The 72,089-nt window shown below is 34.7% G+C and overlaps 2 protein-coding genes across 5 annotated transcripts; both read left to right on the top strand.

The window, feature by feature from the left end:
• The first annotated feature begins 12,577 nt into the window (after positions 1-12,577).
• LOC123524199 (uncharacterized) lies at positions 12,578-30,293 on the top strand. 3 transcript variants are annotated; one of them, XM_053549461.1, is made up of 7 exons: positions 12,579-12,949; positions 16,227-16,290; positions 24,175-24,378; positions 25,404-25,536; positions 25,756-25,923; positions 26,614-26,803; positions 27,222-30,293. In XM_053549461.1, the coding sequence occupies exons 5-7, from the start codon at positions 25,786-25,788 to the stop codon at positions 27,863-27,865; spliced, it is 972 nt and encodes a 323-aa protein (XP_053405436.1). In that variant the 5' UTR covers positions 12,579-12,949; positions 16,227-16,290; positions 24,175-24,378; positions 25,404-25,536; positions 25,756-25,785; the 3' UTR covers positions 27,866-30,293. The 3 variants fall into 3 exon arrangements, with proteins under 3 accessions (XP_053405437.1, XP_053405436.1, XP_053405438.1); XM_053549462.1 differs by lacking the exon at positions 25,404-25,536 and having other exon boundaries at positions 12,578-12,949; XM_053549463.1 differs by lacking the exons at positions 12,579-12,949; positions 16,227-16,290 and having other exon boundaries at positions 23,843-24,378.
• An 8,850-nt stretch (positions 30,294-39,143) lies between these two features.
• On the top strand, positions 39,144-71,336 carry LOC123522965 (DNA polymerase iota-like). Of its 2 annotated transcripts, none has more exons than XM_045300513.2 (9): positions 39,144-39,260; positions 49,247-49,342; positions 50,064-50,228; positions 52,858-53,016; positions 53,960-54,193; positions 56,464-56,642; positions 59,667-59,758; positions 66,403-66,536; positions 69,870-71,336. In XM_045300513.2, the coding sequence occupies exons 1-9, from the start codon at positions 39,170-39,172 to the stop codon at positions 71,171-71,173; spliced, it is 2,454 nt and encodes an 817-aa protein (XP_045156448.2). In that variant the 5' UTR covers positions 39,144-39,169; the 3' UTR covers positions 71,174-71,336. The 2 variants fall into 2 exon arrangements, with proteins under 2 accessions (XP_045156448.2, XP_053405434.1); XM_053549459.1 differs by lacking the exon at positions 39,144-39,260 and adding an exon at positions 45,071-46,199.
• The last annotated feature ends 753 nt before the right edge of the window (positions 71,337-72,089 follow it).

Raw genomic sequence — 72,089 nt, 5'->3', positions numbered from 1 at the left:
TTTGGTAAAAGTTGTAAAAATGGTTTGTTCACCATTGATAGATTAAAGAATACCTGAAGTGTGATGCGAAAAGCAACATTGTTCTATTAAAGTGAACACAGTTTGATTCATTAATAAATAAATATTTTTACGAGCAATAGTCAAATTGAAGAATTTAATATTCTTTGAGAACACTTATATCTATATCTGAATCGTCGTCTACTTTCTTTGGTATATTTAACATCCTTTGCATAAGAATTTTTCATACTTGAATTTGCGCCACGATAAAGCAAAATATCTTTAGTAACAGTGCTATTGTTCCGTTCTACATACGAACAAACATATAACACATGTAAAAATGTAATCATTTACAGTTTAACATGTAATTACCAACAACTTGCTGATTTTAAACCAGCATATTTTATGTTTAAAACATTTTTAATTTTCAGATGGCAAGGCATGTGCAGGTGCACCAGGAGCCCAAACTTTGTACAAAGCTGGGAGAAAAGCACGATGACATATATCAGATGGGACTTCTCTTGAATTCACTAATCTGCAAATACAGAAAAGATTAGGAGTGATTTTGATATCGTTTTATTATTCAATAGACTATATTTCTTATTTAGATGTATGTTTTTTTTTTTTTTTTTGGTTTATTTTAATTACTTTAGTTTATTTTTCATTCTGCAGGATATAAATATGATATACATTTAATATAACTCTCTTGTTTGTGTTTATTTATCTCGCAGTATGTTGATACTATTGTCTGACATTCAGTTGTCCAAGGCAAATTCCGGTGTTAATGTGTTTCAGTTTAGATGTCATGTCACATGCTTTAAAAATGCTAAATTTTGCTTATTTTCAGACGTTCCATTTACGGCAAAATTTTAAAATTCAAAATGTTTTTACGTTGTTATAGTTTGAAAGATAAAACTATGCCAAATTTATGTAAAACACATGGGCTGTCATTTATTCGTGATATATTTTAAACTTCCTATGTCGAAGTTACTTTAATATATGTTGTCAGAACAAATTATGTTAAACTCTGACGTCCAGTTCAAGGGCGCATATAACCTTTTTTTAATATTGAAAGGTCTAAACTAGCTTTAATCGCAAGCAAACTCTCTGTGTTACTTAATATCATTCGTTTATATTTGTTACTGTTGTTTTTAGGAAATGAATACGCCTGAAGACACGTATTTGCGTAATGCAAAGGTAGTTTATTTATGTATTGTAATAAGGAATTGCCAGTTGTATTTAGATGTACGTTATCACACGAAAGATTGTGGTTCTATTAGCGATAGTGTCCTTTTCCAGATAACAACTATCATTGTTTTTGTCTCCGCTTTGGATCACACATAGATTTTCTACTTTTCGCTGTTCATATACTTAGATGTTTCTTAAACTTATATACTTCTTTAAGATTGAGGACAATGTTAAAATAGTCGACATGTGAAGCATGTGAAGATATAGTTATAATTAATTCTTAATGTAGAATTTGTTTTCAAAACAGTATACTAAGAAAATTCAGCAAATAAGATGTTCGTATGTTAGAATTTTTGTGACACTGATCTCAAGCAAATAAACCTAATAAGAGTCAAAGGCAAGTTCATAATTTTATAACATGTTCGCGAATAGAAAGTTTGATGCAAGTAGATGAAATATATATATATATAAGTTCAATTTCCAAGGAAAAACAGCAGTAGACTTTTGAGTTTTTTCAATAATTTTAATTTTTTACTGCAAGCGCTTTCAATTGTACATATCTCCGGGCAGTTACATTTTTAAGATATGTACAATGGAAAGTGCCTGCAGTAAAAAATTATAATTATTGAAAAAACTCAAAAGTCTACCGCTGGTTTTCCTTGGAAATTGAACTTTGATATTTTAATAGATAATATATTTTATACCTGCGCAAGGATTTTACTGACTTTTTCATATTTATATATATGATACATGAATACATTCAATTTGTTTTATTGTGAACAGTATGATACATATGCTTGCTTTTTAAGTTGTCTGCCACAATGATTAATTAGTTCCACCAATCAAAAGCTAATTCCAAGACATCATTTAGAACTATTCAGTGTTAAGAATTATACTAGCACATTTTATCTTATGTTTTGGGATATACACATGTAAAATCTATAAAGCTAATGTCACAGCTATCTCTTAACGTGTTGTTGCCTACATATTAAAGACAACTGATGCAATTTCTTTGTATGGCTGTAATATTTATTAAAATTAACCCGTTTTCTAAATAAAGGAAACAATTTCATTATGAATGACGCATGTAAAAACATTCGACAAACACAAAGCAATACTCATGAATGCGTCAGTCCTTTTGGCACCACATTTGGAAAAAAAAAACCTTTAAGGTAAGTAAAAGACATGAATGAATTTGACTATCCGGATTCCGTTTATAACTTACTTGAATGTATCTAATATGTTTAATGAATATCAGAGAAATTGTTTTACAATAGAAAACGTGTTGTTTTTATATTTGCTCTTCTGCATTTTAATTTAGTGGCGTTCAGTCCTAGTTGTATTCAGCCACCAAGCTGCATATACTATTCCTTCTGTATCTTTATTGTTCTTGCATAAATTCTTCGGGTTTTTTTTTCTTGCAGAGAGGAGGTGTCATATGGGTTTAGTTTTAATTACTTGTTTATGCATAGTAATTTTACTGTTTTTGTAATCGCTTTCAATTAGCTATGAATTACCCTTATTTTTTTAGTACTTTTTTTGCCTAGAGATATAAAGAAAAAAGATCATTCTGGTAAATAGTAGTTGTTCTGTACAAACAGGCAGAACCTTATTGCAGAACTTTCTGGAAGTTGCTGAAAATCTAGTTATGCATAGAACGTGTGAGAAAATACTAGAAATAGATTAGTTTTGATATATAAGGAAACGCTACCTGATGTAGGTATCTTTAAAGCTAAATCTTGTGTTACAGTTAGATTACAATTAAGCTGATTATTACCAGAATATTGTATTTATTAAAATTAATTCGGTGTGAATTTCATTTAACAAATTGAATTGATTTGTGTTGATTTATCTTTGTGAAACTTTGTGAAAAAAAAACTACAAATCACGCTCAGTAAAGATTTTCATTTTGTGCTTTGATATTATAATAGATTGTTTTATCATGTCTTCATAACTTTTTAATATTGTTGTTTGTTAACCTTTCTGAATAAATTTTGCCATTGTTCAAAATATGTTGCTAACTTTTCTTTCTAGCTACGCCCGACTCGCACAAAAAAAAAACAACAACATTTCATGAAAAGACATTTGCCGGAAGTTCAAACAAAACTGAGTTTCTTTTCGATTAAAGTCTGCAAAAGTTTAAAGAGGAAATAAATCAATCTTGAGTAATACATAAATATACGGCCATTTTGTATGTAAATGAACATTTGGATCTATTATGATTGATAAAGTAATCATAAATGATTTAAAATTCAAATCATATTGTTTTGTAATCTAGGAAGCTTTGCTTAGGTTATAGAATTATGTTTTTGCAAGTGATGCAATGGTGAACAATACATCAAAGATAAGGTTCTTCTTCTTATGCATGCTTGTCCTTTGCTCGAAACTTTTACATGAAATCTTTTGCAATCCATAATCATCAACGGGAGAAAATATGTCGAAACAAAGTATACCAGTTTCTGATAAGTATGTCTCGTCACAAAGTTGTTGAGGTTTGTCAATATCAGCTTTTTCGGGCTAATTTTGCATAATAAGGCGGAAGTGCAAGCATCTTGTGCCCATGCTGGCACAGAATCTGGTCAATTTGGAAAAAGGTTTCGGTTTGTTGAGCTTATGTATTCCTTCAAACGGTTAACATCTGGTACGTGAATGGAAAATCTATTAATCAATAGTAGGACACTTTCCTTCTTTGATTGTGCAATAACTGACATTATCAATAACAATGACCAAAGTAGATTATAGGCTAGGTCGATGTAAATAACTGGTGCCATTTTGATAATATATTATTAATACGTTAAATTCAAGTTGACTAATCGGTTTTGAAAGGCTTTTCTATTTCTTATGAGACCAGCGATGACAGACGATTGTCAAATGACACACGTTTAAACATTTTTTGTTGCACTTCTTCATGGCCACATTGATGGAACATAATACTTATTTTCAGCACTATTATTTTGTTAACCAGGTTCCCCTCCAGTTCTGTGGAACGATTTCAGTTAACCGCGGGTTTTGCAGGAAAACATTTCAACAAGGACCTAAATGATAGTTCCTCACAAATGTCTTACTCAGTCGGGTACTTCGGTTGACCGACCTCACTGAATTATTTATTTGACAAAAAAACGGAAATCCTTTGAAACAACTTTCTCGGTTATTGTAATGTATTTAAATTTCAAGTACTGCATTGATAAATCTAATTATTACCGCACCAATATGATTATAAGAAAAATCAGCACATACGTTAAAGAAGAGTATGTAAGTTCAATTTTATAAATATATCAAAATCTGAAGTTCATCCATAAACAGCAACGTTCTTATATGTTTTATCAATAAAAAATCTCCTCTAAATCCTGCGTGTCAATATTGTCAGAAAATTCAGAAATATGATTCTATCCCCATTAAATACACATAAATTTAAGTATATCCCCAGATAAAGTTTGACATAAAACTCCAGATTCTGAATTCAATTCTCCTGTAAGAATGGCATCCACACTTCCTAAACTTGGCTCTAAATGAGCCGCGCCATGAGAAAACCAACATAGTGGGTTTGCGACCAGCATGGATCCAGACCAGCCTGCGCATCCGCTCAGTCTGGTCAGGATCCATGCTGTTCGCTAACAGTTTCTCCAATTCTAATAGGCTTTAAAAGCTAACAACATGGATCCTGACCAGACTGCGCGGATGCGCAGGCTGGTCTGGATCCATGCTGGTCGCAAACCCACTATGTTGGTTTTCTCATGGCACGGCTCAAATGTTAATATAATCACTGGTCTAAGAAGGTGTTTATTCAAAACTGAAAGTAAAATCTAAGAAAAGGTACGTTGGAAGCATAGAACGCAACCAAGCAACATTATAGCAGACTCGGTTTGATTGAGTCTGTTCATGAGAGGCAATAAAATGTGCAACATCCATCAGAACCCCACCCCTGCACCGGCTTAAGTGAATTCTGTTACTGTAACAGTAAAATGGATGTTCTGCAGAATCCCAAATAACCAGAAAATATAACAATACTGAGTCCAAGTACGGGTATATTTCTTATACTCGCCACAAGGTTATAGGCAAGTTAAAAGATGTTGCAGTCTGAGATTGGTTAATGATAAGTTCACAAATATGCAAAACTTTGCTCAACAAATGCCAGAAATATAAGTAATTTCATCAAATAACAATTTTTTCATTTGTCAAATCTTGACCCACAAAAAATTGACTATGATAGATGTATACAGGTCGACATTTTTCAAGATTTCTCTAACACTACAGAATGTCACGCCTTAAACTGTGCATAAATGTTACAGTATATTGAATATAGAAATATCATGGCAAAATATAAACTATGATACTCGCTATTGTTTCAACAAGTTCATTTCCACCAAGTTTGTCATATAATAGAATGTATTTATGACACTGAAAATTAAATAAAGTGGTTGAACATAAAAGTTAGATAATGGGAAAAACACAAAGAGAATGTAAATTTTCTGCACTATTTCAAAAGCGCTGCAACGGTTTACTACGTTCTGCACAATATTAGAATATCTGACAAAAGTGTTGTGTTTCGAGTTGGCAAAAATGTGCAGTATGTTTCTTTCTCGTAACTTTATCAATATCAGTCCGATCACTTTGAAACTTCACAAATTTCGCAAATAGATTTTCTCTGTGTCACTGTTCTCAAGAAACTGCAAAACTGTGAAATCACAATAAGCAAAATATTTCTTATATTACAAATTATGAACAAGCGAAAATACAGATTCACCACACACACCCTTCTCCCAACTCCCCTGGAAAGGATATATTTGGCTAAAAAACATTTCGTTCCGGTCTCTGAATGCTAAGCACAAAATATGTAGCAATAATCAACAACACACAAATATAAGTAATGAATAATCATCTTTGCAGAATCGGCTGATTCTACTCTACACCAGCTGAAATGTTTTTGCTCCTTATACCAATACCTCATAGAACAAACACCATCATCGCCTTAACTTGACATCTTGAAATGCACTTAGAATGAATAATTTCAAAATAAAAATGATCTTGAGGCCAAATTATGAACAAACGAACATAATCAATTTTACCACATGTAAAGAAATAAACAACGTCAGACATTACAACGCCTTATCTCTTAACAATGTTCAATATAGAAACAGGTAATTGTTTAACCTCACAATTTAAATAATGCATGTTCAGTCACTAACATGACATGTACAGAAATAAATAACATTTGAAGGCATTCACTTCGGTGGTATCAAAATAATAAACAGTAAAATATTAAATGTCACATCTCTAATCATAATCCTTCTCAAGTATTTATATTCAGAGTACAATATACACAACGGTTTTCTATTATGACCAGAAGTATCCATTTATTTATATCATTTTGTTGGGTTTATCGTCGCACCGACACAAGTATAGGTCATATGGCGACTTTCCAGCTTTGGCGGTGAAGGAAGACCCCAGGTGCCTCTCTGTGAATTATTTCATCACGAGCGGGTACCTCGGTAGAACCACCGACCTTCCGTAAACAAGCTGGATGGCTTCCTCACATGAAGACTTCGACGCCCCGAGTTAGGCTCGAATCCACATCGATGAGGGGCAAGTGATTTGAAATCAGCGGCCTTAGCGACTCGGCAACGAAGGCCCTAGAAGTATTCAGTCTTTAATGAACGATGTAAGGTCATCGCGAACAGAGCAACGAATACGGTTTTTTGTTATAATAAGAAGTATCCAGTTGCCAGTGAACGGTGCGATGGCAAATTAACGTTGAATTTCCATGACAGAACCATGCTAAATCTTGAATCAACAGGTAGGCGGTCTTCTGAACATGTCCAGTAAATTTCACAATGACATTAACAAAGTTGTTAATAACAATTGATTAGACAGTCCCCAAAAATTAACACACCCCGTCTGTCACAAAAATATAAAAGCAGAAATAATAAAGTTCACAGTCCAATAAAACAAATCCATAATAATTTTCTTGATCTTTTAATCTGATTGATTTCAAATGGTCTACTTAGTTTCATCTCTGGCACAGCATAGAAGTTGAAATGATGTCTGTCATCGCAACCGCTAACAGTTCTGTTATTATTATCCTTCGGCAGATTATGGATTTTAGCCATCAAATATTGCAATTATTTCTTACATGGAAAAAATAATATGAAAAAGTAGTACAATGTCTTAGCTGTCTAAATATAACACATTTGAATAGACAGCACAGTTCTGTAATTCTAGTCTTACAGTATCTAGTGTGTATTTACAGTATATAAGCAAGAAGTCATGATCTTCAGCAGAAGTCATATTATGATTAATACACTTTCCTTGTTACCACGATTTTTCAACGTTTTGTCCAGTTGTCTGATATACTTATCGATAGCTTGTCCAAAATGATTATTATTCTCTTAAGCGTGGATTACAAAGTCCTCCTCTGATAGCAATCGCTGATTGGCTGAGTGTATATATCGATGTAAACGTCAAGCAGGGCTTCCTTTTATTTTAGATCTTTTTTTGTCGTCTGCTAGATGGAATTTACAAAAAAAATATTAGATATTTCTGTAAAAAAAAAAATGTGCATTGTTTTGCATTTATAAAGAAAGTAACACACAATCAACTCAGTATCCTTAAACCCAAACAAGTTGAATGTGTTAGAAAAAATAATTGATGGAGATACATTAGTAATTTTACCCAGTGGATATGGAAAGTCATAAATTCATGAAGTTTTGCGGAAGACTTCAATTAGTTTTACTTAATTACAATTCTATTATCAATACTAGATACCTGCGTAAAAAGATAATGATTTGTAGTAAATTAACAGTAGATCGTAGATCTAGATTTCAATACGTATTCTACAACATGGACAATACAGCTGACTGGAAGCGCTCATCAGTTGTGTTTTGTTTAAACCTTCATAGCTGTAGGTTTAACATGTTATGTTAATTAATTGAACGATCCTTTCAGGATTAATAAGACAGTTTACTATATGCATTCAATACCAAGGTTTAAACTGAGGTACATTCTCTTGGGGAAAGCCTGGCTATTTTTAGATTAGCATTCGTGCGGTGGATGATGGTATCCGTACAGAAATCTGAACGTTTGCAATAAGTTTGTTACTGACTGTATCCGCTAAGACGGATCAGTGTAACTGACTATTCCTCTAGTATCCAACATGAGAACTTTTCCCCGTGAAATGTTTCTATTTTTCTTACAGGTCTCAAACTATGCGATCATTTCGTTAGCTTAATAATCTTAGTGAGATTATCATATGCTGGTTGTTCAAATATTTGACATCCAATCATCCCTGGATATCCCCTCGAAATAAGCTGAATTACCCTTGCACTTTTTGTTAAACAGTCTCAATAGAGTGTTTTTGGACATTGTACTAAATTTGATCTTAAGAATCCCTGGCACCACAACCTGCCCAAAACGATATCGGAGCCTAAATAAGTTTTTATGTATCTTCGCAAGTATCTCGAGGTAAGGTAGAGGCAAACTTCACAACATCTTCTTTTAAAGCCAAAATAAACTTTGATATATTGTTCATCTATCATCTAGCAAAGCATACATAAAACGTTGAAATTGCCATAAGAAGCCCTCCGAATAGCCTTGCTTCCCATTATAGGTAGGTAGTCAGCATCTTGGCTCATAAAAGTCCTTGTCATAATGGTTTAGTTTAGTGTGTGATTCCTATCTTGGTCACAATGTTCCATTTTGGAACTGATTCCTACATATATTCCAGAATTACTGTCAGTATATTAGAACCCTTCTTTGTGTCACGCATTACATCATTAAGGTCACAATGTCTACTCTAAAGCCGATTACTTTTCATTAACTTGACTGAGAATGGTGAAAATATTCTGAAGTGTGATTTCAATCTGACTTAAATTCCAGTATACATTCCAGACAACTGTTCAAGTCCATTCTAGAAACGTACAGTCATTTATTACATATTTTATTAAGCACTTTGTCTACTCCAATTTATAAAATGTAGATTTTCTGCATTAGGTACATATTTCAAGCCTATGTCACTAAATTTGAGTTTTAATTCCTTTGAAGTGTGTATCTCACAATTATTATAAGAAACTTCAGAGAGCAGAAAAAGGGGCATCCAACGGATAAATTATAATATCAAGGTTAGTTAAATACAAGTACTGCAGGCGCATTGATGACGTACTCTCCTGTGTTTAAAGTTACAGTTAGACAAATAAAGCAGGCGCACCGATGACGTGCTTAACTACACTTTAGGTCAGACTGAAGCAAGTCATAGGGCCACTGACTGGTTGAAAATGTATAGGGAATTCCACAGTGTATATTTCGATGTAAAGTGGTCTCCTATCGGTCTAATATGTCTTAAACTAATTTTATAAATGAGAATTCTGATCAATGATTTCTGGCTAAAATTATTTGGAATGATGCATTTTGGGTGATGGATATGATGTTTTACCGTTGATCCCTGCCAGATTAGGGTAACCGAGTTCAAAGAGAAAAAGGTGTCCATAAGTGATGGTCAACATGTATATTTCTTGCAGTTTTATAATAGGTCTTGGATAATTCTTCCATCCTGAGTAGATTGTATCTAAAGCTTAATTGTAAAGACAGGCCCATAACACAAAACATTACAATGTGGGCCTATGGGAAATGAGTTGTTTCACTATTACCTTAATACTGAAGTTAAAATATGTTATCAGGCGCACACAAGACGTGCTCTTAGGCACTTATCACTATGGTATGAAAAACTATAACAGGCGCACCGACGACATGCTCCCCTGTGCTAATCACGACGGTTGTGCAATCCTGCACTTGACACTTAGTTAGTAAAGGTTGCGTTAGCTTCAATAACGAGCTCCTCTGCTCTTAGTATTAAGGTTAGGAAAAAGTAGCAGATATACCTATGACGTTCTCCCCTGCACTTATTAACCAATAGTCCAAGATTCTGGATTTACTCCAGTATCAAATACAAGATTAGGCCCCTAATAGTAATGTTTAAAAAATGGCATTTGCAGCGTATATTCTTACAGTTGACCGTGCTTCGCACTTAATTGCAATTTTTTAAAATTTTTACCGAGCCGTTTTTTATCAATTTTGTGTAATTTATGGTATTCGCTCAGGCTCAAGTAGAGACAAATTTCAAAGTGGTGGCCTTTATCTAAAACGTTTGCAGATAATTCATTATACCATTATTTTTTATGAAAGAAACATCAAACTATTGGTAAACAGTTATAAAACTTAAAATAAAAACTGTCAGTATCATTTTTTCTAGGGTGCCTCGAGTGAACGGATTTAATGAGACAGAATTCTAACTCAAACTTTGTAAAACTAAGGTCGAATCCTGGTGATCTTTTTTTTTATTTTGCTCACTTCATTCAAAAATAACATTGGGGCAGAAGTAAAACCTACCTACATTTCTTCCACAATATGTAATCTAAAGAATAAAGGCAAAATAGAGAACTTTTACCACACGTAACTCGGTATTTTTTAAAATGTCTAACTCTACCCCTTCTGCTTCAGAGGTAAATTCACTTTGAACAGCATGAAATCACTTATTAAATGAATTTTTTTCCGCTTTTATACAATAAATCAATAACAAGTCTTGAAAGAAGTAAAAACTTACTAGAAAAAAGAAAAATAAGGAAAAAAAAATTGGTCCCAGTGGGGCTTGAACCTACGCCCCCCCCCCCCCCCCCCCCCCCCCCCCCCCCCCCCCCGAGACCCCTGAAAAATGCGGTCAAAGTAGGTTTATAGTAGGAATTGAATACTCTTCAAAAAGGAGGTACTCTATTATGGGCCTAATACCTAAAATACCTGGAGCTTTGCTATTTTAAAGAGATTTAATAGCTTTTAATATTTCAGCTTCAGTAATTGCCGAATTAATCTCTTCTGTTAAAATGTCATTTTGTTCAGTAATAAACGGACCATCAGTTTCGTTTTCAGAGTCCTCTGTATTCAGATAAAACTCAAAAAAGTCATTTAGACTTGCACTTGTTTCTGCTACCTGACCTTAAGGATTTATTATTTTCCAATAAAGTTTCGTATTACTAGATTTTAATGCCTTTAGATTTTCCATTCTTTCATGGGTATAACGATGTTTTGTGTAATGCATCGATTTTTTATATTTTTTACAGACTGTTTTAAGAAGCTTTCTATAATATTCCGTTTTATACATATTATACGCTTTTCTAGCTGTGTGATAAACATTTCTAGCATTTCTACATGAAGCATCAAACCAAGGGTTAGTATTAATTACATTTTTTGGTTGCGGGTTTATCCCGCTACCAAAGTTAAGTGTATTTCTGACAATCATGTAGCATCTTTATTTGATTCCAGATCACATCCAAAGGATATTCATGTGCTACACAAAGTAGTCCCATTCATGAACAATGCGGATGAACTATCAATGATCAAGCAGTTCATATTCATCCTCTATCCATTCACACTGGCCATTTAGATTATATAAAATCTGTCAATGATTAGGTATTCCAGCCCATGGTTACATCACTGACTTCCAGCTGTTCATGTAAGGTCAGGCAGAGTTTATCTTAGATATGAGGCTCATTAGTATTTGTTTCTTATACATGTATATTTATAGATTGGCATTTAAAATGAAAATAAATCAAGCAAAACCCGCAACCACCAGACATCTCAAGGCTTTGATTAATTTTATTTGGTTTATTTTTCCTGACATTCAATGTTCCAAATGACTGTCTAGAACTGTTATCAAAGACTTTCCCTATTTCTGTAACAATATCATTTAAGTCATCTGTAGAAATAATACTATTATATGCCATAGTTTTGTAATAGGTTCCATACTTATATCATCAGCATTGTTATTTACATTTGTAACATGACTATCTACGTCATCTTTACATTTTAGTGATACTGCTACTGCGCAATGGACATCAGAAAATAAATCACAGAAATCAAAAACCTTCAGTTCCTGAATATGCTTAAAGACATGAGAAGTTGATAAAAAATAATCAACAACACTTGCATTTTTACATGTAGTTTTAGGATTGGTGTAGTCTGGCTCTACTCTGCCGTTTAAAATAAGCAGATTATTACCTTTACAAAAATCTAACATCTGATACCCATAGCCATTTAATGAGGTATCAGCTGATTTTCTATTTAAAGGGATATGAAATAATTCAAAATTTTTAAAAATAACTGTCTCTTCAACGTACAAGTCATCAAATTCCGCAAGATTAGATAAAAAAAACTGTCAACTGTTACGAAATCTTGTCTATCGCTACATCTAGAGTTGTAATCTACAAAACAACAATATATTTTCACCATTTAAACAATATCTAAACAATTCATTTTGTAACTCAGTGTATGGATCTTCATTACGTATGGCGGAATATATAACTCCGCATTTGATGTCTGATTCATATATGGCCCAAAATGTGCACCTCTGCACAAGTGTGTCCATTTGTAACCTACTATATGCATTTGGTTACTGGGGTTACTTACTATATTGCTTTGCTTACTGTACTCTTTTAGTGTCAGTGCACAGTGTCCATTTACAGCCCATTATATTCCTTTGGTTACCAAGGTTACTTACTCTATGACTTTGGTTACTGCAGTATTTGGTTACTGCAGTATTGAAGAATGATTTTGTCCTTTTTTCATGTAGGAGGAATGAGTTTATACAACTATTTTATGCTTAATTACATGGCATTCTTATTTTATGCTTTACTCACGCGGCATTCTTATTCAAGATGTTGTTGCATAAACATGCGGATGAAGTTTTCGAGGAAGTTGAGGTGTTGTTACTGAAAATTTCAAGGTAAGTCACATAAATTTTAATTTAGTTGTTAAAGGTATTAATTAATTAATAATTATTATTGCAAAAGACTCCACTGAATGTTTTGACTTTTACACACCTTCCCTCCCCCACCGTTGTATTTTTGCCGCATTTACACTGCTTGGACGTTTTCTTTGGTGCATATTTCACTAGTTTAAAAGAGTCTTAGTAAGATGAGTGGCTTTTTGTTATTTCTGTTGTATTTTTCTTGCTTCCCTAATATTATGACTGAAAATTAAGAATCAATTAACATTGCCTGAGTGAATTTATATAGTTATTATGAAGCAAACATTTGTCAATTTTCTTCTACACTGCATTTTCTATAAAATTTCAAATAATATTTAATATTTACAGAATACCTACATGTTTAGTATCAAAATGTTTGTCTTTTAAAGTTAAAGTTGATTTAATAATTAGTTTTTGTAAATTCTTATGTTTATTTCAGTCATTGGAAATTTTCATTTTCTTTTACTATAGGGAATTACTTAAGTGTCAGATTATGTTAAGCTGACTCTCAAAGTCTCAAAATGATTGTTAAGCCAGGAAGCCAAGCTGTCAACTTGTAAAAATGCTTTGTGTTGTTTTTCCTGTTCTTCTGTTTAATCATCAATTACCAGCAAAATATTGTGTTATAATAACTAAATAATTACTTAAGCCATAGGTGTAAAAATGTCACATGTCATTTCACATAACCAATGAGAATCCTTCATATATTTTAACATGAGGTTTCTTAATTTAAAATAGCATATTCTTACACTTTACTTTTAGATGACAAAGTAGAAGGTGTTCCTTCATAAAGATTAACTTTACTATTTTCATTTGTGGTGTTCCACATGGACTTTTAGTGTTTGAATTTTTGTTTGGTGTTCCAACACATTTCTGGTGAACCAGATAAACTTCTGTTGTGCTTAAATATTGGAACTTTAGTGAATTAAAACAGATAAAATACACTGGACTTCATTTATTTTTAATGTAGTGCAAATCGCAGCATAATAGTTTGGTGAGAGAAACCGGCCAGATGACTTTTTAGCTCATCTGACTTTCCTAGTACCTCTGAAGACATAAGCCAAGTGAGTAACTCTTCTTATATTCCCCACATCTACAAGTATATATTTTACTGGACTTAAAGTGAACTTGAAATGAAACTGCAAGGAAACATGTTTGGATTTACCAGAAGAACTCATAAACATGGAAACTGGATCTACCTAACTCCTATCAATCAGAACTACAGGATACCTCAGCAATCACAACAACCATATCACACCAGTGTGCACTATAAGTCACCATCACTTATTCAGAAACAAAAGAAATTAAGGGACACTGCCAGAATGACAGCATTCCTGAACAGAAAGGATGCTGAAAACCTTCCTTTCTATCAAATGGAGGAATCAGAACTACAAAAACAGTGTTTCAATTCATTAGAAAGATTCCATTTGGAGAATATCTCAGCTAAAGCAGAAGATGTCAAATCAGTTGTGTTGACGATTCAGCAGGAAAATGTATCTAAAAACGAAATGATTAGGTCTCTAGAGGATGAAAACAAATATCTGACTCACAAGTCTAAAATCCAGTCTGAACTCATCACAAAATTACGCGATCAGACGAAAGAAATGGAACTAAGCAAATACACTTTACTAAATGAACATTCTAAAATCACAGATCAATGCTCAGTGCTGGAACAAACCATCAATACTTCAAAACGTGTTGTTGCAATGTTAAACATACAGAACAATTACCTTGAAAACATCGCAGAAAATCAGTGTGAGAAAATTAAAGGACTAGAGAAAATAGTTTGGGCTTGTGAAAGAGAAATAAAAACCCTGGCAGATGAAATCATAAAATTAAATAAAACAGATAAAATTGAAGGACATTCCATCTTCCTGTATGCCTGCACACGATGCACTGGTAACGTAAGTCACACCCAGAATGAGTGTCCTTCCATTGGAACAACATGCAAGCTCTGTGACCAACAGGACCACTTCACTGTTGCATGCACCTCAAAAGAAGAATTCATTAGACCTTTCTTCGTAGCTCCTTCAGGCCCTTATGGGTTGTGACTTTGAACTCATAGAATAATAAAAAAAAATAGTGACTTGAACTGATACACATACTTGATATTTTATAATATTTTATTTGACTTTGGGGACCAAAGTAAAAGAAGCAGGGGGAAGTTATTATGAAGCAAACATTTGTCAATTTTCTTCTACACTGCATTTTCTATAAAATTTCAAATAATATTTAATATTTACAGAATACCTACATGTTTAGTATCAAAATGTTTGTCTTTTAAAGTTAAAGTTGATTTAATAATTAGTTTTTGTAAATTCTTATGTTTATTTCAGTCATTGGAAATTTTCATTTTCTTTTACTATAGGGAATTACTTAAGTGTCAGATTATGTTAAGCTGACTCTCAAAGTCTCAAAATGATTGTTAAGCCAGGAAGCCAAGCTGTCAACTTGTAAAAATGCTTTGTGTTGTTTTTCCTGTTCTTCTGTTTAATCATCAATTACCAGCAAAATATTGTGTTATAATAACTAAATAATTACTTAAGCCATAGGTGTAAAAATGTCACATGTCATTTCACATAACCAATGAGAATCCTTCATATATTTTAACATGAGGTTTCTTAATTTAATAGCATATTCTTACACTTTACTTTTAGATGACAAAGTAGAAGGTGTTCCTTCATAAAGATTAACTTTACTATTTTCATTTGTGGTGTTCCACATGGACTTTTAGTGTTTGAATTTTTGTTTGGTGTTCCAACACATTTCTGGTGAACCAGATAAACTTCTGTTGTGCTTAAATATTGGAACTTTAGTGAGTTAAAACAGATAAAATACACTGGACTTCATTTATTTTTAATGTAGTGCAAATCGCAGCATAATATATAGGAATTCTTCAAAGACTTGTAATTTTCTTAAAACATTTTCTCCAAATAGAAATTTCTTTTGAACCTGTGCTTTTGTATACTAACTAATTAGTAGATCCTAATTAATTACATAAGTAATTACATAATCTTATGTCATATTGTCCTTCTCAGTCAGAACATTGTGATTTATGGATCTTTGATCTGCAGCTGCACTGCCTAAGGACGGACTTTTGTGCTTTATGACTGATTGGTCCTAGCTAACAGCCAATCAAAATAGACTACAGCATCAAAATTTATGTGAGATAACTGCATCTTATCATTAAATGATAATTTACTGTTTCAGTCAGAACTATTTACTTTTGCTTGTTTTAAACTTATATTTTAAGAACTGGGTTACAAGTGTGAGTTTTACTGGCATGAGTTAGAAATATACAGTCAACATCTTTTAAGGTATGTACATGTTACCATTAATTAATTTTTGATAACCATTCGGTCATCATCTGATAATTCAAATAGGAATATTAAAAGTATAACAGGATACTCTATTCGGTAGATAATGATGAATTTGTATTAATTAAAGTATCTTTAATGTGTATTTTTTAAGGGTGAGGAGCATCACTATTACACATTTCCTGATAATTATATTGTTCTGGCATCTTTCTAGACATATAATTATGATACATTTAGAGTGCGTATTAATGGATTTCATGAATCTATTGTAAATATTATAATGTTTTAGATTATTTTTAGGTTTAAAGTAACTACTACTATACTGAAAAACAAGCTAACCTGCCATTTATAATTTTGATAATACCTTAAAAATTACAGATAGTGTTTTTTTTGTAATTGAGAACACAATATGGTTCAAATTTTTGACAAAATCAGACAATGACATTATTATTTAATTTAATTAATATCATATAACATTTAACCTGTTTCTAGTAAATTATCAAAATCTACACATCTATTCTTATTGATTGTATTCATCCATTTTCTTTGAAAAACACTTTTATGAGGATTTTTGCAAGATTTCATAGTTAAAGGAATCCAATTTAATACATCTTTGTGTGTTCTGAAATTTTGGCATGTTATTAACAACAACTTGATGTAATATATGTAAGTATGATTTTACAAACACTTTAGGCAAATTATGGAACTGACTTTAATCACTACAAATCCAGAAAAGATGATATGTTTAAATTACGTAAAGAAGAATTATGAACACAATCAATTGGTTAATAATACGATATTTACAAAAATATGAAAACCAGTGCTAGTTTTAGTATAAGTTTAGTAGATGAATGCCCTAATGTGTGAACCTACGGTGCTTCACCAGTACATCTGACCTAGACTCCTATATGTACTAATGTCATCAATGACATCCTGTTTTTATTTTTATAACAAGCTGTATATATTAGGTCTGCTCTTACTCTGTATTATTTTGCCAAAGCATTTTTGTGGAATAGAAGACATCATTATTATACGACTTGATAATCTACAAATGATAATTATGCCTTATTGGTGATACTTTCAGTTATAAGACTATAAGAAATTAAATAAATATACCTTAGTTTGCTGTCTGATTCTGTGCTTCTTTATCTTAAATCATCAAATTCTATATGACAGGCTGTTTCATTATTTAATTCTGTTAAATTAAAAAAATATATGTATTATTTATATATAAGTTAGTTATATTGTCTGAAAAGTCGCTGCGAATGTATATTTATTAATTAAATTCTTCAAAGACTGATCAAATAAGAAATTTCTTTTGAACATGTGCTTTTGTATACTAACTAATTAGTAGATCCTAAGTAATTACATAATCTTATGTCATATTGCCCTTATCAATCAGAACATTGTGATTTATGGATCTTTGATCTGCAGCAGCTGTTGCACTGCCTTGGGGCGGACTAAATTTGGTGCTTGGTGCTTTATGACTGATTGGTAAACAGCCAATCAAAATAAAGCATTAATTTTGTTCCTTATGACTTTTAGATAACAAGTCAACTTTCAAGAAAGAAACGCTATATGGAATTTTGGCAAAATGTTAGCATTCAAAACATAGATTACAATTAAATATGCTCTATGATTATATTCTTTCACTTGGGTGTACAGACATTGATTTGAATGGTCAAACACAAAGAAAATAAAAGTTAAATGTATTTTATGAAAAATTCATATTCTGGTAGGAAAATTAATATTTTTGCACATTTTTTGTAGCTGAAAACTTTTTTAACTCCAAAATTAGGTACAATATCATAGACACATGAGTAATGAATTGTTGGTGAAATTTTTATGAAAAGATAAAACTTTTGTAGAAAATAATAAGAAAAAACAATGACATATTGAAAAAAAAAACAACAAAAAAACTTGTGCCAAATGTATCAGAAACAGATTAAAAAAAGTATAAAAAGACAACCTAAAATATTTACTTAAATAGATGTGTAGATATTAATCTAAGTGGTCAAAAACAATACAGAATTTAAAATTGATAGAATTAATGTTTTATGAAGAATATTAAAGTAGAGTAAACTTGGGGTGTTCAGACGTGAAGATTTTAGTTTTGGTGTCCAGAATGTTTCTAGGGGGGAATAAGTTTTGGAGATAGTAACTTGCATGTAATTTTAACTTTTAAGCAGAATTTTCTAAGTCCAAAAGGGGGCATAACTTGCTCAAAAATACATGTCAGAGTTATGGGACTTTACCCAGTGAGGCTGGTAATTGACCTAGAAAAAGAAAAATAAGTTTCAAAGCTATATGCCTTTGAATGATAGATGTGTGTCTTTGTATGCAAAAACTTAACCAAGGTGTGACGCCATCGCCAGGGTGAGCAGAATAGCTAGACTATTCTTTGAATAGCCGAGCTAAGCCGAGCTAAAAATTGAATGTGACATGCATGATGTACCACAGAAAACTGGTATTCATTGTTCCCTTTGGCCAGAAATAAAAAAAATACAATAAAAGCTATTTATAAAAAAAAAAGGGATGTAATTGTAAAATAATCTTTATTTCACATTTTATCTGTGTCTTTTTGCTGTAAAGTGTATGTTAAACTTATTGCTAAAGATCTTGTATGACCTTATATAAGGTATATATGACCTAAGTGATGCCTTGACCTATACTTGAGTTTGCCTATAAGTCATGATTATACTCTTAGTCATTGCTGCATAGGCTAATATTTGTTTCAAATAAAAATCAGGTTTCTAGAAAAAATAGTCAGAAAAATGTTTGAGGCAGAAAATGTCAGTTTTTGCAAACTTGACCAATTTAAGAGCCATAACTCTGGAGATACTCAGGCAAGAACTGGCATGTATTTGAAATTTGCCTAGATTTTAAACAGTTACACATTTGTTATAACTTACAGATGATAACTTATAAGTTATGTTTAGCTCTTATACAAATATTGCAATAGTTATCAAGGAGATACTGTCAACCTGGACAAATTTGACCAGTTCAAGGGCCATAACTCTAAAGATACTGATCCGAACTGACTGGTTATTGAACTTAGCCTTGATTTCATACACTCACCCATACTGTAAAAGTTATGTTTAGTTCTGATACCAAATAAATTCCTATACTAAATTTAATATATTCTTAGCCTGGAAGTGAGAACATTTTGTGCACTTCTAGCATTTTTCATGACAAGAAATCTCCAGTTTTGATCAACTTGGTATTAAACAAGAGCTGTCCGTAAGACAGCGTGCTCCACTATTCGGCAGTTTGACAGTAAAATGAATATAAGTCTCAATAAGAGACCTCAACTGTAAAAGGAAGATACACCAAGGGACATAATTCTGTCAATAACACAAACTAGAGTTATTGGGATTGTTACCATACACATGCAGATGATGATGGTAAAATATATATTTTGAGTTTCAAGTCATAACCTTATATAGTATCAAAGTTATATCCAGAAAAAAATTAAATATTAAAGGGTCATAATTAGGTCATAAATACTATAAGATTCTTTCACTGGTTGTAGGTGCAGGTGGGAATATCCGGCCTCGAGGGTAACTGTTTAGGCGGTAACGATGTTCCCAGCCGAGTTACCGCCTAAACAGTTACCTGAAACCCAGATATTTCCATCTGCACCTATAACTAGTGACAGAATCTTTTTCTTGCATACCGATTTCAAGAAATATTAATAAAAATAAAATCAATTGAACGGCTTTTGTTTTAGAACTATTTCTTATGGCAGTGTATTTAAACAAAGCACGGGGAACCAACGTGCATATACAGGAAAGACATCATGACGCTTCAAAACAAACAACAATGTTTAGTTCCGCTTTTGTTTTATCAGTTACAGCGTAACGTTATGAATTTTTGATAAAATAACGTGATTTGAACCGAGAAATATACTATCAGGAACCAATAGGAATTGTCAAGGTATTGAATTTTTTTCCATTTTTAAAATAAAATATAAATTACTACATAAACCTTCTACATATATGTACAGTACAATCGCGATCCTACGAAAAGCCAAGGGACCGGTCGTTTTTTTCGTAATATCGCATTTTCGTTCGAGCGTAGCATAGGAAATTTCGCTATACAACACCTTAATATCTACACGTCGTAACCCGTGATTTTTAAACATGGGATTTTTGTATAGGAGTACATGTATACCAATTTTAAATGTACATCTGGGTTTACTACAAATCTTATACGAATCTGAACTCAGATGGTATCTGGAATGTAAAACGTTTTTTTTTTCTTCACCTTTTATTCACTGTACAGTAAACATATATAGGGTACACTGTTGCACGAGAACAAAAATCGCAATTGCATATTCCGATACCCTCAGCTATCCTTTATTGAATTGTTTGGAATAATAAAATGACAACAAACAGACGATGAGGACAAATAATTTTTTTTATTTTCTTTATGCAGTGATTGTTTGAGACGTATAGATATCGTAGCAAGTCTGATAGTTAAAGGAGAAAAAATTAACCACTAACTTGTGTCATAGTGTACATCATGTGTGTTTATGTGTTTAGAATTTAATTACTAAGTTTTCACACTTTAATTACTGTTTACGCCCAGCTAAATGATAGTGACACTTTCCACTCTAAAGCGTTTTCGCGCCGTTATGGAAGGTGTGAAAATTTGGACGATACAGGTATTCGTAAAATCGCAATTTAATCAAGTTGAAAACATGCTTTAAGGACATGACAATACTTTCGTAGGAGCGCATTTTTCGTAAAATTGCATTTTCGTAAAACCGCGACTTTGTAACATAGAAATAAGAAGGAAAGCAGCCGGGACCACTAAACCTTTTCATAGTATACCGGTATTTCGTTAAATTGCGATTCGTAGCATCGCGAATGCACTGTAGTTCGTTATACGTCATTTACAGCATTTTTCCAGCACCGGTAAATATACGAGAAATCTCCGTCTGGTATATGCAAGAAAAATCAGAGATATGGGGATTGTCACCACTCCTGCAGATGATGATGATAAAGATACATAAATTTTTAGTTTCAAGTCTTTATCTTATATTGTACTAAAGTAACATCAAGAAAACGAAGATTGCCCAAAAAATTTAAGTATGAAAAGGGCATTATTCTTTCAAAAATGCAATTAGAGTGATGGGAATTGTAACACATATGTTATAAAGAAATAGTTCTAATTTCAGGTCAGTATCTTTTAAAGAACCAAAGATATGTCAATAATCAAAGCTTTCCAAAAACTTTAACTTGAAATTAATTCCAAGTATAGCAATTTTCTGACCTTGACCTTGGGTATAGTGGGCCCAGCTCCTGCACATATTTGTTTGTATGCTGGACAATGTTTATACAAACTTACAGTAAGATATAAGCAATAGTAACAAAGATATGACAGAAAAACAAAAGTTGTCGAAAAACTTTAATCTTAAAAATAACCTAAGTATCTTGGTGACCTTGACCTTTGGTATAATGCGCCCATCCCTGCACATACTTTCTTTTTATGCTAGACAATGTTTATGTAAACTATAACAGTAAGATATGTAAGCAATAAAAATAAAGATATGACACAAAAACAAAGGTTGCCGTAAAACTTCATCGTTTATTTATTGAATTGTTTTACTCTCACAGTTAAGGCATTAGAAAAATTGTGTGTTTCCAGTGTAACAAGTTATACAAGCAAATTTAATTAATTGGTACCACCTGCAGACAGACATTTTTGGTCATTTTTCATTAAATCAGGGGCAATAACTGGTTCATCTTTATTTCAAATTTCATGAAATTCCATCTGCTTGTTACTGAGAAATGGCTGCGGACAGACACTTTTGGGCATTTTTCAGTAAATAAAGGGCAATAACTCTAAGGAAAATTGACCAATAAAAAAACCAAACTTGGCAGGCATCATCGCAGTATGTTGGTTCATGTTTATTTCAAGTTTCATGAAATATCTGCTAGCCTAGTTACTGAGAAATGGCTATGGACTGACTGACGCATGCATGTACGCACAGACAGACAACGCCATTTCAGTACCCCTACCGATTTCATCCGCGGGGAATAAAAATATTGGGGTACGTATTACAGGTCGGTATTTTTTTTTAAAAATTTTTTGGGGGTGGGGGTTATTCAGTGGGTATTTTCTGAAATTATTTCTGTGTAAAAAATCAATACATATAAGAGGGCAATGCCTTCAGAGTAGCAGAAAGTTGATTCATTGATTTTGGATAATACTACAATATGTTATATTAAGGAAGTGAGATAATATTAAAAAGAATATGGACATTCTTATTCATATGAACTATCTGGTTCTGTTCAGGCCTGGTATTTTGCTATTGGGGAGCCAATTTTCACTTAATTACAAATTGAAGTTACCTGGGCTTTAGTACAGCATGTCAGCTTTTAATCTATAAAAAATATTTGAGCTCTGGATAAACAGAAATCCCACGGGGGTCCGTAACGGACCAAGGGATCATTGATAATTTTGGAACTTCATAAAATCGCTCAAAATGTCATTTTTGATGTCTGAGAGTGTCAGTATATGCCTCAGATGTAAGATATAACCGTATTTGAGAGCTGCAGACCTAGAAATTTCAGAAATATTTTCAAAATAAGTTTCATGTAATAAATGTTGTTTCTACGGAAGCGTGAAAGAGCCATCAGACGCTAATACGTTTTAGTACGTTAAGGCTGCGGAAAGGATATTACTGATCAACTAGATATCTGCCTTAGATTTTTCAAGCTTTTAGGTTTTGACTGAAGCTGAAGCTTGTTTGTTGTTCTTGTTTCCATATGGACCAACTTTAGGATAATATGACAACCAAAAAAAAAAACACTGTCAAAAGAGTCAAAATTGGAATGTGTACTGCCTTCATTTTTAGCTCAACTATTCAAATTATAGTCTACCTATTCTACACACACCTAAGTTTTTGCATGCAAGTACATACTGCTATCATTTAAAGGCATATAGCTTTGAAACTTTTTTCTATGTCAATTACCAACCTCACAGGGTCAGGTTCCATAACTCTGACAGGTATTTTGAGCAAGTTATGCCCCTCTTAGGACTTAGCATTTTGGACAAATTTGTGAAACTCTTGTTATTAACTTTTTGTCCTGCTTCTGGGCAGTATTTCAAATAGTCAAGCAAAATTTTCATTGTGTATTGTTCAGTATGGTAGGAAAGTTTTTTTATTGCCTATGCAAAACCGGTTGGACTCCAGACGCAAACATGTAGTTCTTCACTTGATTTAGCATTTAAAGATCATTAAACAAATTTAACTGAAGAGTGAACAGAAGCCCCTTTTTGCCCCTTCCTGCATTTGATCAGGCACTGGGATACACCTAATTGGAACAAATTACCTTCCTTAACAAAGCTTTAAGAAATAATTAAGCACTTCAAGCAAGTTTTTCTTTTGTAACTCAGCTTTCAAAATACTATTAAACATCAAAGTACAAAACTTTGTATTTCAGCCATTAAATTTTGTACATTGAAATATTCAAATTTTAAGTTTGGCTTATTTTTTATTTGGAATATGGATTTAGTATATATCAGAATATATACATGAGCATTGAAGCAACAGTTAATTGACTTAAAAAATCCAAAATAATGTAGGGGCATGAGTAAACACAAAAACACATTTTGGCCATCAACTGATACATAGAGAATTACAGAGTCACTACATGTACTTACTCTCTCCAGAACAATCTTGCAAAATTCACAAATTGGTGGATGAAACAGTAGGTTTGAATTTTCTAATTATGATTCAATTGTATTACAATTTTGAATTTCCAAAGTCTGAGAAAATATCAAGTAGGCCATTTTCCAAAAATAGAATTAGTACAATGTCACAAAAGTGAAAAGAAGATGTGAAAGAAATTTTCAATTTATCAATTGTTTCAGGGCAACTCTGCCATATGTCACATCCATGGTTACAACATCAACATTACCTTTTGTGTGGGATGACCCAAGTACCTCAGAAGAAGTTTCACAGCTGGCGATAGATCTGGGCAATGAAGCAGTACGGGGGAAAATCTTCAGCGAAACCCTCACACCGAAGACCGGCTGTTTAGTAACAGCCAACTTTGACATGAGTGACATGCTAAAGTGAGTATAGCAAGGGATTCTGTATAATCAAACAAATAAGTGTAGCAACTCAACTCAATTAAAATACGATACTCCAGTTTGAACAACAAAAATGCGTTTTAACCCTTAGCATGCTGGACATGATATTTTCTTCCTTTACACCCAGTGTAGATCATGATCATCCTGCACTTCCATGCAGTCTGATTAAGATCTGCACTGTTCAATATTCATATAGTATCTTTGTAAATTCCTCTTTTAACAGTTCTGTCGGAACAAAAGATGGACAAACGCATCAGGATTCAGGAATATTGAATACATAATTTTTCTAAATATCTACTGAATTATTTAAGCTTCTCAGCCAAAGTTTGTTTAGGATTATCACTATGTTCATGTATGTCAAGATTGTCACAATGTATAATGTGACAGAGAAAAAAGAAGAAATTGTTAGACACTTGTAGAATATTAACTCTCTTCATTATTTTTTTAAAATGCAATGAATGATAAATTCGAAGAATGAGCTAAATAGTAATATAGAGTAATATAATTAAATTAATTAATTGCTTTATTTCACAATTTTTTTGTAACCAAAGACTAAAATTGCCACACATTATTACATAATAATACTGATACTAATACATAATTCTGTAAAATAATGCAATTGGACTGTTGTAAAAGCCAGCCATGCAAGGTCAATATAAACACACAGTATGTCTGTTAGTTTGAACCACCACTCAGTTTTACAGTACTTGATACATCTTATCAATTTTTGATAGGGAAGTAATTCACTTGAAATATTTGGACCAGTTGCTTAAAAAATCCAAAATATGGTAAACTAAAATAATTTGTGAAATTAAATTTACTGGGCATTCATTACAAGGCTAGACAAAGTAACGCTGTTTTATGTCAACATATTAATAGGTGTAATTGGTGATTCACAGAGCAATATTTACAATCAACACTTTTTCATCCTGTGCTCCTTAGGCATGTATTCTGTCAGAATTTAATAGGAAATATCAGTATGCTAAAACCTGTATCTTTTTTAACAGGTACTTCAGTTGCCTGGTTGTTCTGTATGTTGAAAAAAGTACAAAAACTAAAGTAGGCCCTGCCCCAGGGATTACTTGATTGTACATTGGAAAATCTTCCAAACAATTTCTAAAAATCATCAGTATTACTCAGGTGAGCAATTCAGGGTCATTATGACCCTCTTGTTTATGGTTATTTACAGACATCTTTCCGCTAGCAAAACTTCCAATTATTATTAGAAAATCCAAGTACTCATTTCCAATGAAGATAAATACATGTACTGACTATTCTTCAAAAAGTTCTAATGAGTAAAGACAGACAATATTATTTATTTTTTCTTTGATGACATATTACAAGTACCCTTTATTCTAGATCTTAAACCTTGCTGGGCGCTATGGTTATATGAAGTTGGTGAATGAGTACGTTCATGAAACGATGGTTCCATATTACAAACGCCAGTTGTCTAGTGCCACACTACCGAGAGAGCCAAATGTACAAGCCCCAACAAACAATGATGTGCAGTCTGTGATTTATGTAGAGGTATGTAATCAATACAAATTTGCCTAAACATATGAATAAAAATTATTCATATATTTATCCAACAGAAATTTAAATGTTAAAATGTTTAGTGAAAGTAAAATAGTTTGTTCGATTACTTAACCCTTAGCCTGCTAAATTTCTAATATAGACTGGTCCATCATTCAATATGGACAATACTATGTATTATTCAAAGGGGTGTTCACTGAAAATTTACTGACTGAATAGCGAACAGTGCAGACCATGATCAGCCTGCACTGGTTGCAAAGGCAGATTCAGTTGCCGCCAGCAGGCTAAAGGTTAAATGCACTGATCTCTTAATTTTGACTAAAATGACTTCTCTTTAAAGCTGAAGTTTATATTATGAAAATTAGAATTCAATTTTTGGTTTCTAATAATAGCTATCTTAAAGTGTCAAATCAAACAAAAGAAAAGATGCTGGTTTGGGAAGCAAACCTGAATTATAACTTTCCAGCAATATCTGGAAACTATGTCACTATGAAGGATTACTTGTTAAACATGTTACATATAGATGAATCTGAAGTTTAGTGTTACTGAGATAAATCTGAAGTTTACTGAAAAAAAAAGAAATAAACAAAACTTTAATTTTCGCATGCAATTTCACAGCATATAGACTAAAGTTGAATATTGATGGAATTTTATGATAATAATGGTTGTTATTTCTCTAAATAGAAAATCACCACAAACACAGCTGCAATCATCAAAGGTGGATCTGTTCTGGCAGTTGATCAGTCTATAATAAGGGAGATAGATACCATCGGCAACTATGGGGCAGTCCGAAACAAGCCGACAAAGGTTAATGGAAGGACCAGAAAAATGGTACATATCCCTACCAGGAACCTTCATCCAGACCTTGTCAGAGGTAATAATCAAAATTCATTACCTTAAAGAACTCATACTTTACTAAGTTTTAAAGACAATACTGCAGGCCTTAGGTCATTATCTCTTTTAATAACAGTGAAAGTAAGCAGAATGACTGATTAAGGCAAATGGCTGCTAAAAATAGGTGGTTGCTGAGTTTGACTTTAATGAGACACTTCATGCACATTTACAGTTTGAAGGGCATTGCTTTTTGCCAGTTTTAGTTTATTGCAATGAGAAGTATGTTAGTTATGAAATGCATACACCATGTTTAATTGGTAAATTTTCATTGAATAAAAAAATAACTGTATGAAAAAATGGTTATTTCATGATGATCTGTAATGTCTAGCAAGTTGACAGCGAAATCATTCTCTTTAACATAGGTTTACAATGACAAAAATGATCTTTTGTTATTTCAGAGGTAGAGAAATGCCTGGGACCCACTGAAACTATAGCACCTTCAACTCCTACCGCATCTGCAACAAAATCTACAAGAACAACTCCTGAAATCCTGACAACTTCACATACACCTAGATCTACCTCTGAACCTCAAGATTCACCACCTACCACATCTGCAACAAAATCTACAAGAACAACTCCTGAAGTCAAGACAACCTCACATACACCTAGATCTACCTCTGAACCACAAGATTCACCACCTACCACATCTGCAACAACATCTACACCAACAACTCCTGAAATCAAGACAACCTCACATACACCTAGATCTACATCTGAAACTCAAGAATCACCTGTATCCACTTCACTGACTGATCAAAGACATACACCACCAGCTGCAACTCCATTACAGACAGTCAGCACTCACTCAAATAAAGCCCCAGTGCAGCTGGTTAAGGGGAAAAGGAAATTAGACATGTTATTGCTGCCCACTGAAGTGTCGGGCGACGAATTATGTAAAAAGTACTTTAAGCAAGGGAGAATTGGCATGTGGTGGGTTGAGTGCGAGATTTGTGAACAGTGGTATCATGCAACATGCAGGGAGATAGGAAGGACACAGTACATGAAAATTCAAAGGAACGAAACGACTTGGGAATGTTGTTGATACTATTAGAAATAGTTCAGTGTTAGGTTCTCTGATCATTGCAAATTTTGCACCAGTTTACTGAATATATTGCTGATTAATCTTCTATATGAATAAAAATTGAAATATTTGGTATACAAAAAAATGACCTTTTCAAAATATCTGAAAGCAAAATGGGACAACTCTTATATTGACAGTGTTTCAATGATTTTAGGAATTCCCCAATGATAGTTTATGATTCAAACGTTTCCATAACTTAATAAATTCAATACAATATTGTATATCTTTCTTCTGCTGTCAACATTTTGAAAGAGGCTATACTGAACTTTCTTGAAAATTCAAAACCCAAGACTAGCCAAGAGTCCAAAAGAAAATGACATGCTTTTCATTATGCTTTACATGCTTTACAGACCATTTCAAAAACTGACCTGAAAGAAATTTTTAACTAACTCCTTTAAAATTTTACCATCAATATTTTCACTCAATTTAGGTGATAATTGTAAATGAGAAGTTGGGAAGGCCCAAAAAAAAACAGTTTATATATATCTGAAGTTATAAACCCCACACAATAACTCGAACAATAACTAATTATGATTTTTCATCATTGAAACATTTCAATACCTAAACATTTTTGTATAATATTACTGACAATTTTTTGGAGCATGAGGCCCATGACAATTAAACAATAATATAAACATGCTGTTGTTTGAATACCAAGTGGGGAGTAATACCCATTTACTTTGTTTACCACAATAAATAAAACATCTTAAAGTTAGTTTGCGGTAGTGTTTAGAAATCATGAAATAACATGCTAAGTTATTAGTTACGCTAAGTATTTATTAATTTTACATGGAAAGCAATGATTGTGATAGTTCAATCCAGAGAATGTTAAATTGCTCCCAAATACATGATTACATGGAAATTGCAGAAAGCCAATTACTTATACCTTAAAAATGTTGTAATTACATTTGATGACAATGACTGTGTTTCATTATTTACAGTAAGGTACTCCTGAACAGTCAGGGGACAGCTTCAAAATGAGTAAAACATAAGAAACACTTTCAGAATACAGTCTACCTATTATTAGGCATAAAAAATTGTTTGTTTCCGGTATCCCGACCTACCTTAAATTTTTAGGCCCGACCCTAAATGTTTTTATGGCATTGGAGAATATTTTTTTCAACTTTTTGACAAGTTGCCAAACTGCACTTTTTATGCTATTAAAATGGTCAGTGATGTTAGAAATCAACTTTTTAATGCTCTAAAGGCATAACCCCCATATATGTGTTCATCTTGATACAATAAAAAATGTCTCGGTTCAACTTCAGAAAAAAAAATTCCCCCAAAAAATTTTCCAACCTACCTACCCTTGAGCATTTTACCGGAAACAAAGAATTTTTTCAGGCCTTATGTAAAACCACTTTAATATTTATTTGTAATTTCTCATTGCTGTATATATGTATATATACCCTTTACATTTTAATACATATATTTAAATTTTTTGTGTATATTGAGGTATAATCATTGAGGCCAATAAACACCTTTGGCTAAAAAGCCAACAATTTCTTTAAAAGAAATTTATACATTTTTTTACTTATTTTGATGCACTGCCTAACTTAATAGCAGGACAGTACAACTGAACCACTTAAAACATTGTATGCACCTTTTTTGACATGACAGTTTTTGGTTAAGCTTTTGTAGGTGGTATCTTAGTACCCATGAAAGGTAATGGCACTTGTTCACTGTTCCATAACGAATTATGCCTAACAGTTTTTGGTTAAGCTGGTATCTTAGTACTCGGTAATGGGAATGCATTGAAACTTCATACACTTGTGAACTGCAATGATTTGACATGCAGTGCACAGGTTTGCATTTTTACAAAATTATGTCCCTTTCTTGACTTAGCAAATTCTAGTTAAGATTTTGTATGTAAGCTGGTATCTCAGTAACCACTAATGAAAATGGATTGGAAAATTGACACAGTTATCCATTTTCAGGTACAGATAGGCATTTACAGGTTCCTCTTTTGCAGCTTTACAAATTATCCCCCATTTTTGATATTTGTATTTGTTTAATTGAAAAAGCTATTGAATAATCAAGCGTTGCTGTCCTACGACAGCTATTGTTTTCTATGTTGTTTGTAATATGTACCATAATTATAAAATTCTAACGTAATAAACTGAAATAAAGATTATATCATTTTGTTTTTGTCACTTAAAAAATTGTCAGATAATACTATAATCTGATTGGTTTTGTGTGCATGGTTATTCAGACATTTTGAACAGAATGTAGGAGAGGGGGAAAATACCAAGATACATATATAAATGCATATACGTTTTTGAAAGGTACAATGTTTGAATTGTTACATACAACCAGAATACTTAATGAAACGAAATGAAGAGAATATTTGGTGTCATATGTATTGAATATAATTAAAAAATGGGTAAAAGACCACTTAATTCTGTGACCTGGTTTTGCTTCTTACACAAGTTCATTTTACTTTCCAGTATTTTCAATTGCTCTATTCTTTTTTATTGGCAGTAGGCACGTAGGAAGCATTTTGTTGTGCGTGCTTAGCCCATCAAAAACAATAATTACAGAACTGCAGGGCACAGCACAGCTAAAACTGACTCAGAAATTTCCATATGATAATTACCTTAATCGGTCAAATTATTGGGGGTGGGGATGGGGATTTATGCCCCCCCCGCCCCCCAACCCTTCCCCTAATTCCTATCACCCTGAGAAGGAAAGTTACGTCAATGATACTTATTTAAATTTGGGCCCGTGTTTTGATGATGTTGTATATTCCGGAAGAATGTTCGCAGCCAGAGGCGTAGCTGGCCCAGTGCTCCAGCTAGCTATTTACAGCAGGGCGCATCGCCCGTTCCGAAATTCGTTCCGCCCTGTTGCCCCGCCAGGCACCCTGCCCGTTTTACAACCATTCATTTCTTTTTTTTAGCCAAACTTCCCTTTTTGCCTCTGTGATTATAATACACTGCTTTATTGCCCCCTTTTTATCGAGTGATACACGCCGGGGGGCATTGACATAATTAGCAAATATTACCTGCTGTAATCGTGCCCGAGGCAGACCATGATATTTTAGACTGCTCCACTAGCATTAAAATCATTGAACCTTAGTGTTAAAACAGTTTGCAAACCAGTCTGAAATCATTATCATTTCGCGCCACCTGTCAAAGTGTACTTTTGTTTTCGGTAATATAGTCGTAAATGCCCCTTTATACACAACTGAAACTTAAGTCCAGACAACAGATATTTATATGTAATTAATAAAAATCGATCACAATCAAATTTAAATAGGAAAATATTTTGATTTTATCGTTTTACAAGTTTTTGAAATTGAAAGTAAGTTGTCGTCTGCTTTGTGAAATTGCCGTTTTTTCATGAAGATTCTTTGAAATTAGTTTACTAAGATGTAATGACAGGGTTCACTTTAATGTCAGATACTGTGAAATGCTGTTAAACTGTCTTTGCATCATAATATTTTTTCAAAAATATTGTTCAAACTGGACATTCGACGACTTTTAGAAAAAAGTGTAACCATATCCGGATATAAAATTTTGGATACCGGAATATGTCTATTATAAGTGCTAAACTTGCTTTTAGACTGTTGTAAGTTAAAAACTTTGCCTGATTTCATTTATTTAAGTGGAAGTTTAAACTTTATTTTCTGTATATAATATGTTGCAGGTATAAATTTATAAATATCAAGTAGCCTACATGGAGAAGATGTGTACTGAAATTGTAGCAAGTAAAATAGGCCTAAACACATAGATATTGTTATTCAGTATGCAATTACAAAGAAATGTTACAAGTTGAAAATCAATGCCAAGTAAAATACAAACAGCAGAATTTTTAGTTAATAAATAGGTGCATTAGAGAAGGCAGACATAGCCTATTAAAAGACCATACCTAAAGTATGCCAAAAAACATGCCTAAATTATGCCAAATTCCATGCCTAAAGTATGTTAAAATGCACGGTATGCATGGACCAGTTATATTTTTTTCCCGGGGGAGCACGGTCCCGGACCGACCACCACCCCAGAAGTGCCCTTTTCAGTGCCAGCACCCTGCCCTTTTTTAATCCTAGCTGGAGCACTGTGGCCTGAAAATCACCTTTCGCACATGAGAATTCTGTATATTTCTAGGAGGTGGGGAGTCCGGGCTTGCTCCCCCAAAAACTTTATGAATTCTGGATCAAATTAGGTGCATTCTGGAGTACTTTGAGACACAATTTTAACTAAATAATTTTGAACAAGTTTCAAGGTTTTTGTTACACATAAGTTAACTTTGAAATATTTCTGAGATAAAACATGGTGTAGGTCTACATTAAAAGTATGATATATTTCCTGATGAAATTCACAATATTTGGTCAGACCCTTAAATCATAGCTTTACTGCATGTATACCTAGAAGGGAACCTGTACACTCCTTGTAACAGTTTTAACATCTGAAGCTTATTACTTGACGCTTACTTGTCTGACGTGCCGTCAAAGACATCTTTGAAGTTTCCCGGTTGTAAATCATCATTCAGATACTAATTGAAAACAATGATAAAACAAAAACTGTCATGCAATAATTGTTTCTCACTGTACTGTATAGTTTATACCAAGTGAATAATAGAAAACATTTTATTCAGGTTAATACAAGAAGTAACAAGAGGTTTTTTTTTTTAATAAAAACTCATTCTTTAACTTTTTGATTTGCAGCGTTTTCTAGTTTTTGTGCCTAATCCAGTATGCAGCGATTTTTTTTGCCATTTTGGGAAAGCGTCCGCGTCCGGACGATTTGGGAAAAATAGCGTCGTTTTCATCCTAATTGGGAATTTTGTGTAACAAAATTACAATAACCCCTTTCCTGGATTTAATTGAGTTACACTAGAGCTAGTGTTCTGATCATCACAACATGATACAGTGGCCTGACTCTGAGATAACGATGGTTGTTCTAAAGGCACACACTCTGGCACAAATTCAACCGGAGTTACACTTACTTGTAAGAGTTCTCCTGACTCTGACATGAAAACGACACCGATGTCGACCATTCAACGGACGTTTCCTCAGTCAGAACAGGCTGTGAAGATGCCCGTGAGAATCTGAACTCAGCGATTTTTTTCCTTCTTTAATAGGGTCCGTAAAACGGACCCTTTCCCAATTGAAAATAATGACCATTTTTCCCAATTTCAGACCAAATTATTCCCAAAAATGACCTACACCCGACATCATGAAATTCGCTGATTATAGAAAATATGTTCCGAATTTTAATCGAGTGTTCGCTAATTTTGACCAAAGGGCAAATATTCAGTTAAAATTCAGAACATGTTCTCTGTCATCACAAGCGCGAATTTAATCAATCGCACCATGCATTGTTTTCGGTAACCGGTTTCCACGATCTTTTTCTGTAGAACCAGTGACAAACTGTGCGAACAATGAGTCACAACAGCAAATATAATGTTCAAAGGCTAACAAAATCCAAGCTTGCTGGCTGCAAAAGCCTTGTGGAGTTCAGATTCTCACGGGCATCTTCACAGCCTGTTCTGACTGAGGAAACGTCCGTTGAATGGTCGACATCGGTGTCGTTTTCATGTCAGAGTCAGGAGAACTCTTACAAGTAAGTGTAACTCCGGTTGAATTTGTGCCAGAGTGTGTGCCTTTAGAACAACCATCGTTATCTCAGAGTCAGGCCACTGTATCATGTTGTGATGATCAGAACACTAGCTCTAGTGTAACTCAATTAAATCCAGGAAAGGGGTTATTGTAATTTTGTTACACAAAATTCCCAATTAGGATGAAAACGACGCTATTTTTCCCAAATCGTCCGGACGCGGACGCTTTCCCAAAATGGCAAAAAAAATCGCTGGAACTCCACAAGGCTTTTGCAGCCAGCAAGCTTGGATTTTGTTAGCCTTTGAACATTATATTTGCTGTTGTGACTCATTGTTCGCACAGTTTGTCACTGGTTCTACAGAAAAAGATCGTGGAAACCGGTTACCGAAAACAATGCATGGTGCGATTGATTAAATTCGCGCTTGTGATGACAGAGAACATGTTCTGAATTTTAACTGAATATTTGCCCTTTGGTCAAAATTAGCGAACACTCGATTAAAATTCGGAACATATTTTCTATAATCAGCGAATTTCATGATGTCGGGTGTAGGTCATTTTTGGGAATAATTTGGTCTGAAATTGGGAAAAATGGTCATTATTTTCAATTGGGAAAGGGTCCGTTTTACGGACCCTATTAAAGAAGGAAAAAAATCGCTGATATGAGTATAGGCATCAATATTTATTGCATTTTGGGGGCTATTTTATTTATACGTTTACGCATATTTGCGTATACCTGTCTACGCTCCTGGCAGCTTTTCTAGCAACAAAATTTAAAATATAATCTTGTTTACAAATGGAGAGGAAATGAAATGTCAATAAATGAAATGAAAGTTTTTTGGATGCTCATGCAAAATGAACAACAGAATAGGATTGGCACATTATACAAAATATATTAGCGTGATTCACGGTTTGCCGATTCTATTCTGCCGTTCATTTCCCATGGACACCAAAAATGAAAGATGTTTCATTTCTTAAAAACACCAGTATCCTCCTCAGTTTGTACATCCAATATAAAGAACCACTGAGTATGATTTCCCCATATTACTTTAATCTAAGTTCAGATGACCACTGCACTGTTTCCTTAAATATAACTAGGATTAGGATGCAGACATGTTCTTGTCTTTTGCAAAACACTTATAATCTTATACAAAAAGTATATATAGGCTTGGATTATCACAAGTTATAGTGAGTATGCTAAAGAATTTATAAACAGAAATGATGACCAGTTTTTTCTTGTAATAATAAATGTAAATGAATGTATATACAAGTATTTACCAAGTACACATGCTTACCAAAGTAATACAGAAGTGTAACACATTCACCATAATATATACTGTTCATTTTCATCAAAATATAGAGGTATTTGCTCTAGTAACTGAACATAACCTGGAGTAAATGCAAGTAACCAGAAGTTACCAAAGAAAAGAAGTGTAACCCAGTAACTAGAAAAAGAGACATGTTTTTTTTTCTGAAATTACTTTCAGTACATAGGTTTATGCTCTAGTAACCACCAGTAACAAAAGAAAAGAAGGGTAACCCAGTAACCAGAAAAAAGAGACATGTTTTTTTTCTGAAATTATTTTCAATACATGTTTCATAAGTATAATGCTCTAGTAACCACCAGTAACCAGAAGTAACCAAAGAAAAGAAGGGTAACCCAGTAACCAGAAAAAGAGACATGTTTTTTTTCTGAAATTATTTTCAATACATGTTTCATAAGTATAATACCCTAGTAACCGCAAGTAACCGCAAGTAACCAAAGAAAAGAAGGGTAACCCAGTAACCAGAAAAAGAGACATGTTTTTTTCTGAAATTATTTTCAATGCATGTTTCATAAGTCTAATGCATTGGTAACCAAAAGTAACCAGGAGTAACCAAAGAAAAGAAGGGTAACCCAGTAACCAGAAAAAGAGACATGTTTTTTTTCCGAAATTATTTTCAATACATGTTTCATAAGTATAATGCTTCGGTAACCAAAAGTAACCAGGAGTAACCAAAGAAAAGAAGGGTAACCCAGTAACCAGAAAAAGAGACATGTTTTTTTCTGAAATTATTTTCAATGCATGTTTCATAAGTCTAATGCATTGGTAACCAAAAGTAACCAGGAGTAACCAAAGAAAAGAAGGGTAACCCAGTAACCAGAAAAAGAGACATGTTTTTTTCTGAAATTATTTTCAATACATGTTTCATAAGTATAATGCTTTGGTAACCAAAAGTAACCAGGAGTAACCAAAGAAAAGAAGGGTAACCCAGTAACCAGAAAATGAGACATGTTTTTTTTTCTGAAATTATTTTCAATACATGTTTCATAAGTATATACTCTAGTAACCAAAAGTAACCAGGAGTAACCAAAGAAAAGAAGGGTAACCCAGTAACCAGAAAAAGAGACATGTTTTTTTCAGAAATTATTTTCAATACATGTTTCATAAGTCTAATGCTTTGGTAACCAAAAGTAACCAGGAGTAACCAAAGAAAAGAAGGGTAACCCAGTAATCAGAAAAAGAGACATGTTTTTTTCTGAAATTATTTTCAATACATGTTTCATAAGTATAATGCTCTAGTAACCACCAGTAACCAGAAGTAACCAAAGAAAAGAAGGGTAACCCAGTAACCAGAAAAAGAGACATGTTTTTTTCTGAAATTATTTTCAATACATGTTTCATAAGTATAATGCTTTGGTAACCAAAAGTAACCAGAAGTAACCAAAGAAAAGAAGGGTAACCCAGTAACCAGAAAAAGAGACATGTTTTTTTCTGAAATTATTTTCAATACATGTTTCATAAGTATATACTCTAGTAACCAAAAGTAACCAGGAGTAACCAAAGAAAAGAAGGGTAACCCAGTAACCAGAAAAATTGACATGTATTTTTCTGAAATTATTTTCAATACATGTTTCATAAGTATATACTCTAGTAACCAAAAGTAACCAGGAGTAACCAAAGAAAAGAAGGGTAACCCAGTAACCAGAAAAAGAGACATGTTTTTTTCTGAAATTATTTTCAATGCATGTTTCATAAGTCTAATGCATTGGTAACCAAAAGTAACCAGGAGTAACCAAAGAAAAGAAGGGTAACCCAGTAACCAGAAAAAGAGACATGTATTTTTCTGAAATTATTTTCAATACATGTTTCATAAGTATAATGCTTTGGTAACCAAAAGTAACCAGGAGTAACCAAAGAAAAGAAGGGTAACCCAGTAACCAGAAAAAGAGACAAGTTTTTTTCTGAAATTATTTTCAATACATGTTTTATAAGTCTAATGCATTGGTAACCAAAAGTAACCAGGAGTAACCAAAGAAAAGAAGGGTAACCCAGTAACCAGAAAAAGAGACATGTATTTTTCTGAAATTATTTTCAATACATGTTTCATAAGTATAATGCTTTGGTAACCAAAAGTAACCAGGAGTAACCAAAGAAAAGAAGGGTAACCCAGTAACCAGAGAAAGAGACATGTTTTTTTCTGAAATTATTTTCAATACATGTTTCATAAGTATAATGCTTTGGTAACCAAAAGTAACCAGGAGTAACCAAAGAAAAGAAGGGTAACCCAGTAACCAGAAAAAGAGACATGTTTTTTTCTGAAATTATTTTCAATACATGTTTCATAAGTATATACTCTAGTAACCAAAAGTAACCATGAGTAACCAAAGAAAAGAAGGGTAACCCAGTAACCAGAAAAAGAGACATGTTTTTTTTCTGAAATTATTTTCAATACATGTTTCATAAGTATAATGCTTTGGTAACCAAAAGTAACCCGGAGTAACCAAAGAAAAGAAGGGTAACCCAGTAACCAGAAAAAGAGACAAGTTTTTTTCTGAAATTATTTTCAATACATGTTTTATAAGTCTAATGCATTGGTAACCAAAAGTAACCAGGAGTAACCAAAGAAAAGAAGGGTAACCCAGTAACCAGAAAAAGAGACATGTATTTTTCTGAAATTATTTTCAATACATGTTTCATAAGTATAATGCTTTGGTAACCAAAAGTAACCAGGAGTAACCAAAGAAAAGAAGGGTAACCCAGTAACCAGAAAAAGAGACATGTTTTTTTCTGAAATTATTTTCAATACATGTTTTATAAGTCTAATGCATTGGTAACCAAAATCTAACCAGGAGTAACCAAAGAAAAGAAGGGTAACCCAGTAACCAGAAAAAGAGACATGTATTTTTCTGAAATTATTTTCAATACATGTTTCATAAGTATAATGCTTTGGTTACCAAAAGTAACCAGGAGTAACCAAAGAAAAGAAGGGTAACCCAGTAACCAGAAAAAGAGACATGTTTTTTTCTGAAATTATTTTCAATACATGTTTCATAAGTATAATGCTTTGGTAACCAAAAGTAACCAGGAGTAACCAAAGAAAAGAAGGGTAACCCAGTAACCAGAAAAAGAGACATGTTTTTTTCTGAAATTATTTTCAATACATGTTTCATAAGTATATACTCTAGTAACCAAAAGTAACCAGGAGTAACCAAAGAAAAGAAGAGTAACCCAGTAACCAGAAAAAGAGACATGTATTTTTCTGAAATTATTTTCAATACATGTTTCGTAAGTATATACTCTAGTAACTAAAAGTAACCAGGAGTAACCAAAGAAAAGAAGGGTAACCCAGTAACCAGAAAAAGAGACACGTTTTTTTCTGAAATTATTTTCAATACATGTTTCGTAAGTATATACTCTAGTAACCAAAAGTAACCAGGAGTAACCAAAGAAAAGAAGGGTAACCCAGTAACCAGAAAAAGAGACACGTTTTTTTCTGAAATTATTTTCAATACATGTTTCGTAAGTATATACTCTAGTAACCAAAAGTAACCAGGAGTAACCAAAGAAAAGAAGGGTAACCCAGTAACCAGAAAAAGAGACATGTATTTTTCTGAAATTATTTTCAATACATGTTTCATAAGTATATACTCTAGTAACCAAAAGTAACCAGGAGTAACCAAAGAAAAGAAGGGTAACCCAGTAACCAGAAAAAGAGACACGTTTTTTTCTGAAATTATTTTCAATACATGTTTCATAAGTATATACTCTAGTAACCAAAAGTAACCAGGAGTAACCAAAGAAAAGAAGGGTAACCCGGTAACTAGAAAAGAGACATGATTTTTTCTCAACAAAATCTCACAAAAGTCATTGGTTATGTGTATTGCCACACATTTAGAAGAGTAACCAAAGCAATATAGTAAGTAACCCCAGTAACCAAATGTATATAGTAGGTTACAAATGGACACACTTGTGCAGAGGTGCACATTTTGTGCCATATCTAGTCTGATTCACCAAAACATAGATGGGAAATTTTAAAGAACAATACCAGATTGCTAGATCTTACATGACCTACAACTACAAAAGGTGCATACTCATTTTTCATAAATAAGGCGATTCCGCCAGATTTATACCTGGACAGTTTCTTTCTATTGTGTAAAAACACAGAAAATCCGGGTACAGAAGTTCTATAGGTTGGTTTATTTATCTAATAACATTAGAAAAAAATTATTTTGATTAAATACGATACGAAAGTAGATCTATATTTTAAACAATTATCATTTAGCAATAAGTTCATTATCATTATATGTTTCGGTCTGATTAATGATATTTTGGTACTCAGAATTTAACATAAGAATGCATCTTTTAGCCTATGATTGTTTTGTCTAGGAATACAAAAGTTATTTCCCCTTTCCTAAATTTCGCCATTTACAATCGAGGACGAATATGGAGAGCGACGAAGATGAGGAAGAGTGGACAAAACCAGTTGATCAAACAATTAAAGACACGGATGTAACGTGCAGTCAACAGAGAACAGGTGCATCTAAATAAATGAAAGTGGCATAGATCTATAAAATTAAAATACACTACAGTATCCCCCACACAACCTATTTTCGGGGCGACACGAAAACCCCAAATATACCCAAATCTTACCCAAATATACCCAAATCTTACCCCAAATATACCCAAATCTTACCCAAATATACCCAAATCTGGTCATATATGACTTATTTAGCAATGAATAAGATCAATCTTGTTAATAATGTGTTAATTGAAAACTTTTAAACTGATCTAGACATATTTTTCAAAGATTTAGCTATTTTAAACAGTTATTATCGAGAGAAATGAATGACCGGAAACACCGGATAGCGCCGAAACATCGGGAAGCACCTTTATAAAACATAAAAGGGATGTTCTGATCAGGTTTTGAGTGCTATAAATCGATTGTTCATTTAAAAAATATATAATTTGATAAATTTTTGGCTAATTAGATTTCATATATTACGGTAGTAAGATAGTTTACATAGTAACATTATGCGAGTGCTTTCCGGTCCTGCGATCCTTTCAATTAGACATAAAAATATTTGAAGATATTTTGAATATTTAAGTGCTCCTGAGTGTAATATTTCATATTTTATGAATTGATTATAATGTTTCCCTAAGCGGATTAATCGATAATTACCGAAAAAAAATACTAACCAACGCACAGGAATGTTCACTTCACGAATGTAAAAGCACGAGCGGAAATTGATATATTAGATATACTTCTTTAATTATAGGGTTAGATTTGTATTTAAAATTAATATATTATTTGAAAATGTAAGAAAATATGATAAATATTTGTCCAATTAGGTCCCATCATTACGGTCATACAATAATATACATTTTGTGCTTTCCGGTCTCGAATCAAAATAAAGAAACTTTTTTCTAAACGAAAATCAGAGCATAACTAAAACATTTATCATATATGATTTTGCAACTGGAGATAATGTCAAAATACGTACAAAAATATACAAACACATGATACATATATACATACAACAGCGATTTTTTTCCTTCTTTAATAGGGTCCGTAAAACGGACCCTTTCCCAATTGAAAATAATGACCATTTTTCCCAATTTCAGACCAAATTATTCCCAAAAATGACCTACACCCGACATCATGAAATTCGCTGATTATAGAAAATATGTTCCGAATTTTAATCGAGTGTTTCGCTAATTTTGACCAAAGGGCAAATATTCAGTTAAAATTCAGAACATGTTCTCTGTCATCACAAGCGCGAATTTAATCAATCGCACCATGCATTGTTTTCGGTAACCGGTTTCCACGATCTTTTTCTGTAGAACCAGTGACAAACTGTGCGAACAATGAGTCACAACAGCAAATATAATGTTCAAAGGCTAACAAAATCCAAGCTTGCTGGCTGCAAAAGCCTTGTGGAGTTCAGATTCTCACGGGCATCTTCACAGCCTGTTCTGACTGAGGAAACGTCCGTTGAATGGTCGACATCGGTGTCGTTTTCATGTCAGAGTCAGGAGAACTCTTACAAGTAAGTGTAACTCCGGTTGAATTTGTGCCAGAGTGTGTGCCTTTAGAACAACCATCGTTATCTCAGAGTCAGGCCACTGTATCATGTTGTGATGATCAGAACACTAGCTCTAGTGTAACTCAATTAAATCCAGGAAAGGGGTTATTGTAATTTTGTTACACAAAATTCCCAATTAGGATGAAAACGACGCTATTTTTCCCAAATCGTCCGGACGCGGACGCTTTCCCAAAATGGCAAAAAAAATCGCTGTACAAACATAAAGCAGATGACGAACTAATAAAAATTATCATAGCTGTGTTCAGCTTTAACTAAACATTTATAAACACAAATTAAAGAAAAGACTGATTTGTATTAATTGTTATGAATACGACGATCCAGAATTTCTATACATGTTTTCTTATCTTAATGATAACGTGATGTAAGCGGTAATGGTCGTCTTTTAAAAAACTGATAGTGAAAATTGATAATTTGGATATTTTAGTGTTAATATAAGTTATTATCAGTGAAAAAGAAGTGGGAATAATAAGCATTATGTTAGTGCACTTATTAATATGACTAAAAAGACAAATAAGAAACGAAAAGAAAGGAATAGTAGTGATGGCGAAGCGAACAATAGCAAAATACCTAAACAAAGAGGCCCGTCTGTGGAGCAGGAGGTATGCGTTTCTGTAAGTGAGATTTTAGGGAAAACTAACACAGTGTTATATGGGGAAGACAGTGTAAGTCATTTACAAGAGGGTGATTGTGCTAGTGCTAGTGCTAGTACTTGTGCGGACATAAGTGTATTCGAGGACTCTGGGAATAATCCTACTCCACACAACACCAACAAAATGGCGGAAAGTAATAAAGAGCCTACTAACGCTGACATTGTCAAAATTCTTGAAAACATTAATAATAGATTAGGAGCTGTTGAGCAAAAGCTTGATGGACTTGATAAGTTAGAGAAACGGATGGATACGTTTGAAAAAGATATGAGGAGCCTGTGGGTAGCGATAGACGAGAGGGGCAAGCGGGTGGACGAGCGTGTGGCCAAGGTGGAAGACAAGGTGGACGGGATGGATATCGGGGCGGGGCTGATGGCTAACCGGATTTCGGATCTTGAAAAGGAGAGGGACTCTTTTAAGGGACGATGTTGTTTATTTGAAGTCGCAATCAATGCGCAACAATCTTGTATTTACCGGGATACCGGAAGACGGGGGCCATGAGTCATTCGAGGTAACGGAGAGAAAACTATGGGACCACCTTCATACGGTGATGAAGGTTGCTAAGGAAACCGCTCAAGGTATCCGGTTTGAGCGGGTCCATCGCTCCCCGAGCGCGCCAACTCCGGGAAAGACCAGATCTATTGTGGCCAAGTTAACTTATTTTCAGGATAGGGAGCTTGTGCGTAGGCAGTATAAGGAACTTATAAATACTAAGTATAATGTGTTTGAACAGTTTCCCCCGGAAGTGGTTGCAAAATGACGGAGGCTACTTCCAAAGATGAAAGAAGCACGGAGGCAAGACAAGAAGGCGTGGATTGCGTATGATACGCTCTACATCGATGGTGTGGCCGTGAAGGTATAGGGACACGTTGAGGGTGAGCTATCTGTGCTTTCTTGGAATGTACAGGGACTTTCTGCTCATAAACAGCAGTGTGCCAATTTTGTAAATATTATTTCATCCCATGATATTTGTTTTCTCTTTGAAACCTGGTCTTGTTCTAAAAGTAATATCAACCTAACTGGTTACATTTCACATATGTATAGAAAATTTCAGCATAGAAATGCCCGAAGAAATAGTGGTGGTGTTTTAATTTGTTATAAAGAACATTTTAAAGATGGTATAACAATTGTTAAAAATGATTTTGACACTATTATTTGGCTTAAGTTAGACAAAAATTTCTTTCATATTGAAAATGATATATACCTGTGTGGTGCTTATATATGGGGTGAGGATTCCCCCGCATACAATACTTTCAATGTTGATCTATTTGATTTGTTGGAAACTGATATATCTACTTTTGAAGAACTTGGGAAAGTACTTGTTTTTGGTGATTTAAATAGTCGTGTTGGCAATAAGCGCGATTTTATAACGCATGATAATTTTAATTCTTTAACTGATGATGCAGATTATGAGCCAGATATTTACTCTGTCAGGGCCTCAGTAGACACTAGATTAAATAATCATGGTATTAAATTACTAGATATTTGTAAATCTACATGTTTACGTATTGTGAATGGTCGAGTAGGTAATACTAATAAATACACTTATTTTTCCCAAACGGATCATCGGTTATTGACTACCTATTAGCGCATGAGCACAGTTTTTCATTGTTAAAATATTTTACAATCGGGTCATTTAATGAGTGGAGTGATCACGCTCTGTTACATTTTTCATTATATTGTAATAATAAAACACCTGACCCGTATAGTTATTCTGAAGTCAAATATAAATGGGATAATAATTTTAAAGCCCAATTTAGGGCTGGAATTATATCTATGTTACCACATTTTAATACTGTTGTAAATGATATTGATTGTACTAATAAAGAATCTGTTAACGAGGTTGTAAATTCTTTTACAAATATTGTACGCAATGTAGCGGACCCTTTATTCTCTAAACGTTGTACTTTTAAAGATGTACCCATATTTGACAATGATTCTTGTATAAAAAATGCTGAGTGGTTTGATGCAGCTTGTGCTAATGCTCGAACTCATTATTTAGATGCCTTGAATTTATATAATGTTTGCAAAAATGACAATAGTCGTACTGAGTTATGCCATAAGAAAAAAGTGTATAAGGATTTAGTACGCAAAAAGAAAAATCAATGTTATAGAATTAAAATGCAGGAAATTGAAAATCTTAGAAAGCAGAAACCAAAAGATTTCTGGAAATATTTTAAATCAAAAACAAAAACTGTAAAAAATGATATTTCACTAGATGAGTTTAAACTGTTTTTTGAAAATATTAGTAACAATATTGTTGACTGTACCAATGATGAGTCTGAATCATTTTGTGATAATAACGACTTTAGTCAGCCTAATACTGCATATCCTGAATTAGATAATCCGATTAGTATCGATGAGGTGAGATATGCTATTAAGTCATTAAAGCGTGGCAAAACAATTGGAAATGATTGTATGTTGAATGAATATTTTATTGAATGTGCAGATTTTTTAACTTCACATATTTGTGATGTATTTAATTGTATTTTGAACTCTGGAGATTACCCTGATAAATGGACAGAAGGCATTATTGTACCTCTGCATAAAAAAGGCTGTGCGAATGATGTTAATAATTATAGGGGGATTACTTTAGTTAGCTGTTTTTCAAAATTGTTCACGACTATATTAAATAGACGCATCGAGCTTATATGTGAGAGTAATTTAAAGTTCTCCGCGTTACGTAGTATAGAGGAGAACTGTTGTCTTGACACGGTATATCACAAAATCGTTCAAGCGTTGTATAAGGGATTAAATATTGGTGAGCGATTTTGGTGTGTTGAATATCAGTTCTACGGCCCTGCCCGTGTATACAAACTACTGGCACTCTTGTCGTCCGTTTAATGTATTTCTGCAATATATTAAATTTAGATAATATAAAAAAGAAAAGATTAACCACTGTCCCCACAAATATAAAATGTATTTATCACCAATACCAATACCCGTTTGTGAATTTCTTGTATATATGTTTTGCGCACATGTTATTGCAAAATGTTATTTTGTAATCTGTGCTTCTTCAATAAAGTTCTGTTCTGTTCTGTTCTGCTCTGTATTTTCAGTAGCATAATGTGCATCACATACACAGGATGTGCATAATGTATGTAAATTCTTCAGTTCATTTCACTGGCTGGTAGGTGATATTAAAACTATGTACTTGAAACGAGTTGGAACGCACGTGCGATTTTCCCACCTAAAACTGAAACTAAACACCTTACAGGCAGTACATACATATATATACTTTCTTCACATGAATTTCATACATTTTTATTATCTTGCAATTAGCTATCCCACAGGTATTTGATATTTAATCAGAAAATGAAATAAAACTATCGATGTATCAAGTCACAGAAGCTTCATATTCAAAAGAACTATCTTCCTTCTTAAAAATAACGATCTCTAAAGAACACATATGTTTATAGAAGGGGCCGGGTGCGCGGGGGAAGGGTTGATTTTTGCGGAAGATGCGTACTTTATCGTCTGATTGAATATCAAGTTGATGTGGCTAGAAAAGGTGATGATATCAGTTTTCTTCAGGATCTTACGTGAAAGAAGGCAGTGAACAGCTCTGTTTATCAAGTGAAATAAATAAGAAATTGGTCCTAAAGTTTCATTTTTTACAAGGATCGTTAAGCGAAAGCAAGTCACATTACAAGGTGTTATCACGGACAGTTATTCTCATTACCACCTCACTGAAAATCGTTGACATGAATACATTGCTCAGTAATTTGGTCATAGTTCAATATTTTCGAATTATTTATAGGAAATAAATTACCAAAACAGTCATAATACGTTCGTTTCACATAATTATTAGTAAATTTGCTCTAAATATAATGTATTTTGAGAAGATTTGGGTGTATTTGGGTAAGATTTGGGTATATTTGGGTTTTTCGTGCGGCCGCTATTTTCGACCACAACCTATTTCCGACCGCCTAGGACTTTGTATGATAAAAATCTTAAATTACAAGCCAAATTTATCAGTTGTGATTGTTTCACTGTTTAGAGCAGAGACAGAACATGTTAGGAACATATTCTCCTTCAGATTTGGTACTTGGAAGTTTATATAAATTCTTTTTACCTTATGTAGCAGTACCATGTTTTCATGAGGTTTTTCTTATTACCAAAAAACCTGCATCTTTCCTTGTCTACTACCATATCAGTATTTATATATCTTTTGCACTAAATGTTTATTGCTTAACACATGCTTACTACCAGAATTGTGAAGCATACTATTATTAAATTATTTTGACAATGCAATCATGATGCCTGTCCTTGCAACAATTTTCTTCATTTTAAGCAATTTGAAATATTTGGAATGTCAAAAGCTTAGCAATTATATAAAACATTGTCATCTGTGACAGCTATCAATGTAGCAGATGTGACACCCTGGTTCTCTGGAGTAATTGAGCACATGATATAGTTCTTTAGATAATGCACTAAATTTTGGCTGCCATTTACTTTACCCTACCCCCTGTAATTTAGGTGCCAATTTAGGCAAGTGTACCTACAGTGTATTGATCTGCCATGTTGGTTTTGGTGTTTGTTGCCAGACTTGAATTTTGGATGTTCTATGTTTGCCATGTTGTAGTGAAACTACAGTAAAAGTTTAGTGCGATTTCATTTTGCTGGAAGGAAAATACCACCTGTGGTCGAATTTAGGTTGTAAATTTTCAGCATGACTTCCTACTGATGGCTTTCAAAATCATCATGCCAGGGAATCGATTGGTAAGAAACTTGAAACTTAAATGGTATGCTTTTATAGCACTTATGCTGATAGAAAGTGTTGGACAATAAAACAAAGATTTGGACTTGCATTTGTATAAAACTGCACAGAAAACTTGTTAAGCGGTCGAAAACTAGTTGTTCTGGGATACTGATACTGATGATAAACCCGAACAGAAAATGAGGTTTTTTACCTGTAACTTTTTTTATTTCTGCAAATTGTAATCAATGGTCGGTATCAAAATGAAGCTTAACCTTTGCTGAAAACTTTACATAATTCAAATTTATATTTAGTAAGCAAACTCACACGAAGTGAGGCCCTGAAAGGGGTATGTAAAATGGGGACTGTATGAACGTTGACTGATGATAAATTCAAACACTTTTGACTTTGTCATTTACAAAAATTTCTTGGTATTATTATATTGAAACTTTCCCCAAAAAGCTGCAACAGTCATTCCTTATCAAGTAATGAAAAGTTACCAAATGTCAGGCCTTCATGTTTCGACAGTGAGCATGTGCAAAAAACAACCTCTTCCCCAGTAATTTTGGATAAATATTTTTTATACAAATAAATGTAAGTCATTTATTTATACAGAATATTTTCAAATTTTGTTTTTGTTTACACCAGTTGGTGTTGTAAGTGGAAACTATTAGATGGTGTGTTCAATTTTATAAATAACCGATTGCAATCGAATATTTCCAAGGTGGTCGACTTTATCATCTGTCAGGGTTTATCATCAGTACCAGTATAGATAAAATTTACCTCATCCACAGGAGTCTGAAATTCTATCAATAAGACCATAGAAGTGGATCTTTACAAAAAATACCCCTATTCTATCAATAAGACCATAGAAGGGTATTTTTTGTAAAGATAGACTTCTATGGTCTTATTGATAGAATTTCAGACTCCTGTGCCTCGACATAATATTTGCCTGTTTCAACATTGACAACAACCGCCACGTATCTTTTAGTTTGGATTACATTTTTTTGCATGCTTAAGTGTTTTTGAATGACAAATCAATTGGGGTTTTTTTTTATCATAAAATTTAGTGATAAAGTTTTATGAGGTGTTAAAGTCATTTTGACATGTAAGTTGTACAATAGTCTAAATAATGAGACCTTGGGTAGACCGATTTTAGATTTTGATATTTTACGTTGTCTACCTAAAGAGGGGGATATTGACCTGTCAAAAAATATTTATAACGATATTTAACTCTTCAGTACAATTATTTGGACCAAGTTGTACATGTACATTTTAACAAAGAAGTATAAAATACACAGTATGGCAATAGGAGATAATCTCTCGTATTGAGGTGGTGTCACTGCGTTATCTTATTGAAGCGTTTGCTGACTTGATCACTCGTGATCAAATCAACAGACCCTCATAAATTATCACACTGGCGATATGGCTGGCAGGTAATAACTGGATCGGGTCCAATTTTCAAACGACAACAGTTACTGTTGATTTCTCAGACTTCTAATCATAAATTCATTCCTTCCCCAATGTAGAAAATACTAATAGGCTAAACATTAAAAAATCACCATTATCATCATAAACAAACGATCTGATAGAAAAATTTTCACAACATATCTGCTGTCTGTTTCATACACCAGTAAATATGTTTTGTTACAAATTCACCATGTTTTAAAAATTGCATTGACAGTAAAAGCTTAAATCCTTGTAAAAATTCAAGTAATTTAATATTGCGCTAATACACATAGAGTTAGCCTGAGATGTTGTGCTGCCAATTATCTTGACTTCTGTCTGGTACCTGTAAAAGATGGTCTAAGATAATGTTGGTCAGTTGAGTGAAAAACTAAGTCACTAGGTCAGTTTATTGGAAAAACTTGGTTGATGGTTCTACTTTACATAAAACATTGTAAGAATTAATGTTTGTCTACATGAAATCTACTTTAATTAATATCACAAAAATGTTCCTCCAGTGACCCAATACCGTGTTTGTTCAAATAATTTTAGTGAATCTAAAACATTGCCACCAGAGAGGTTAGTCACCTTTCTATAAGCCCATCTTTGAAAGAGCAAGGCGTTTTATTTGAACACCCGTGGCTGCGGGTGGTCGGTGTCCAAAAGCATGTCCGCTCTCTTTAAGTCAAACAGTTTTCATCCGATCTTCACAAAACTTGCTGACAATGTTTGTGGGCATAATATCTCAGCCAGTCTCGATAACCAGCCAAATCGCCCCAGTCACTTGGATTATGGCCCTTGAATTACTCGAAAAGCTGTGAATTTAGCCTTGTCCGCTCTCTTAAGTCGAACAGTTTTCACCTGATCTTCACCAGACTTGGTGACAAGGTTTGTGGGCATAATATCTCAGCCAAGTTCGATAACCTCCCAAATCGCCCCAGGCACTGTTGGATTATGGCCCTTAAACTACTCGAAATTTTTTTATGATACGTAACTGAATATTTAGACAGGGGTATTTTGCGACAGTCTGGCACTCTTGTTATATTTGTCATATGCATACATTGGATACATTAAAAATCTTCTTGTCAGAAAACACTGGCCCAATTTCAAAATAATTTTGCAGATATTTTACTTGCATGACTCTCTACCAAAATATCATGGCTCTCTTGTTTCTTCATGTTTTGACTTAACCTTTAGCCTACTGGCGGCAAGTAATTCTGTCTTTGCGACCAGTGCAGATCAAGATCAGCCTGCATGCCCGTGCAGGCTGATTATGGTCTGCACTGTTCACTATTCAGTCAGTAGATTTTCAGTGAACACCCAGGGCCCTTCAAGTGGTAAATGGTATGGTCCAAATTGAATGATAGCTGACCAGTCCATTTCTGAAAATTTAGCAGGCCAGGGTAAAGGTTAATTATTGTTGAGATATAAACCAGTCAGTAGCACAAACAATGGACCTGGAACTTACGTAAGGAGTCCTGTAAAAATAAATAATATAAAACCAGTCTTTTGTTGCATTCACTTCTCAGGGAATCATCTAAGATCAACTTTTATTGACATACCATAATATTTTGGAGGAAAACCTGGAAGAAAATTAAAACGTGTTTCTCTTTTTTTTTTCCAGAAAATCACTCACATGTTATACTGCACATAGACATAGACTGTTTTTATGCTCAAGTGGAAATGCTTAGAAACCCAGAATTGAGGAATAAACCACTAGGCAAGCTCATTTTTCATGTTTTATTCTTGTAATTTATTTACATATTCCTTTGGTTTGTTAACACATTGCTAAGTAATGTTCCTACCATTATATAAACCAAAAGTGTTGAGATAAATGCTGTTTACATAGCACATAATGAGAAAATAAACAATTACATGTACTGCATTTGCGACCAGCATGAATCCAGATCAGTCTGTGTATCCATGCAGTCTGATCAGAATCTATACTGTTCACTTTCAAACCCTATGATAGGTAGACTAGTCGTTAGCGAACAGTATTTATCCTGAAAAGGCTGCACAGATGTGCAGGCTGATCTGGAATCATGCTGGTCACAAATGCAGTATGTTGATTTTCTCATGATGCATTTCATATTATCTTTCATGTCTACCATTTTTAGGGGCATTCCTAACACAAAATCTGCTACAGATTAGACAATAATTTCTCACAGGGCTCTGAAATTTTGTTTATTGATAAAGAAATTCCCTTGTATTGTTTCTACATGTTGAAGGGTTATGACAAGTGTCATTATACCTTTAATGTGATATTGGTTTTGTCAGCAGTCTAAAGATCTATTAAGTATCTAGAATTTGGACTCCCAAAATGGCTGCCAATTTTTTCAAGGGAGATAAATATAAAATAGAAGTTACATAATAAACTTTCTTGTCTCTTAAGTTGGTCTTGAATAAGTATATTTTTCAGATATATTTTGCATTTCGTCCAGGTATTCAACAGAAGTATATTATTGTGACATGTAACTATGTTGCTAGAGAACGGGGACTCACCAAACTAATGACCATTAAAGATGCTCGAGAGAAATGTCCAGACCTGGTCCTTGTTAGTGGAGAGGACCTGACGAATTACAGACACATGTCTTATAAAATTTCAAGTAAGTAGCCACCTGTATTACACAGCCATTGGCAGTGAGTCTATGAGGTAACTACCAAATTTGCTTTTTTTCAACTTGTCTGAAGCAGCCACCTGCTTTAAGCAGCCAGATTATGTGGCTATCTTGGCTGGCTGCTAACACAGGTTTTACTGTTTCCTTTTTAATGCCCATTTCAAAGAAACAGTTATATTATTTGATGCCATTTGCATCTGTCCGTCCTTCAGTCTGTCTGTCATAATTTGTGTCTGCAGCATAACTTTATAACCATTTAAGGTATTTACTCAAACTTGGCAGATAGGTAGATGGCGATGAGACAATGTGCATAGCACACGAACCGGCTCTGTAGGTCAGCGGTCAAGGTCACAAATTGAGCTAAAATATCAAAATTGGTCCAGAGCATAACTAAAGAAGCATGCAAGGTATTGACTTCAAACTTGGCATGTAGGTAGGTTGCAATGAGACGATATGAAGAACACATGAACTGGTTCTGCAGGTTAAAGGTCAAGGTCACAAATTGGGCTCAAAGGTCAAATTTGTCGTCGGTTATATTTCGTGTCCGGAGCATAACTTATTAACCATTCAAGGTATTGATTTCAGATTTGAGATGTAGGTAGGTGACGATGTGCAGAGTGCTTGAACCAGGGTGGTAGGTCAAAGGTCATATTACAGCAAGGTCAAATCTGCCCCTGCCCATTATATTTTATGTCTAGAGCATAACTTAAAAAGTAAAGGTGTTGACTTGAAACTTGGAATATAAGCAGAAGATGATGGAACAATGTGCAGACTGCAACAGTCTACATTACACCCCCTACCACCAATTTACCCCTCAACCCCCATCCCCTCACCCCCCTAAAAAAATTTAATTTCTTAATCTTTAATATCCTGTCACCACCACCGCGCTCACCCACACCAACACCCTGCTCTCCCTCCAATCTGACCACCCAGCCCCCACCCCTTCCTCGACCCACCCACCCAAAATAGTTTTCATTTAGTTTCTTCCCCTTTTCTATCCTGTCACTGCAACAATCTATGTTACCCCCACTGCCCTGCCATTTGATGAGACGCCTAATTCAGTAAGGGGGAGAATGTTTCTTTCTTTCTTTTTAGCTCACCTGCCACAAAGTGACAAGGTGAGCTTTTGTGATCACGTGGCGTCCGTCGTCCGTGCGTGTGTAAACTTTTGCTTGTGACCACTCTAGAGGTCACATTTTTCGTGGGATCTTTATGAAAGTTGGTCAGAATGTTCATCTTGATGATATCTAGGTCAAGTTTGAAACTGGGTCACGTGGAGTTAAAAACTAGGTCAGTAGGTCTAAAAATAGAAAAACCTTGTGACCTCTCTAGAGGCCATATTTCTCAATGGATCTTCATGAAAATTGGTCAGAATGTTCACCTTGATATCTAGATCAAGTTTGAAACTGGGTCACGTGCGGTCAAAAACTAGGTCAGTGGGTCTAAAAATATAAAAACCTTGTGACCTCTCTAGAAGCCATATTTTTCATGAGATCTTCATGAAAATTGGTCAGAATGTTCACCTTGATGATATCTAGTTTAAGTTTGAAACTTGGTCATGTGCGATCAAAAACTAGGTCAGTAGGTCTAAAAATAGAAAAACATTGTGACCTCTCTAGAGGCCATATTTCTCAATGGATCTTCATGAAAATTTGTCAGAATGTTCACCTTAATGATATCTAGGTCAAATTCGAAACTGGGTCATGTGCAGTCAAAAACTAGGTCAGTAGGTCTAAAAATAGAAAAACATTGTGACTTCTCTAGAGGCCATATTTTTCATGGGATCATTATGAAAATTAGTCAGAATGTTCACCTTGATGTTGCCTAGATCAAGTTTGAAACTGGGTCACGTGCGGTTAATAACTAGGTCAGTAGGTCTAAAAATAGAAAAACCTTGTGACCTCTCTAGAGGCCATATTTTCAAGAAATCTTCATGAAAATTGATCAGAATGTTCAGCTTGATGATATCTAGGTCAGGCTCGAAACTGGGTCAGGTGCGGTCAAAAAAAAGGTTAGTAGGTTTAAAAATAGAAAAACCTTGTGACCTCTCTAGAGCCCATATTTTTCTATGGATCTTCATGAAAATTGGTCAGAATGTTCACCTTGATGATGTCTAGGTCAAGTTCGAAACTGGGTCATGTGTGGTCAAAAACTAGGTCAGTAGGTCAAATAATAGAAAAACCTTATGACCTGTCTAGAAGTCATATTTTTCAATGGATCTTCATGAAAATTGGTCAGAATTTTTTATCTTGATGGTATCTAGGTCACATGTGCTCAAAAACTAGGTCACTCTGTCAAATAATAGAAATAACAACGTCATACTCAGTTCAAAACTGGGTCATGTGGGGATAGGTGAGTGATTCAGGACCATCATGGTCCTCTTGTTTATTATTATTATTCTTCTGTTGGGGTTGTCCAAAGAAGTTTTCAGTATATGGGTAAGATTGGCTGGTTGCATACCCAGCCCCCACCTAGAACCCTCCTCCTTGCCTCAACTTTGAGATGGCTCAGTCTATGCCAGTTAATATGAATCTTCAACCTTCAGCTTATCTAACACTACCATTTCATCAAGTTATATATCTTTACATATATATGTTCTTTTTTTTCCAAAATTTAGATTATCTACAGAAATACTGCCCACTGGTTGAAAGACTGGGTTTTGATGAGAACTTTTTAGATATCACAGAGCTTGTGAATGACAGAATAAACTATCAAAGTGTTCGTTGTCCTACGGACATGAAAGGTCATGTGTACATGTCAGATAGTCATGCCAAAGGTTTGTAATCCACACTGATACCTTACACTATTATGAAGGATTGAGGCAGCATTTTGTTAAAAAATGTCTTAAAGTGACTCAATCACTCTTTTTAAGGATTTTTTTTTAAAAAAAAGTTCATAAAATGTTAGTACATGTACTCAGAAACTGACCATTGGCACAAACTTATTAACACATGATTTTTGCACAGTATCGTAGTGAATTTCCAAAAATATTGTGCGAAAGGGAGAATTAACTATTGCAGTGCTTTAGAATGGAGTTTTCTTGCCTTCTTACCTATATATATAACCCATATTTTCACTCACTTTATCATTTTACAGTGTCCAATTTACATTCTATGCCAAACTTGATCGAAATGAACATGTTGAAAAAATTTCACCCCAACTGTTGTACAAAATGTACATAAAAATAACAAAAATGTGGATTTTCGCAAATACAAAATGTAAATAGTTGATTTTAGTTGTAAATACTAACACTGCATGCTTTTTCAAAACACACTTCCATATTATACAGGAGTATATTTAGAAAAATAGAACAATCACGCATGCTTATCTTAATATACTGTCATTTAAACATTTGCAGTCTGTACCTGAAAAATGAAGAATAACTGCAAAAAAATCCACATAGTTTGGCTCTTCTAAATCTGATTTGGATAAACAGGTTTGACTGTATTTGCATATTTTAACCCTTATCCTGCTAATTTTTTAAAAATGGACTGGCCCATCATTCAATTTGGGCAGTACCACTTATTATTCAAAGGGGTGTTCACTGAAAATTTACTGACTGAATAACAAACAGGGCAGACCATGATCAGACTGCATGGATGTGCAGGCTGATCTCGGTCTGCACTGGTTGCAAAGACAGAATGCTTGCCGCTAGCAGGCTAAAGGATAAAAGTTCTTTTTTGAAATTCGTTAACTTAACTGCAGTAATTCATTTATAGGAACTTGCACGTGTGGTTGCCGGGAACGACTGGCTGTTGGTTCACATATTGCTGAAGAGATTCGAGCTGGTCTCCTTAAGGAGCTCGGCATTACCTGCTGTGGCGGGATCGCCCATAACAAACTTTTGTCGAAACTGGTCGCTGGGACTTACAAACCTAACCAACAGACAACACTGTTTCCAGATAAAGTGAACATCCTGATGTCAAGTCTGAACAGTGTTCGCAGCATTCAAGGTACTGACAGTGACAGAAATCTTTCTTATCCTTTACCCTGCAAAATTTCTAAAATTGACTGTTCCATCATTCAATTTGGGCAGTACCAGTTATTATTCAAATGGGTATTCACAGAAATTTACTGACTGAAAAGCGAATAGTGCAGACTATGATCAAGCTGCACATTCGTGCAGGCTGATCTTGATCTGCACTATTCACAAAGGCAAAACCACTAGCCACCAGCAGGCTAAAGGTTAATAGTTCTTCATATATTGACACATGACACAAGCTAGAAGAATACCTCTATATTATGGAATAAAAAAATTAATCAAATCAAAATATGTAAAATGAAATAAATTATCACTATTGCCCAGAAAGCTTTGTAAAATTGTTTGCATAAGTGACTGAAATTCATAGATTAATTTATGTTCTTACATGACAAGAAATGTTTATTTTCAGTCCAGGGCATACCTGTCAAGTTTCCAAATTATGAAAGAGTGAGATTTGTTTGAGTCGCGATGTGGGGGTGGGGGTGAGAGGACCCCCTCCCTCTGGTGGGGTTTGGGGGATCCCCCCCACCCCACAAGAATTTTTTTAAATATACATGAAAATATGCATTCTGGTGCTTTCTGAGACCATTATTATGAATTTCAGGTCCACTCGTTTTTGGCTTGCTTTAACACATTCTATATGGAAAACACATGATTTTTTTTGTTTAATTTTATTTCATGATACAAGAAAATTTAGTTTTCTAAAAACAAAAAATAAATAATGCAAATTTTATAACTGATTTTGTCAGTAAAACTGTTTTGAGTTTTCATTACAGCCGTGATATAAAATGTATCTATGGACCTAAATGTTTAATACAAACAAACGTCTCACTGATCTACATATTCTACTTTTGATTTGAAATGTACTTTTGATTTGAACTTGCACTGGAAAAACGGTTGTGCATACAACTTATTTCCTACATAGCTTGCAGAAAGCAAAACTAGGCCCATTGTCTGCTTTTCTAAGCCAAGGAAATTCCAGTTCCCACGCGTTGTTATATTTTGACAAATAATTCTTCTTCTTTTTTTTCTGGCGTCTCCATGTTTTTTTTTAGTGCCAGTCAAGGTCAAGTGCGCGAATGGTTCTAATACTTTTCCGACAATGCAACGTCCATGAATAGCATAAATAGTAACCAGTCAGTCAATATCGATGATTTACGTAATTGGCTCGTAGTCATACGGAAATTAACGCATCAGTTTGATTGGTACAATCTCTCTCGGGAAGCTTCGGTAAAAGAAAAACTGGCCGCAGGTCTGTTACGTAATCAGTACATTGAAAATGACACTTGACATGTGTTTTCTGTTTATTGTTGTCTCATCCTGTCTTGAAATAACGATGCCAGATGGCAAATTAGAGAAAATAAGTGGTCCACAAATTTTTTGGTCTGTTTTCTTAGAAAGCATGAGAAAATGCTCCAAATTCGTTAAGTCGTGATCAAACCTTGAATTTGTGAGAATCACGATTCAAGTGTCAGACTTGACACGTGTGGTCCAGGGGCGTCCGTGGTTGAGGTCGCTGACTTCAAATCACTTGCCCCTCATGGATGTTGGTTCAAGCCTCATTCAGGGCGTTGAATTCTTCATGTGAGGAAGCCATCCAGCTGGGTGACGGAAAGCCTTACTAGCTTACAGAAGGTCGGTGGTTCTACCCAGGTGCCCACTCGAGATGAAATAATGCACGGAGGGGCACCTGGGGTCTGCCTTAACCATCAAAGCTGGAAAGTCGCCATATGACAGTGCGAGGTTAAACCCAACAAAATGAATAAATAAAAATAAATATTTTCAGTCCACCTGAACAAAACTGAAAGGTGTAACTTGAACTGTTGTAATGATGTTGTGTCCATCATCCAACATCAGCTTTTTGCTTTAACAGGTTCTTCTGATGAACCACATGATGGATCTTTACCAAACTTAGTCAGAAGTATCTTTTCATGGACCTTTTTCTAATTTATTCAGATGTGTCTGCTTGGCCTCTTGTAGGAGTAATCAGAGCTAAAAATAGGAAAGGTTTAAACAATTTCTTCTTATGAACCACTTGATGGATCATCACTTAATTTGATCTGTAGCATCCATGAAAGGTCCTCTCTCAGATTTTTTTCAAACATTTTAGGGGCCAAACACTAGATATTTCTTAGTCTTTTGAGCCTTAAGGTAAAATGAACAGATTAACAGAAGTACAATTTCATTGCATTTGAATGACTTTTATTCAGCTCTCTTTCCACCAGTAATGCAATATTTTAGGTATTGGTCACACAACAGCAAGACGGTTGAAGGAGCTTGGTGTAGTCACTGTCACAGATCTACAGAATGCTGAGACATCAGTTTTAGATGAGGAGTTTGGACATACATCAGTGGAAACAATGAAGAAGCTGTGTATAGGCGTAGATGATAGCCCTGTAATAGCATTTGGTCTTCCTCAGGTAAACACAAAGGTTTTGCTGCTGAATATCCTCCATGTCAAGGTTTATGTAGCAAATACAGGGAATATCCTCAATGTCAAGGTTTGAGTAGCAAATACAGGGCATATCATCAATGTCAAGGTTTATGTAGCAAATATATGAAATATCCTCAATGTCAAGGTTTGAGCAGCAAATGCAGGGAATATCCTCCATTTCAAGGTTTAAGTAGCAAATGCAGGGAATATCCTCCATGCCAAGGTGAAAGTAGCAAATGCAGGGAATATCCTCCATGTCGGGGTTTAAGTAGCAAATGCAGGGAATATCCTCCATGTCAAGGTTTACGTAGCAAATGCGGGGAATATCCTCCATGTCAAGATTTAAGTAGCAAATACAGGGAATATCCTCTATGTTGAGGTTTGGGTAGCCAATACAGGGAATATCCTCCATGTCAAGGTTTAAGTGGCAAATATAGGGAATATCCTCTATGTTGAGGTTTGGGTAGCCAATGCAAGGAATATCCTCATTGTCTAGGTTTGAGTAGCAAATACAGGAAATATCCTCAATGTTGAGGTTTAATTAGCAAATGCAGGAAATATCCTCAATGTCTAGGTTTGAGTAGCAAATACAGGGAATATCATCAATGTCAAGGTTTGAGTAGCAAATACAGGGAATATCCTCAATGTCCCGGTTTGAGTAGCATATACAGGGAATATCCTCAGTGTCGAGGTTTGAGAAGCAAATACAGGGAATATCCTCAATGTTTAAGGTTCAAGTAAGAAATACAGGGAATATCCTCATGTCAAGGTTTGAGTAGCAAATACAGGGAATATCCTCAATGTTCAAGGTTTAAGTAGCAAATACAGGTTGTTTTTTTAGCTCACCTGTCACAAAGTGACAAGGTGAGCTTTTGTGATCGTGCGGTGTCCGTCGTCCGTCCGTGCGTGCGTCCGTAAACTTTTGCTTGTGACCACTCTAGAGGTCACATTTTTCATGGGATCTTTATGAAAGTTGGTCAGAATGTTCATCTTGATGATATCTAGGTCAAGTTCGAAACTGGGTCACGTGCCATCAAAAACTAGGTCAGTAGGTCTAAAAATAGAAAAACCTTGTGACCTCTCTAGAGGCCATATATTTCACAAGATCTTCATGAAAATTGGTCAGAATGTTCACCTTGATGATATCTAGGTCAAGTTCGAAACTGGGTCACGTGCCATCAAAAACTAGGTCAGTAGGTCTAAAAATAGAAAAACCTTGTGACCTCTCTAGAGGCCATATATTTCACAAGATCTTCATGGAAATTCATCAGAATGTTCACCTTGATGATATCTAGATCAAGTTTGAAACTGGGTCACGTGCCTTCAAAAACTAGGTCAGTAGGTCTAAAAATAGAAAAACCTTGTGACCTCTCTAGAGGCCATATATTTCATGGGATCTGTATGAAAGTTGGTCTGAATGTTCATCTTGATGATATCTAGGTCAAGTTCAAAACTGGGTCACGTGCCTTCAAAAACTAGGTCAGTAGGTCAAATAATAGAAAAACATTGTGACCTCTCTAAAGGCCATATTTTTCATGGGATCTGTATGAAAATTGGTCTGAATGTTCATCTTGATGATACCTAGGTCAAGTTTGAAACAGGGTCATGTGCGGTCAAAAACTAGGTCAGTAGGTCTAAAAATAGAAAAACCTTGTGACTTCTCTAGAGGCCATACTTGTGAATGGATCTCCATAAAAATTGGTCAGAATGTTCACCTTGATGATATCTAGGTCAAGTTTGAAACTGGGTCACGTGCCTTAAAAAACTAGGTCAGTAGGTCAAATAATAAAAAAACCTTGTGACCTCTCTGGAGGCCATACTTTTCATGGGATCTGTATGAAAGTTGGTCTGAATGATCATCATGATGATATCTAGGTCAAGTTTGAAACTGGGTCAACTGCGGTCAAAAACTAGGTCAGTAGGTCTAAAATTATTAAAATCTTTTGACCTCTCTAGAGGCCATATTTTTCAATGGATCTTCATGAAAATTGATCTGAAAGTTCACCTTGATGATATCTAGGTCAGTTTCGAAACTGGGTCACGTGCAATCAAAAACAAGGCCAGTAGGTATAAAAATAGAAAAACCTTGTGACCTCTCTAGAGGCCATATTTTTCATGAGATCTTCATGAAAATTAGTGAGAATGTTCACCTTGATGATATCTAGGTAATGTTCAAAACAGGGTCACGTACCTTCTAAAACTAGGTCAATAGGTCAAATAATAGAAAAACCTTGTGACCTCTCTAGAGACCATATTTTTCAATGGATCTTCATGAAAATTGGTCAGAATTTTTATCTTGATAATATCTAGGTCAAGTTCAAAACTGGGTCACATGAGCTCAAAAACTAGGTCACTATGTCAAATAATAGAAAAAACGACGTCATACTCAAAACTGGGTCATGTGGGAAGAGGTGAGCGATTCAGGACCATCATGGTCCTGTTGTTTTAAATACAAGGTGCCAACAGGTGTTTGCTATATAACAATGATATCTTATAAAATTTATGGTCAAGTAAGGCAAACTACATGTATTAACTTCTTCTGCATATTCATTTATGTTAAGGGCCCTATGGTCTGTATTGAATTCCTCCACCAAGGGGCACCATATAGATTTATCAGGGAAGAAAATAAAATGTGTAATACCTGATACCTTAGAAAACCTTGCAATTACATTAATTTGTTCAAGAACAAAACATAGTGTCATACAACAGGTTGTGAGGAGACCGGGGTTTCTGTAAACATCCTAATTTAATAGCATGGCTGGACAAGAGACGTTTTGTCAGCTCATTTTCTCATTTTTCTGCAATCCTTTGTGTTTGAAAAGCATTTTCTTACATAATTTATGTAAGATCATGGAAGATCCTTAAAAAGTGTCATGTTGAGTATTTATATATATTTTCACTATTCAGATGTGCTTATTTTAAGCTGTTGCACGCAAACTATGGCAGCACATTTGATAGATTTTGCAGCTAAATTTCTTTCTCTTCTAAGATGTTTTTACATTACAAACAGACATTGAGTGATGAGGACTCTTTCAAGAAGTGCAGTGACAGTGAGGATGCCAAGGCAAGAATGAGGCCATTGATAAATAGTTTATTACAAAGGTATGGAGGAAATTAAAAGTAAAGTCATATACTGGTTCGAGTCGTAAATTCGGCCAGGTTGTTAATATTCGGCCACCCACTTTAAAGCTTTTTTTTTTGAGCCAGATGCTTGAGAACGCATCTGTGTCATCACAAGCACTTGTGTTAGCAACAAAGTTGGCAAAAAACAACAAATTGAGGTGAGTAGAAAAAAAGTTGTCCTTCCCTAAAGTTGTGTACTCTAAATAGTAAATATTTTGTCTTGCGGGTCGCACGTGCTCGTTTATGCTGAGGCCCGGCAAGGGTTAATTCAAATCTAAACTTTATAACATGAAAAGAACATGCGCTAATTAGCATAAAACGCGTTTAAAACAAAGTAAATGAATATATAGTCCCTCAACGTCATTGAATTTCCATGTCTACTTTGTTTTTTCACGTTGGCGTCATTTCCTTTTGAATTATCCGTTTCGGGGCTGTAATACATTTATGCTTTGCCACAGAACGTGCATGTATAAAAAAGTGTTATAACAACACTTTAGCGCGAGAATCTCTTTACTCTCCTATTAAAACACCCCCGAAAAGTGACAAGAACAGCAGTTTTATGCCAGAATGTGTGATAAACAGTGACGTAAAAATTAAACTACGTCATGCTGTTGTGAGAAGGATGACAGGCACTTTTTAAATCTCTGATAGCAAATATTTCCCACGAGGTATGCTATTGCAAATTGATTTCAGTTTGTTGAAAAAAGAACGATTTTGGCTGTAGCATCGATTTAATTCCAAGACAATGTTGAAAATATAACCAACTTTATGTTTAAAAAGTGGCTGAATATTTACAACCTCTAGAAGGTAAAATATGGAGGCTAAACCTGTCCGTTATTTTAAGCGCGGGTTTATTGTTATACGCCCGTTTGAAAAACGGGACATATTATGGGAACGCCCCTGGCGGGCGGGCGGGCGGCGTCCACAGACTTTGTCCGGAGCATATCTTCTACATGCATGAAGGGATTTTGATGAAACTTGGCACAGTTGTTCACCATCATGAGACGGAGTGTCGTGCACAAAAACCAGGTCCCTAGGTCTAAGGTCAAGGTCACACTTAGAGGTCAAAGGTCAAATTCAGGAATGACTGTCCGAAGCATATCTTCTTCATGCATAGAGGGATTTTGATGAAAGTTGGCACAATTGTTCATCATCATGAGACGGAGTGTCATGCGCAAGAACCAGGTCCCTAGGTCTAAGGTCAAGGTCACACTTAGAGGTCAAAGGATACAAGAAAGAAAACTTTGTCCGGAGCATATCTTCTTCATGCATGGAGGGATTTTGATATAACTTGGCACAAATGTTCACCACCACAAGGCGGAGTGTCGTGCGCAAGAACCAGGTCCCTAGGTCTAAGGTCAAGGTCACACTTAGAGGTCAAAGGATACAAGAATAAAAACCTTGTCCGGAGCATTTCTTCTTCATGCATAGAGGGATTTTGATATAACTTTGCACAAATGTTCACCACTACGAGGCGGAGTGTCATGCGCAAGAACCAGGTCAAAGGTCAAAGTCACACTTAGAGGCCAAAGGTCAGATACAAGAATGACTTTGTCCGAAGCATTTCTTCTTCATGCATGGAGGGATTTTGATGTAACTTGGCACAATTATACACCATCATGAGACAAAGTGTCATGCGCAGTTCCCTTCTTTAGAATTACTTCCCTTTGTTGTTACTATAAATAGCTTATATTGTAACTTTTTCATTACTAGTCGTAGGGAAAAATCGAGACCACTTTTCTGTAGTACAACATGCATGCTACATCCAATTATGAGGTGTATTTTGACCAATCTCTACCTGGTAAAGATTTTTGTGTGGACTTACAATTTTTTTTTTTTTTTTTTTTTTTTTTTTAAGATTATCTTCCCTTAGTTGTTACTATAAATAACTTATATTGTAACTTTTTTATAATTGACCGTAGGGAAAAAACAAGACCACTTTTCTGTGGTACAACATGGATGTTACTTTCAAATTTTAGGTGTATTTTAAGGTATCTCTACCTGGTAAGGTGTTTTTTTGTGGACTTAGAAAAACAAATGACTTACAATGATTACTAAACAACCACAAAATTAAAATTCCATTTGCAAATACAGGTGCTAGAGTAAAGAAATTTGCTGTGACGGGCGTATATTGTGACATTCTGGCACTCTTGTTTATCATACTTTTACCAGCCGTTAATGATAACAGTCAATGTTGCTTGTATTAAAGCACATATGGTAGAAATTTTGTACAAATCAATCGTATAAAGAAAGAAATATTTATGAAAAAATGCAAAAAGTGGCCGAAGTTACGACTCGAACCAGTATATGTTCCTTTAACCTTTACCATGCTAAATTTCTAAAGTGGACTGTTACATCATTCAGTTTGGATAGTACTACTTATTAGTCCCCTACTGGTTGAAAACCAGTTTTGGGGACTATAGGAATGCACTTTTCCGTCATTCCGTCCGTCCGCAATTTCGTGTCCGGTCCATAACTCTTTTATCCATGAAGGGATTTTATTATTACTTGGCACAAATGTTCCCCATGATGAGACGACGTGTCATGTGCAAAACCCAGATCCCTAGCTTAAAGGTCAAGGTCACAATTGGAGGTCAAAGGTCAACAGGGCTTTTTTCCTGTCCGGTCCATAACTCTCCCAATCATGAAGGGATTTTAATATCACTTGGCACAATTATACCTCATAATAAGACGATGTGTCGTGCACAACTTTCAGACCCCTAGCTCAAAGGTCAAGGTCACACTTAGTAGTCAAATGTTAACATGGCATGAACAGGGTCTGTTTCGTGTCCGGTCCATAACTCTTTCATCCATGAAGGGATTTTATTATTACTTGACACAAATGTTCCCCATGATGTGACGACGTGTCATGCGCAAAACCCGCACCCCTAACTCAAAGGTCAAGGTCACAATTGGAGGTCAACAGGGCTTTTTTCCTGTCCGGTCCATAACTATTTCATCCATTAAGGGATTTTAATATCAATTGGCAAAATTGTACGTCATAATAAGACGATATGTCTTGCACAACTTTCAGACCCCTAGCTCAAAGGTCAAGGTCACACTTAGTAGTCAGATGTTAACATGGCATGAACAGGGTCTGTTTTGTGTCTGGTCCATAACTCTGTCATTCATTAAGGGATTTCAGTATTACTTGGCACAGATGTTCTCCATGATGAGACAACGTGTCATGCGCAAATCCCGGAGCCCTTGCTCAAAGGTCAAGGTCACAATTAGAGGTCAAAGGTCTAATTCAAGAATGACTTTGTCTGGAGCATTTCTTCTTTATGCATGGAGGGATTTTAATGTAACTTGGCACAAATGTTCACCACCATGAGACAAATTGTCTTGCGCCAGAACCAGGTCGCTAGGCCTAAGGTCAAGGTCATACTTAGAGGTCAAAGGTCAAATTCAAGAATGACTTTGTCCAGAGCATTTCTTCTTCATGCATGGAGAGATTTTGATGTAACTTGGCACAAATGTTCACCACCATGAGCCACACATTTTTAGAATTAAGTCCCTTTGTTGTTACTATAAATAGATTACATTGTAACTTTTTAATTACTGGCCGTAGGGAAAAATCGAGACCGCTTTTCTGTGGTACAACATGCATGTTACATCCAATATTATACGCCCGTTTGAAAAACGGGACGTATTATGGGAACGCCCCTGGCGGGCGGGCCGGTTGGCGGGCGGGCGGCGTCCACAGACCTTGTCCGGAGCATATCTTCTACATGCATGAAGGGATTTTGATGAAACTTGGCACAGTTGTTCACCATCATGAGACGGAGTGTCATGCGCAAGAAACAGGTCCCTAGGTCTAAGGTCAAGGTCACACTTGGAGGTCAAAGGTCAAATTCAAGAATGACTTTGTCCGGAGCATATCTTCTTCATGCATAGAGGGATTTTGATGAAAGTTGGCACAATTGTTCATCATCATGAGAAGGAGTGTCATGCGCAAGAACCAGGTCCCTAGGTCTAAGGTCAAGGTCACACTTAGAGGTCAAAGGATACAAGAATGAAAACTTTGTCCGGAGCATTTCTTCTTCATGCATAGAGGGATTTTGATATAACTTGGCACAAATGTTCACCACCATGAGGCGGAGTGTCATGCGCAAGAACCAGGTCTCTAGGTCTAAGGTCAAGGTCACACTTAGAGGTCAAAGGATACAAGAATGAAAACCTTGTCCGGAGCATTTCTTCTTCATGCATAGAGGGATTTTGATATAACTTGGCACAAATGTTCACCACCACAAGACGTAGTGTCATGCGCAAGAACCAGGTCCCTAGGTCTAAGGTCAAGGTCACACTTAGAGGCCAAAGGTCAGATACAAGAATGACTTTGTCCGAAGCATTTCTTCTTCATGCATGGAGGGATTTTGATGTAACTTGACACAATTATACACCATCATGAGACGAAGTGTCATGCGCAGTTCCCTTCTTTAGAATTACTTCCCTTTGTTGTTACTATAAATAGCTTATATTGTAACTTTTTCATTACTAGTCGTAGGGAAAAATCGAGACCACTTTTCTGTAGTACAACATGCATGCTACATCCAATTTTGAGGTGTATTTTGACCAGTCTCTACCTGGTAAAGATTTTTGTGTGGACTTACAATTTTTTTTTTGATTTTTTTTTTTTTTTTTTTTTTTTTTTTTTAAGATTAACTTCCCTTAGTTGTTACTATAAATAACTTATATTGTAACTTTTTTATAATTGACCGTAGGGAAAAACCAAGACCACTTTTCTGTGGTACAACATAGATGTTACTTTCCAATTTTAGGTGTATTTTAAGGTATCTCTACCTGGTAAGGAGTTTTTTTGTGGACTTAGAAAAACAAAACACTTAGTTATTACTAAACAACCACAAAATTAAAATTCCATTTGCAAATACTGGTGCTAGAGTAAAGAAATTTGCTGTGACGGGCGTATATTGTGACATTCTTGCACTCTTGTTTAGGTGTATTTTGATCAATCTCTACCTGGTAAAGATTTTCTTGTGGACTTACATTTTATAGATTTTTTTTTTTTTTTTTTTAGGATTAATTTCTCTTTGTTGTTACTATAAATAACTTTTATAATAACTTTTTGTATAATAGGCCAAAAAAATTCCAAATGAAAACAACTGTACGTTTTTATATATGCAAATTTTAATCCAAGTGCTTTGTTATATTATATTGTATATATAGTACAATATTGTTTATCCATCATTGACAGATATCAGTTTATTATGTTATACTGCAGTAGAGAAAAGTAGGTGCCTTCCAGTAGGGGACTTTGTATTGCATGGCAATACTTCATTCACTTGTTATTCAAAGGGGAGTTCACTTGAAATTTATTGACTTAATAGCAAACAGTGCAGACCATGATCAGTCTGCACGGTTGTGCAGGCTGATTTTGGTCTGCACTGGTCGCAAAGGCAGAATCACTTACCGCCAGCAGACTAAAGGTTAATGGATGATATATAAATTAAAATGTTGATATTGAAAATATCGATGGCTGTTCCATTTCAGTTAAATGGCGCTGAAAAGATTGTTAAGGCATTCAATAATCTGCTTGCATAAATGAACCTTTTGGTAGATGCTGCATTTATATCATGATTAATAAAAGAGTAAATTGTACAGACTGGTTTACGTTTTGTTCTTCCACGTGCCAGTCTAATATTCTAAGTTATAATAAAAACCTAAAGGTAATTGAGTCCCTTTTCCTTTAGAACTTAATGTTGGGTACAGCAGTAAGCTGGAAGAATTCGTAGCTGCATCTTTCTGTTCCAGCTTTTTAACTATTTTTCAACTTCTTCCTTTATATGATGGTTACACATCAAAAACATGTGAGTCCTTAGAATAGTTTTCAGAATGCTCTTCCAGAACAAGTGAAACATTTAGATTTGCTTTCTTGTATATTGTATCAACATTTGAAAATGTTTTCTGTTACTCCAAACAGTATTTGTGACATTTGTGCAATAGATATGTTCATAGCCACTCTTTTGAAAAAACAAAACTTAACGTTGCTTAGAAGATGATCCAAATCCTTTGGAGTACAAAATTGACTGAAGTCTGCAAATGTCCTCATAGTGACACAAGTACCAGTCAGAAGTAAAGATGTAATCATCGTGCATAGTTACATCATGAACAGTTACATCATGCATAGTTTTATCATGCACATTGATATCTTGCAGAGTTACATCATGAACAGTTATATCATGTACAGTTACATCATTCACAGTTACATCATGCATAGTTACATCATGCACTGTTTTATTTTGCACAGTTACATCAGACATGATTACACCATACATAGTTACATGATGCATAGTTACATATTCATTGTTACAGCGTACATAATTATATCATACACAGTTATATCATGTACAGTTAAATCATACATGATTACATCATACAAAGATACATTATAGTGACATAGTTGCATCACGTATAGTAAAATCATACATAGTTACATTATGCATAGTTACATCATGCATAGTTACATCATACATAGTTCAGAGTTATCTTGAAATGTTAGACCGCTCTGCAGTTGATGTAGAACACAATATTAGGTATACAACATAAAGTCTTTGTTGAGGTTAGATTTCTGTAAGAATTTAATGTAGTGTTATCTAATACAGGCTTCTAGAAGATGGAAGAAGACCCCAAACACTTCGCCTGAGTGTTAGAAAAATGTTAGAGACAAACAGATACAGCAATCGTGAGAGTCGTCAGTGCAATATACCGCCTTCTCTTTTCAACAAGTTCTCGGCGGGTATAAATGATTTGGCTAAACATTTATTTTAAATACTTAGTATTCTTTTTACATAAAAACTGTACCGCAGGGTATCTACTAATATAAAAAAAAAACTTAAAATCTGAGCATGAAGGTTAACTTGTCTTTCCAACATCACTTTAAATATCCAATATGAAAAGTCGTGTTTTAAGAGGGATGATGACTTTCATGAAGAAACCATTTCTTCATATCTTTCTCAAAATATAATGTGGTTGTTATAAGCTTACAATGTGATTGTTCTAAACTTACAATGTGATAGTTCTAAACTTACAATGTGGTTGTTTTAAACTTACAATGTGATTGTTATAAGCTTACAATGTGATTGTTCTAAACTTCCAATGTGATTGTTCTAAACTTCCAATGTGGTTGTTCTAAACTCACCAGGTGGTTATCCTGAGCTCACAGTGTAATTGTTTTAAACTTACCAGGTGGTTATCCTGAGCTTACAGTGTGGTTGTTCTAAACTTACCTGGTGGTTATCCTGAGCTTACATGGTGGTTGTTCTAAACTTACCAGGTGGTTATCCTGAGCTTACAGTGTGATTGTTCTAAACTTACCAGGTGGTTATCCTGAGCTTACACGGTGGTTGTTCTAAACTTACCAGGTGGTTATCCTGAGCTTACAGTGTGGTTGTTCTAAACTTACCAGGTGGTTATCCTGAGCTTACAGTGTGGTTGTTCTAAACTTACCAGGTGGTTATCCTGAGCTTACAGTGTGGTTGTTTTAAACTTATCAGGTTGTCATCCTGAGCTCACAGTATGGTCGTTCTAAACTTACCAGGTGGTTATCCTGAACTTACAATGTGGTTGTTCTAAACTTACCAGGTGGTTATCTTGAGCCTACACTGTGGTTGTTCTGAACTTACTAGGTGGTTATCCTGAGCTTACAATGTGGTTGTTCTAAACTTACTAGGTGGTTATCCTGAGCTTACAGTGTGGTTGTTCTAAACTTACTAGGTGGTTATCTTGAGCTTACAGTGTGGTTGTTCTAAACCTACCAGGTGGTTATCCTGAGCTTACAGTGTGGTTGTTCTAAACTTACCAGGTGGTTATCTCTGAGCTTACAGTGTGGTTGTTCTAAACTTACTAGGTGGTTATCCTGAGTTTACAGTGTGGTTGTTCTAAACCTACCAGGTGGTTATCCTGAGCTTACAGTGTGTTTGTTCTAAACCTACCAGGTGGTTATCCTGAGCTTTCAGTGTGGTTGTTCTAAACTTACCAGGTGGTTATCCTGAGCTTACAATGTGGTAGTTCTAAACTTACTAGATGGTTATCATGAGCTTACAGTGTGGTTGTTCTAAACCTACCAGGTGGTTATCCTGAGCTTACAATGTGGTTGTTCTAAACTTACTAGGTGGTTATCCTGAGCTTACAGTGTGGTTGTTCTAAACCTACCTGGGGGTTATCCTGAGCTTACAGTGTGGTTATTCTTAACTTACCAGGTGGTTCACCTGAGCGTACAGTGTGGTTGTTCTAAACTAACTAGGTGGTTATCCTGAGCTTACAATGTTGTTGTTCTTAACTTACTAGGTGGTTATCCTGAGCTTACAGTGTGGTTGTTCTAAATCCACCAGGTGGTTATCATGAGCTTACATTGTGGTTGTTCTAAACTTACTAAGTGGTTATTGTGAGCTTACAATGTGGTTGTTTCAAACTTACCAAGTGGTTGTCCTGAGCTTACAGTGTGGTTGTCTTTAACTTACTAGGTGGTTATAGTGAGCTTACAATGTGGTTGTTTCAGACTTACCAAGTGGTTATCCTGAGCTTACAGTGTGGTTGTCTTTAACTTACCAGGTGGTTATAGTGAGCTTACAATGTGGTTGTTTCAGACTTACCAAGTGGTTATCCTGAGCTTACAGTGTGGTTGTCTTTAACTTACCAGGTGGTTATAGTGAGCTTACAATGTGGTTGTTTCAGACTTACCAAGTGGTTATCCTGAGCTTATAGTATGGTTGTTCTAAACTTACCCAAACACACATAATGAAACCTGGCCAGAATAGTTTCCTTAATAGTCACATCCAAAAAACAAGGGTACTAGGTCAAATAATAGTAATACCTTGTTTAAATGAGAACAGCATATCTTCATAAAACTTTGTCAGAACATTTGTCTTTATCAAATCCAGTTCATGTTCAAAAGTGGGCGTTTGCATTAAAAAATTAGGTAAGATCATAGCACAGTAGAGGCCATATTTTACCTAATCTTCATGAAACATGGTAAGAATGTAAGTCAGCAGTGAAACAGGGTCATCTTTTGTCTTGAACTAGGTCACACTTCTCTGGAGGCAACTTGTCTACCTGATCATAAGTCCTGTCCAGAATGTATGTAAGTCTGACATCTAGAATTTAAGCTGGGTAATTCAGGGTCAAAAACTGTGACACTGGGCAAAATGCTGGGTCTGATCATAGAAATCTTCATGATACCTGGTCAAAATGTTCAAGTTTTAAATTGGATCATATTAGGTCTAAAACTAGGTCACTAGGTAAGATCAAAGAAAAACAAGTGTTAACACTCTAGTATAGAAATCATGTTTTCTACCTGATCTTCATGAATCATGGTCAGAATGTTTGTCTTAATGGAATTCCACACAGATTTGAAATTGTATCATCTAAGGTAAAAAAAAAACAGGTCACTGGATCAAAACAGAGAAAACCTTGTTAATTGTTAATGATACAAGCTACATTTTCTACCAGTCCTGATCTTCATGAATTTTGGTCAGAATGTGTTCCTTTGTGTAATCTAGGTCAAGTTCAAAACTGGGTTAGGTGGTAAAAACCTAAATCACTGCATCAAATCATAAAACAAAGTGTACTTCAGAGGCCACATTTTCATTCTGATCTTCGGAATATGTGTCAGTGGAAACTTTTGAATATGTGTCAGTGGAAACTAGGTCAAGTTTTGAAACTTTGTCATCTTTGGTCCAAAAAAATGTCACTACATCATATAATGGGAAAAGATTGTTAATGCTCCAGAGTCCACATTTTCTACCTGATCTAAATTTTACCTGGTCAGAATGTTTTCAATGAATCCTACAAGGAATTGGAACCTTGGTCATACTGGGTTAAAAAGTAGGTAGGTCAGGTGTGTGATACAGGGCCTCCATGACCCTCTTGTATAAGTTTTGTTTATACTTTCTCAGCATGATTAACCTTTGTATGCAAATAATTCTGATATTAGAGATAATTTAGTTCAAGGAAATACATGTAAGATGGAGTAAGATAATTTGTTTTTATAATTTGAATGCTTACTGCTGGCATCAGTTAGATAATACATTGTGTAATATCTGAAATAATTTCACTTCCCTCTTTTTTTCAGACAACATGGCACACACAAGCATTCAGCTGGAAGCTTTGGCATACAGTTTATTCACAAAGATGGTGGACATTAAATCTCCATTTCACTTAACACTGATAAATGTTGCCTTTGCTAAGCTCGAGCAGAAATCTTCAAATGATATTTCTAACTTCTTTTCTCCAAAGAAAAGCCCAAACTCAAGAAGTACCGCGCAGTGTAGTAGCAGAAAAGAAGACTGTGATCCGTCAATCAAGGTACAAAGTACACCATTCGAACTGAAGACCAAATCTAGCAAGTCAGAACCAGAAAATAACAGTAGCCCTCACAGATCTGCAAGTACGAAAAGTGTATCTGGTATTCAGAAGTGGCTTGTAAAACAACCAGCAGGCAATGAGTCAAATTATAAAGATTTATTTGACTTGGCCACAAATTCAGCTAATACAGAAGACTGCCGCAAAGATGCAGACACACTTGATGTGTATGAATCTATTCACAGAAATAGAGCTCTAAAAAGACAGTCAGTTGACAATAGTTGTGATGCAACTGAAGAAAACTTTACAAAAAGAAAACGTTTAAGTGTCTCAGATGGTTCTGGAAACCCTGACCTACCATCAAATTTCACTGAATTACTACCACCTGATTTAGATAGAAGTGTTTTCTTGGAACTTCCACATCATATTCAGAAAGACATTCTGGCTAATGCAGCCACTTACCATGATTCTAACAAACTGAAACCAGGCACACCAGCTCAAGCAACAAATTTAAATAAAGGCATTCCAAAAACAAGCGTAGTGATGCCTAGTGCATGCTCGCCTACACTCGATAATGAAGAAATAGGCAAAACTCGAAATGTGCATTCAGAAACAAAAGTAATTACAAATAATGTAAAGATAATTAATCATACAAGCAGTAGTGAAACTGAAGTTGAACATGTTGCTGAAGATGAAAGATCAAAAACTTGTAGATTATTTAAGAAAAGCAGTGTAAATAGAAAAGATGTGGTCCAGGATCAGCAAAGTTTGAGGTATTTGGGTAAAAATTACGTAAAGGCACAGCAACAAGACGGCTGCACTTCGGGCAGGCAATCTGAAGGCCATTTAGAGAATAACCCTGAAGAAGTTTCAGTTCCAGATGGTATAGATCATGCAGTGTTTGCTAGTTTACCTCCAGAAATTAAAGAAGAATTGATCAGACAGTGGAAAATTGAAAAACCAAGGAAGGGAGTTAACTCGGGGAAATCAAAAAGTCCAGATAAACATTACTTTAAGTCTCCAAAACCATCTGCCTCTAATAGCATTACAGATTACTTTTCAAAGAGAACATAAGTAAAAATGTATACATGTTAACCGGATTTAACGTAGTACTATATAGGCACTGAAGTTTTATATTATAAAATATTTCTGTTTATATGTAGAGTAAACTGTTAAGGTATTTCTGCTCTTTGAATTGATCTATGTTGTTTTTCAAAATATGATAACTTACTGAAGCCATCAATATTTATACAGTATATAAGTATGTTTTAGTCCCTGGAGAAGCAGCAGCTAATGACCTATAAATTATCAGTAGACTTCAATTTTGTAAATATTGTAATGAATTCACACCAAGTCATACTCTGCGACCTCATCCTTGGAGCATGATAGTGTAGCTAAACATATATGAGCTGCACCGTGAGAAAACCAACATAGTGCATTTGCGAACAGCATGGATCCAGACCAGCCAGCGCATCCGCGCAGTCTGGTCAGGATCCATGCTGTTCATGCGGTTTCTCTAATTTCAATAGGCTTTGAAAGCGAACAGCATGGATCCTGACCAGACTGCGCAGATGTGCAGGCTGGTCTGGATCCATGCTGGTCGCAAATGCACTATGTTTGTTTTCTCATGGTGCGGCTCATATATAATAATGGGGATATCACCAGGCTGAAATATCCTTGTGTCCAGCTATAAAAATTTAGTATACAAATTGTCATGTACAAATCTTAAAGGGGGATGTTGCTAGCGGTTGGTGGTAATAGCATGTAGCTTATTGTCAGGTTATTAAGAATCATCATTTCATATGTTTTATTACCCAGTGATTACTGGAAGCAAACATGACCATCCATTTCCAGCTTGAATATCTGGCCTGCTGTGATTATCTATCAGTCATGAATATGTACTATACATGTATACTATATATTTTCAATGAACAACAAAAGTACATTGATATACTAACTGATAATTGTCAAAGTAGCCAGTATGTACCCA

The sequence above is a fragment of the Mercenaria mercenaria genome, chromosome 8, assembly GCF_021730395.1.
Source record: "Mercenaria mercenaria strain notata chromosome 8, MADL_Memer_1, whole genome shotgun sequence".
NCBI lineage: Eukaryota > Metazoa > Mollusca > Bivalvia > Venerida > Veneridae > Mercenaria > Mercenaria mercenaria.
This window is presented reverse-complemented; position numbering and strand designations above follow the sequence as displayed.

Excerpts from the sequence above, each read along its gene's own strand:
- LOC123522965 (XM_045300513.2), top strand. The coding sequence starts at position 39,170 with ATGGAGAGCGACGAAGATGAGGAAGAGTGGACAAAACCAGTTGATCAA. Across the intron at positions 39,261-49,246 it reads GTGCAGTCAACAGAGAACAG|AAAATCACTCACATGTTATA; the intron begins GTGCATCTAAAT and ends TTTTTTTTCCAG. Across the intron at positions 56,643-59,666 it reads TAGCATTTGGTCTTCCTCAG|ACATTGAGTGATGAGGACTC; the intron begins GTAAACACAAAG and ends CATTACAAACAG.
- LOC123524199 (XM_053549462.1), top strand. The coding sequence starts at position 25,786 with ATGAAGTTGGTGAATGAGTACGTTCATGAAACGATGGTTCCATATTAC. Across the intron at positions 25,924-26,613 it reads AGTCTGTGATTTATGTAGAG|AAAATCACCACAAACACAGC; the intron begins GTATGTAATCAA and ends TTCTCTAAATAG. Across the intron at positions 26,804-27,221 it reads TCATCCAGACCTTGTCAGAG|AGGTAGAGAAATGCCTGGGA; the intron begins GTAATAATCAAA and ends TTGTTATTTCAG.